Source organism: Molossus molossus, unplaced genomic scaffold (assembly GCF_014108415.1).
Source record: "Molossus molossus isolate mMolMol1 unplaced genomic scaffold, mMolMol1.p scaffold_m16_p_20, whole genome shotgun sequence".
Taxonomy (NCBI): Eukaryota; Metazoa; Chordata; class Mammalia; order Chiroptera; family Molossidae; genus Molossus; species Molossus molossus.
This window is the reverse complement of record NW_023425356.1, coordinates 29,289,696-29,359,343: the sequence shown is the minus strand read 5'-3', so window position 1 is coordinate 29,359,343 and position 69,648 is coordinate 29,289,696. Positions and strand designations below refer to the sequence as shown.

Below are 69,648 nucleotides of genomic sequence, written 5' to 3'. Positions count from 1 at the left end.
AAAAATAAACCAGTTTTCAAATAATTAAACAAGAATTCTGGGAATTTAATTTCATAAGAGTGAGGATCAGGTCAATAAGAAGTCTGTTTTTCCTAATATGAGTGAGGTCTGCTTATTTCTTAGGAAAACTGGTGAGAAATTCAGCTGCAAATTTTCACTGGTACGAAGATTGAATTAGAATGAAGTGGACCCATTTTCTCTCTCACCCTTTTAGACTAGAGTTTAGCTTTCCTGACTCCAAAGTCAACTTTGAGCAAAGAAGAATTGCAATCAGCATCAGGCCAGAGCCAGGACATTTGCATTTGCAAAACATGAGCAAGTACTGAAGGAACAGACACTGCCTCCTGTATCATCTGGTTGTATGCAAGATCCCGAAACAAAAAAATGTGGGAGATAATTTCACTGAAGAGTTTGGAAGTAATACGAAAAATCAAGAGAGAAGCCGAACATTGGCATCAAGATAGCAAGATTTAATAGACACATTGTTAGGGGGCCCTCCCCGTCGAGTTATCTCCAGTTGTTCTGCAGACTTGTGACACTGCCTCATATGCAAATTCCTGTAACTGCTGTTCCTCCTAAAGTCCCGTGGGCTTTTGAGATCTATTGGACAATTCAGTAAAGAACTTTATATACATTCATAGCAGAACTGAGAGTTCTTTTTCTGAAAAACAAACAAACAAACAAACTGGAAAGGGAGGGGTTACTCTGAAATGGGCCAGTAATCCCTCTTCAATCCCTTGCATGGGCTCTGGAGACTCTGGTGAGGCTGGAGTAGAATCAGCCCAAGCAGAGTCAAAGATAGTTATTGGTAGCATTGGAAAGATCTCTAGGTCAGCACCTATAGAAACACTGCCCTAATTCCCACCTCCCACCTCCTCCTGCCTTGCCCCAGCACCAAGGACACAAAACCGAATTCAGGAAACCCTGATTTAGGAAAAGGAGAAAAAGCTTGCCACTCTTGAGATTCAACCTGAGGGACCAATGTGTCTGATAAAGCTAGAGAAAACATGACAAGAGATGAGACCAGTGGGGTTGCAACGGCCATGTAATAATGCAGGATCCTAGGAATTTTATCCTAAGGACACTGGCAAGCCATTGATGGACTTCCAGCAGGGAAGGAGCATGGCTAGGTCTGTGTTGTGAAAGATCGCTCTCACTGATGTATGAAAACTTCCAAGGAAGTTACAGGAGTTGATAAAAGTGGTTCTGTGTGAACTTCCTGCAGGATGAGGAGGCAAATTAGCAAACTGTGAAGTTTGAAATATTTCCTCGAAAAATTCCAGATATTAAGTTAGCATTATTTTATGATTTTTTTTCTAGATATGGGATAACTAATGTCATGCAACATTTGAGACTTTACTTTACATGAAGACCCATGGACCTCAGAAATGATTCTGGTAAAGGTATATATTTATATAAATTTTATTATGTGTTTATATATGGTAATAAGATCAATATAAATATATGTTTATATTAAGTAATCACATAGTTCTATATAAATGAGAGAGAAAATAGGTTCAAAGTATTGGGGCTAAAATGGAAAAAAATAAAATAAAACTAGGGAAGAATTTGAAACAAAACCTTAAAAATTAGTATTTTCTCAAGCCACCTTTTATCATTATCTTTCTTTATTGGAATATTCCATAAGTACTGAAAACTGCATGGTAAATTTCTACAAAGTAAGCACACCTCTATAATTAGCACTCAGATTAAGAAATTTATGATTAACTTTTTTTTTAATCCTCACCCGAGAACTTTTATCCATTTTTGTTCAGGTAGAGTGGGGGGGGGGGGGGGAGAGAGAGAACATCGACGTGAAAGGGACACATCAAGTGGCTGCCTCCTGCATGCACTACCCCAACCAGGGCCGGAGACGAATCGCAACTGAGGTACGTGCCCTTGACTGGAATTGAACCTGCAACTCATTGGTCTGTGGGCGGACACTCTAACCGCTGAGCCAAACTGGCCAGGGCATGATTAACTTTTAATAAATGCAAGAGATAAGGTCCACTGTGACACTGTTCTCAGAGAAAAGAAGATGAGCACATGTGTTGATAATACCCTCCTCGGTCTCCGGGACTGACAAATGCATGTGCACACAAGAACACACATTCACCTTCTTCCCATACATCTGATTGCAAAGATGTCCTTCTTGCATGATTAAACCATCCTCTGGAGGAAAAGACTCCTAACTGCTTATTAAATAAATATTTATTGTCTCCTTTCCACAAATTAACAAATCCTGATATTTAGTTGGACACATTACTATTCAACTAAAGGCTGCATTTTCCAAGTCCTTTACATGAAGCTAAGTGTTAACCATTGCTAATAAGCAAAAATTGTGAGGGATTTCTGGCAATGGATAGGAAGGTATTTTCCATTTCTTCCTTTATCCTGCTGCCTGGGACCAAAAAAATGAATGAATGAATGGATGAATGAGTGAAGGAATGAAAGAAAGAATGTATGGAGCTTCAATAGCCATTTTGGACTATAAGGACAAAGGCCACAAACTAAGGATGAAAAACTACCATATCCTAAAGATATCTGAGGAATCACTGTACCAAATTAAACTGCCTATCACTGTTTTTATTGTTTTTATGTTTGAGTTGAGACAATAATAAACATGTATCTTGTTTAAGGTACTCTTTTCCAGGTTTCTTAAACTTATTCTGTTTCTAATCCTAACTTTTTTTTTTTCTTTATCCTCACCTGAGGACATTTTTCCATTTTTTGTTCAGATAGAGCGGGAGGGAGAGAGAGGAAGAGAGAGAGAGAGAAACATCGATGTGAAGGGACATATCAAGTAGCTGCCACCGCACGACCAACCAGGGCCGGGGAAAAACTGCAACCGAGATACGTGCCCTTAGCGGGAACCGAACCCGGGTCTCTCTGTACCGCAGGCTGACGCTCCAACCGCTGAGCCAAACCGGCCAGGGCTCTAATCCTAACTTATTTACCATGTGCAGCCTCAAATGGATTTACCTACTCCCCAATAGGAACCATCTAAAAGTTATAGTCAAGCCCTGGCCAGTTTGGCTCAGCGGTTGAGTGTCGGCCTGCGGACAAGAGAGTCCTGGGTTCGGTTCTCGCTAGGGGCACGTGCCACAAAAAAATAAATAAATAAAAGTTATAGTCAACTCTTGCATAAGAAGTCATGTCATGAATACAATCTTCTGAGTTCAATTGTCCAACTGATGGCTATTCTTCTTAAAGTTCCCTATATTATGGGCCAACCTCACTTGAAAATAGAAATTCTAAATAAAATATTACCAAATTGATTTTATTGCATACTAAGATATACCATAGCCCTGGCCGGTTTGGCTCAGCGGTTAGAGCGTCAGCCCGTGGACCAAAGAGTCCTGGGTTCAGTTCCTGCTAAGGGCACATACCTTGGTTAGAGTTTGTCCCCGGCCCTGGTTGGGGTTGTGTGGGTGGCAACCACTCGATGTGTCTCTCTTACATTGATGTTTCTCTCTCTCTCCCGTTCTATCTGAAGATAAATGCAAAAAAATGTCATCAGGTGAGGATTAAATAAATAAATAAATAAATAAATAAATAAATAAATAAATAAGATATACCATAGGGTTTATCCCAGGAATGCAAAGATGGTATAACTTTTAAAAATATATTTATGCATCCTGGTTGGTTTGGCTCAGCAGTTAGAGCATCAGCCTGCAGACCAGAGAATCCCGGGTTCAGTTCCCACTAGGGGCACGTACCTTGGTTGCAGTTTGTCCCCGGCCCTGGTTGGGGTCGTGTGGATGGCAACCAGTCGATATGTCTTTCTCACATCAATGTTTTTCTCTCTCTCTTCCTCCCTCTCTCCTTCCCACTCCATCTGAAGATAAATGCAAAAATGTCCTCAGGTGAGGATAAAAAAAAATCTATTTATGCAATGAATTACACAGGCCAATTAAAGGAAGAAAAGTATACAATAACTTCAATAAATGAATAAAGATGTAAAAAAATTATGACAATAATTTTAATCAACCTAGTCAATGAGAATTCACTTAATCTAACAGAATTTCACTTGAGATCTCTCTCTCTCTCTCTCTTTCTCTCTCTCTCTCTCTCTCTCTCTCACACGCACACACACACATACACAATAGGTGTTGGTAAAAATGGCAGAGTAAGGACCTCTACAAATTCTCTCATTCATAAAAGCAATGAGAAATAATCAGAATCAATTTTTCCAGGGTTCAGTGAGTGTTTATTCAAGAAATATGTCCAAATTTCAGTAAGAACAGTTAGCTTTATGGCATTTTATCTTGACCTAGTCTCCATCCTCTCTCTTGCCTTTAAAACCAACACCCCATAATCATGGTGAAAATCAATAGCCTTGCAGCCACAGGAGGAGCAGAAAGGGGTTGGAGTTCCTTCAAAACCTCATTCCCAGAGAAATGTCATTATTTTATTTATCTGGTTGTTCCTTGCAGGCCCCCATTTTCAGGGCTGTCTTTATGGAATCTGACTGGAAATCACACACTGTGAAAGCCTCTTCCCTGAGGGTGTTTGTCAAACACAAGTAGATGCAACTGATTAACTTTGCAGCTCTCTGGGGTAGTGGATAACAGTTCCATTTTTATTTTTCTGTTGAATCAATCAAGAATGGAAGAAAGCTTCCATGAATAACAGATAAGTAGGGGATATAGGTTGCTGGAGTTGTACAGGGTTCTGCCCCACAAATGCCTTTCCATTCTAGTTTCCAGGCAATAGGAGCACATCCTTTCTCTGTTGTGTCATTCTCCAGCAGAGGGCAGAGATACAGAGCAGAAGGCTCTTTTTCAGACACAATTTTGTGATATTTCCATGCTTAGACTCTTCCATTGAGAGGCTCTTTAGAAGGCTTAAAGTCTAATACTGATTCATACGTCACTTGACTTCTATGCATTGCTCCTGCCTAATTTCTAGTCTGGCTCCTCCCTTTCAGCAAATGTCGCAAACTTCCTGAACTATTTGCAGTTCCCCAAACTCACCCAGGGCCTTTGCTCAAGCTTTCGTACTTCCTGGAATCTCCCCTTCTCTCCTAGTTTGCCCAACAAACTCCTACTTATTTGTCAAGACTCAAATCAAATGTTGCTTCTCCAAAGCCTGAAACCCACTCCTTAGGGATGAGACTCTCTCCCTCACCCCTATATCACTTCTTTCTTTCCCCTTTGTGATGATAGAGATGATTATTACAGCAAAAACTAGGAAATCATCAGCAGAGAAGCCCACACAGTGTTCATTTCCTGGTATTTTCTTCAATCTTAAAAGAACAAGAAAGGGAAGTGACATGCCCAAGGCCACAAAACAAATTAATAGCAGAGTTGAGACTGGAAGTCAGAGATGCTTTCTCCTCCCTTTGGGATCTGCTGATAATAACTGGGCTTAGCCCTGGCCGGTTTGGCTCAGCGGTTAGAGCATCGGCCTGTGGTCCAGAGAGACCCGGGTTCGGTTCCCGCTAAGGGCATGTACCTCGGTTGCAGTTTGTCCCCGGCCCTGGTTGGTCGTGCGGGTGGCAGCCACTCGATGTGTCCCTTCACATCGATGTTTCTCTCTCTCTCTCTTCCTCTCTCTCCCTCCCGCTCTATCTGAACAAAAATGGAAAAATGTCCTCGGGTGAGGATAAAAAAAAAAAAAATAACTGGGCTTAACCCATTGCACTCTTATGTTTATAAGGTTCTCCTGAATTTTCTCAAACTCCAGACCACTGAATTTTGCAGGGCCTGATAAAATGGCAACATTGAAGAGCTTGCTGACACTTAGAGAAAGCATTGGAATGAACCTATTTGGTCTAAAGCCTTATTATACCTAACACCTGGAACCATCTGGAAGGCTTCATGGTGTAAGGGAATGAGCATAACCTTTGGTGGCAATCTTGAGTATGAGTTCTAAACCCACTAACTGCCAGTCTTAGAATCTCAGAAAAAGTAAACTTTTTAGTCTCAGTTACTTTATGTGAAAAAAAGTGGATGATATTTTCATCAAGATTAAATAAAATAGCTGCAGTAAATCATCCAGCACAAAATCTGGCACACATTAAGTGCTCAATTGTCTTAGTTACCTTTTTCTGTCTCATACTGCTCCCTCCTCTCTCCCAAGCTCAGGGCTTTAATATGACTGAAATAAGACAAGGTCCCTTAGCCTAAGGTTTTCCAGCTGTAAAATAAAGGGAATTGATTACATGTCTGTGTGCCAAAAACTGTACCTTCTTTTTATTCTCCTTGCTTTTATTAATCTTCTCATTCAGGTCTATGGACTCAGCACAAAGCCTGCCTTTGGTTATAACCTACAGCAGCAGAAGTTTGCTCTTAGAGCAAACAGAGAGGTGTTGAAAGACACCTGGGGAAATGCAAATTGGGTGGCTAAATAGGATTTCCCTGAGTCTGATGATTTCCAAGATGCTGCTGAGATATAATTTCAGTGATGATGTAGAAAGGGGAGGCCAGCCCTACCTCAAAGAATGATTGTAATTAGTATTTTCATTCCACAAACATTTTCAGCACCTATTTTATGTCAGGCAATGTTAGATAGGGGGAACATGAATACAAATAGAGCAAAATGAAAGTCAGTCAGAGGGCAGTAACACTGATCTAGACCCAAGAGACCTGGTTTTTGGTCATAGCTTCATAAAAGTTGGTCATGTGGCCTCTGGCAAGTCCCTCAGAGGTGTTAACTTCTGGGTCTCATGGTGAGACTTTCTGAGGGTGAGATGAGGGAGTTAGAGTGGTGGATTTTAAGGCTTTTCTTTGTTTTTTAAACCAGGTTATACTTTTTGTCTGAAAGTCAGCTAAATATATTCAAATACTCCTTAGAAATGTCCATCTGGATGTACCATAAATATGCCAACTGAACATATTTCAAGCCAACAAACTAATCTTATACCCCTTCTCCCAATTTTGTCCCAAAGTTATCGCTACCTCCTATACTTCCTATCTCAGAGAATGGCATTGGTATATACCTGGAGACTACACCATAAATCTAAAGGCCATTGTATATACTTTCCTCTCCTTCAAAGCCCCACATCCAATCAGTTTCCAAACCCTACCAAATCCACCTATTAAATAAGTCTCCATTGGACCTCTTTCTTTCCCAACTCACTGCCACTTTAGTGGAGATCATTATTTTACCTAAATCTCTCCCACACTGTGGCCAAAGTAATCTTTCTAGAGCAGAAATCTGATCAGGTCACTTACCTGCTTAAAACTTTTGGTGGCTCCCATCAAAAGAATGAACAACTTTCCAAAGATTGTTTAACAATTTGTACGTGAAAAGTTTTGATCAGGTAGGGAGAGAAACATTGCCTCCTGTCAGAGGCCTAGGTTCAGTAGGTCAAATATTCTTAGAAATGAATGAAAGACAAAACAAAGGAGAAGGGAACTAGCAAATACTGAGTGCCCATGCTATTATCAAATACTTTACTTTATATACACTATGTTGCTTTAATACTAAAAAATACATGAGACCACTTAGGTCAGGTTCCTCCCAAAATAGACTCTGAAATGAAATTATGTATAGCTTATATTTTAGTGCTGTCCCTGCTACTTATTTACTGTATGACCTCAAGCAACTTATTTAACTCTCTAAGCCTCAGCTTCCTCATCTGTGAACTGGGGATAATTATAGTCAAGTTTAGACCTGGATCAGAGCTCATGGGAAAGATAGCTGTTTCAGTTGTAGAATTCTCATATTCTTCCATGCCCATAAGCCAACACACCTGTGTGGACAAATCAAATTTAGAACCCAGGCTCTTAAACTTGATTCTTAGATTTCAAATAGTTTAGTAAGCAACATAGGAAGCAACATGATTGCCTGTCTTTCTCTTGGCCCTCCATGCCAGTGTGAAAGTCTCTCCCAGGCAGAAGAGTCGACACTCCGTGACGCAGGGGAACGTCTGCAGAAGCTCCTGCTGGAGGGAAAGCTTAAAAAACAGCTGAGTCGCAGGGTGTCATCAGAGCATGAAAATTTTAATATCCCAACCACTTGGGGTCCAGATGAGACCAAGGTTCAGCATTTTAATGGCATTTATTGTGGTTCTGTCATCAGAACTGAGAGCTGTGAGCCATCCTTCCTCCTTCCTCCCTCCCTTCCTCCCTCCCTTCCTTCCTCCCTTCCTCCCTTCCTTCCTTCCTTCCTTCCTTCCTTCCTTCCTTCCTTCCTTCCTTCCTTCCTTCCTTCCTTCCTTCCTTCCTTCCTTCTCTTCTTTCTATTATTATTTTGTTTGTTTTGTTTCTGTGTGTGTGTGTGTGTGTGTTTTGTTTTGTTTTTTGTTAATCCTCACCTGGGGATATTTTTCCATTGATTTTTTTGAAAGAGTCAGAAGGAAAGGGGGGGGGAGAGAGAGAGTGAGAGAGAGAGAGAGAGAGAGAGAGAGAGAGAGAGAGAGAGAGAGAAATGTGAGAAAGAAACAACAACCCAGGCATGTGCCCTGACCGGGGATTGAACTGGCAAACTTTTGGTGCACGAGATGATGCTCAACCAACTGAGCCACTCCAGCCGGGTGAGCCATCCTTCTTAAAGATACTACAGCAGAAATGGAGGCCTCCTCTTAACAAATGTATTCATTTCTAGAAAAATTTATTAGGATGGGATCTGCTCTCTTATATTGATTAACAAAGCAAAACTTAGAAGTAGTAAAACTGAAGGAAGCAAAGCCTCTGTCTATACTTCTTTCACTCCAAAGAATGCTTTTAAAAACCTAACATTTTAAACTATCTCATGATCTGCATTTGCTCTCTTTTTAAAGCAAGATAATTAACACAATGTTCTTTAAGAAATGTCTGTTTGTAAAACTGAACAATGGCATATGATAATACATTTTTATGCATTACGTTCGATTTAAAAACAGCACAAAAGTGTGTGCACACCAGTCATTTTAGTTACATATGTACTTATAAAATGAGTAGCCTACTGGGGCAAGAACACAGTTCTTTTAAGCTACTATTCAGTGAGGAGCATGGTTTCCACCACCTACCTCTGGGCACCAGCATCATGACTGCAACTATTATTGAAATTCACCCCACTATCAGGTGTGTACTTGTAATGATATCCAGAGGCATTTTTTACTTAAAATTTTAAAAATACATCAAAAAAACAAGTTGAGGTGATCAAACTCACACTACAGAATGAGAACCTTATAAGTATTTTATATAGTTACAGTTAAAAAATATATAATAACTGCAATTAATATACTATGTGATTTTCATATTGACTTCAAATCCCTTCACACGTGAATTTTGTGAAACTGAATCAGGTGCGGCTAAGGGTTTAGTTCATGTTTTCGTTTTGTTTCATATTTTCTGTTCTGATTTATATATCATTTTATTGTTCTTGTTCTGTTTTACACAGGGATATTTTTCTTTATGAAATCTGAGGTCTTTGCTGAGAATTTTCAATTTCTTTATAACAGGACTTTAAAATACTGATTATAAAAAAAAATCTATCTCTCTGTCTTCAATTGCTAAAAGTTTTTAATGTGCTTTGTCTCTGATTTATGCTGCAAAGCTACTGATGCCTCTTATGAAGAAGCCCAGAAGGGATGTTTATATCCAAAGTGCCTGAAGCATCGTGATCCAGATCTTTTAGGATTGTCCTTAATCTTGAACATAAGGTAGTACTTCCCGTGCATTGCCAGATGCAGCTAAATGAGGTTCATTATTTAATCACTCATGCCTACCTTTAGGAAATCATGAAAATGATGGACACCAAATGAAAAATGACTACCACATGCCTGGCAATGTGCTGAACACCTTGCTTACATTACTATCACTTAGTTCTCCCAAGAACCCTATGGGATGGTTCTTTATCTTAACTATATTACTGCTGAGAAAAGGCTTAGAGAGATTATAACTTGCTGAAGGTTGCATGATTTATAAATAACAGACCAGGAACTTGAACTCAGTCTCACCAGAGTTTGAACCAGTCTACTCCAATGCCTTAAAAAACAAGATTTACAAGCTTGAAAGCAGTTGTGACAAAGTTAGAAAACTATAAAATATTTTTCTTTTTTAAAAAAAGAATTTCTTCAATGTTGTATTATATTTGCAATTTTAAAAAGAGGCAACAAAACTCTAATATTTAAAATTCCCGGACTTCAGGTCAAGATGGTGGCATAGGTAAACATGGTTCTTGCCTCCTCCCTCAACCACATCAAAATTACAACTAAACTACAGAACTACCATCATTCAGAACTGCCTGAAATCAAGTTGAATGGAAGTCCTACAACTACTAAATTAAAGAAGAAGCCACATTGCGACTGGTAGGAGGGGAGGAGGTGCGGACAGGCTGGTCCTACATTCATGTGTGGTGGATAAAAATCAGGAGGGATATCTCAGCTGTCAATGTCGTCCCCGAGGAACAAGGGGTCCCAATCCCACACCAGGCCTCCAGGCTCAGGGTTCTAGTGCCGGAAAGAGAAGGCCCTATAACTTTGGTTGTAAAACCAGCGGTAACTGCGGCTGAGGGAAGCTGACGCTTCTGGAATCCCAGGCAGTTCTGTTAAAGGGCCTGAGAAAGGACTTAAACTCACTTCCTCCAGGCTCTGGTGTGGGGGAGGCAGCTTGAAAGGAACCAGAGACATGCAGGGAAGAACTGAGTTGTTTGGCATTGGGGTGAGGGCTGGAGAGGGGGCTTTCTCCTGGACAAACGTGCTGGCAGAGGCCTTTGTTCCTTTGGTGAGCCCTTCCCCCATGGGGCCAGCAGATGGGAGTCATATCTGGACTCCAGTAACCTGGCTCACAATGTTTTTCCTGCCCTGGATATTCCCTGAGGCCCTGCCCCACCCAACTTGCAGGTCCACCCAAGCTGCTTCCAGTGGTTTTACCATAGGATCAGCCTGACTTGGATCCTGCTTCAGATATTTTAAAATTCTCTCAAACAAGCAGCATCTGGTCTCAGCAAGCCCCATACTCTTTCTAACTGGCCCCAGGCCTGGCACTAGAAGCAGCCAGCTTTGGTTAACTGCTTGGCCTTGCCTGGGCACATCCAAACCCAGCACAAGAAGCAGCCATCTCTAGATTGACTTGTAGCTTATGCCTGGTGGCCCCATGTAGAATACAGGCAATGACTGACCTTGCCCCAGAGCCAGCACCCCCAGTGGACAGCTTTAGACCACATCAAAGCACCACCACCCAACCACCTCCACAAGTGACACATTCAATGAGTAGACTCAGTGGGTACCACAGCCCTGCTGAAGTAAGTCTTGCCCCTACATCGCTGATTCTCCAAGGGATTCAGTGGTCACAAACAGTCCTTGCAGCTGATGGCCTGAGTAAATCCATCCCATTGATATGCCAACAACAATAAAGACTCAATTACAACAGAAAAATGTACAGTTCACCCTAAAGGTATACCTCAAGGGCCCAACTGGGGTGATCAGGAGGGCTTTGTCACTGGACCCTACAGGACACCTACTATAATAGGTCATCCTTCAAAGCCCAGGAGACATAGGATCTCTACCTAATACATAGAAACAAACACAGGGAGGCAGTCAAAATGAGAAGACAAAGAAACATGTCTCAAATGAAAGAACAGAACAAAACTTTAGGAAAACAACTAAACAAAATGGAGATAAGCAATCTAACAGATACAGAGTTCAAAATACTGATTATAAGGATGCTCAAAGAAATTAGTGAGGACTTCAAGAGCATAAAAAAGGACCAAAAATGAAGAATATGCTAATTGAAATAAAGAATTATTTACAGCCCAGCCAGTGTGGCTCAGTGGTTGAGTGTCAACCTATGCACCAAGAGGTCGCCAGTTTGATTCCCACTGGTCAGGGTACACGCATAGGTTGCGGGCCAAATCCCCAGTGAGGGGCATGTAGGAGGTGGCCAATCGATATTCTCTCTCATCGATATTTCTATCTCTCTCTCCCTCTCTAAAAAAAATTTTTAAAAAGAATAATTTACAGGGAATCAATAGTAGAGTAGGTGAAGCCAAGAAGCAAATCATCAATTTGGAATATAAGAAAGCAAAAAAAAAAAAAAAATCAGAACAGCAAAAAAAAAAAAAAAGAATCCAAAAAAATGAGGATAGTGTAAGGAGCTTCTGGGACAACTTCAATCATACCAACATTCACATCATGGGGGTGCCAAAAGAAGAGAGAGAGCAAGAAATTGAAAACTTATTTTAAAAAATAATGACAGAAAACTTTTCTAACTTGGTGAAGGAAACAGACATACAAGTTCGGGAAGCATTGAAAGTCTCAAACAAGATGAATCTAAAAGAGGCCCACATCAAGACACATCACACTCAAAATGCAAAAGGTTAAAGGCAAAAAGAGAATCTTAAAAGCAACAACAGAAAAACAGTTTATTGCCTACAAGGGAGCTCCCATAAGACTGTCAGCTGATTTCTCAAAAGCAACGTTGCAGACCAGAAGGGAGTGGCAGGAAATATTCAAAGTGATGTAAAGCAACAATCTACAACCAAGGTTACTCTATCCTGCAAAGCTATCATTTAAAATGCAGACCAGAAGGGAGTGGCAGGAAATATTCAAAGTGATGTAAAGCAACAATCTACAACCAAGGTTACTCTATCCTGCAAAGCTATCATTTAAAATTAATAGACATATAAAGAGCTTCCCAGACAAGAAAAAGCAAAGGGAGTTCATCACCACCAAACCAGGATTATATGAAACATTGAAGGGTCTTCTAGAAGAAGATAAAAAATATGAATAACAAAATGGCAATAAATACATATCTAGCAATAATTGAATCTACAAACCAAGTGAACAAGAAGAACAAAAAACAGACTCATAGATACAGAGAATTTTTTGTTGGTTGCCAGACAAGAGAGGCTTTGGGGGGATCTGTGAGAAATATGAAGGGATTAAGAAGTACAAATTGGTTCTGGGTGGTGTGGCTCAGTGGTTGGGCATTGACCCATGCACCAAGAGGTCGCTGGTTCAATTCCCGGTCAGGACATATGCCCAGGTTGTGGGCCAGATCCCCAGTGGAGGACATGCAGGAGGCGGGCAATTGATGTTTCTCTCTCATCAATGTTTCTGTCTCCCTCTCCCTCTTACTTTCTCTCTCTCTAAAGAAAACCAAATCAATAAAGGAAAAAAAAATTTTTTTAAATACAAATTGGTTGTTAGACTGATGAACCTCAAAGGGAAGGGGGGAGAGGGGAGAGGGAAGAGATAAACCAAAGAACTTATATGCATATATGCATAATAAATAAACACAAATAATAGTGTGGGAAAGGCAGGAGGGGGCAGGTACAGGAATAAGAGGGTTAATTGGGAAAAGGGCGTAATACGCTCAACAATAAAGATAAGCTTTTAGAAATAAAATAAAATAAAATAATTTTTCATTTCCTGAGTATCCTGCTCTTATCTAGAAATGATTCTGAAAAGTCATTCAAGTGGTTGATAATTATGTATGTTAGTCCTTGTATAATAACATCATTAAAGGGTGTTCAGAGTCACATTTTAATCCAGTGTAATGGTTTTCTCATTGTTAGTGCAAGGATAGTCAAGTGGATGTTTGGAGAAGAGGAAGATACTGCACTTCCTTCATATGCTTCATTTGCGACCATACCCAAATCCATTTGCTCTCTCCAGTGATTCCAGCTAGAATTTTTCACAGAAGCTTTCTAATCTATAACTTGGTTTTATAAACTGCTCAATTATCTGGACTGACTTCAGCTCAGTCTACCTCATTGGTGTGACAATACAGGAATTCCTGTTCTTGGGTCCATACATGACTCATAAGCATATCAGAGTATCATTGAATGACCTCAAGGATGTCATTTCCCAGATCTCTCTGTCCCAGGGAAGCAACTGTTGGTTAGGGACTACAACTATTCAGAGAGAAAGAAATGAATCTTCCTCCTTGTCAACCTTTGCAGGAAGAGTGCTCAGTAGACTTGCCAAAGAACCTTCTAGAACTGTGGAAAAGGAGAACTTTGAGTTTTATTTGGAGGGAAGAACAGGCTGACAGTGGTTTTCTAGGATTTCTAGAATATTTTTCAAATTATTATATTTATCACTCTAAGAAGATTAGTCAGTGCTATGGGAGGCAATGTTTGGTACACAGAAAAGGTCAGAGGCTGGTGACTCACCAGTCACTGTAACTCATTCCTTAATCCTGTTCCTTCCTAGAAGGAGTGGAATGGTATAGGCATTTCCCTTTCTCTAGAAGCTTATGCCAGTAGAAAGCAGGCTAACAACCTTCATGGCTGCCATGTAGGGTAATTTGAGGAATGCTAGGAAGCACCCCTAACCCTACCAAGAATGCTACTCAAAGACCTATGGAGACTACAGGGACATGAGAAGTTCAGGGTCAGTCTAGGGAAGATCTCAGAAGGAGAGAGATCCCTACACATTGGCTCTGGGGTCTGGAAGGATGCTAGGAGCATCAGTGGAACTGACAAGAATTTAGGGAGGAAATCCTCAGATTACAGGTTCCATGGGTATCTCTTCTCAACCTTCAGGCTGCAGTGCTCTGAACTGTATTTGAATCCTGGAGGAGACACTGAGGTGGGAAACTTGGTGAAGACCTTGGATGGGGCAATCTCAGCACCACAGACCAGGTAAGGGCACAGCCAGTGGGCATCTGTCTTCACAGGCCACACTGAACCATGTTCCCAGCTCGCCTCCCTGGGCCTGGTTACTCAGCACATCCATCTGCTCAGGAAGGTGACTGACCGGCATGAACACTCGGTAAAAATACTGGATAAAATCTGGGTCTAGGTCTTAGCTAGAGCCACATCAGTCTAGTTTCCACATATCCACCCTCAACCCCTATAACCTCAGCTCACAACAGGGCTGTCTGGTTGACTGGTTTGCTCAGCCTCCACATTAGACACCTGTCTCTGTGGGCTTCCTCATCTCACCCAACAGGGCTGACCCCAGGGTGTTTTTCCCAGTGCTTTCCCCAGATCAATTTTAGGCTCTGTGATCAGGTCTCCTAGGACATGTTTAAGAGTTTGGGGAAATTTTCATTTTATTTTTGTGGGTTTCTTTTCTTTCCTTTTCACTTATTCAGATAAATGTGCTCATCATGGACTCTAAGCGGCCAAGTAGTCTGGTCTGTTCCTCAGTGACCTTACCCTGTGGGTCTGTCTCATGTTATAAGGACCTCTGGTCAGAGGCCGTGACAAGGATAATAATTGGCTGGGAAGCCAGGATGCTCAGGGGCAGCCCAGGGCCGGCACCATCAAGCAAGTTACTTTGACACATCTTGCCATGATGTCAGGAGAGTAGCAAGTCTTAAGGGGATGTTACCCTCCTATTTAAGAGTAGGAGATGGTTTCATTGTGCAGCCAACTTGAGATTTTGGGGAAAGGACTGTTTTCCACAGGTATGTGGTCCTCCTCAATCTCTGGGTGGGCTCCACATAGTCACAGGGAAGGAAGTGCTGTTTGTCACAGATGATGGAGGTGAGGGTCAGGAAATGATGCTCACACAGGATTCACCTGTTGCTTTTACCTTTGTCTGTACCAGAGGCAATGTTTCATGAGAAATCAACTATTGGCCAACATGAGCCTGAAATTTGGCTAAAGTTTTTGCACAGACTCTGGAGTCAGATAATTCAGGATTTGAATCCAGTTCTTTCTTTCTTTCTTTTTCTTTTTTTTGGCTCTGAGTCATTAGAAAAGTGACTTAGCAGCTCTGTCTCTCAGTCTGCCAAATAGTGACAATTATGCCTGTTTTTTTACTCTTACAAAGATTAATGGAATAATGTGTGGATGTGGAAGCCTCTAGGCAGTTCAATTCATGGGATTTCCTTCCTCTCACCCTGAGTATTCATGGGAATAATGAGTAAAAGGTCTTGACCCAGAGTCAGGGCTTCCAAGTTTGGCCCAGGACCTGCCTTATACCACCACCAGCTCTGCCTCCTTCATAGGGCTGTTATAAAAATCAAGTAAGATAGTGAATGTGAAGGCTTTTGCAAATGGCTTTGTAAGTGCAAGGCATTATCACCAGTGTTATCTTTTGTCATTGGTCTATCAAAGTCTATTCTTTATAGCTAACAGAAGCAGCTTGGTGTGCCAGGTATAATAACTGTAAACCTTGGGTTAGTCACCTTGCCCCTCACATTCTGTATTAGTTTCCTATAGGTACCTTAATAAATTACCACAAGCTTGTTGGCTTAACTGTAGTTTTCTGTAGATATTCTTTATCAAGTCAAGGATAGTTAGACAATCATGAATGAATGTCCAATTTAGTCAAATGCTTTTTATGCATCTATTAATATGGTCATGTGGTTCTTCTTCTTTAGCTTGTTGACAGGATAGACTAGTTGATTTTCAAATGTTGAACCAGGCTTGCATACTTGAGATAAATTCTACTTGACCATAGTGTATAATTATTTTTATATATCAGTGGATTCAATTCTCTGATATTTTGTTCAGAATCTTTAAATCTATGTTTATGAGAGATATTGTTGTGTGGTTTTTTTTATTGTAATGTATTTGTCTGATTCTGGCATTAGAGTGAGTTAGAATATGGAATAGAATGAGTTAGAAAGAATTCCCTCTACTTCTATCTTCTGAAAGAAATTGTAAAGAATTGGTATAATGTCCTCCTTAAATGACTGGTAGAAGTCATCAGTAAGCCCATCCAAAATTGGTGCTTTCTGACTTGGAAGGTTATTAATTATTGATTCAATTTCTTTAATATGTTATATGCCTGTACAGATTGTACATTTTGTCTTGCATGAGTTTTAGCAGATTGTGTCTTTCAAGGAATTGATCTATTTTGCCTAGATTATCAAATTTGCGGACATAAAGGTGTTCATAGTATTTCTTTATTATCATTTGAATGTCCATGGGTTTCATAGTGATGTCTTCTCTTTCATTTCTGATACTAATAATTTGTGTCTTTTGTCTTTTTAAAAATAATTTAGCCCGGCTAGATCTTTATCAATTTTGTTGATCTCTCAAAGATCATTGATTTTCTCAATTAATTTTGTGTTTTCAATTTTATTGCTTTCTGTTCTGATTTTTATTCTTTCTTTTTATTTATTTTTTCTGCTTACTTTGGATTTAATTTGCTCTTCTTTTTGTAGTTTCCGAAAGTGGAAGCTTAAGTTATTGATTTTTAGGTTGTTTCTAATATATGCTTTCAATGCTATAAATCTAGTTCTGCTAGATTCCACAAATTTTGATAATTTGTGTTTTCATTTTCTTCAAATATTTAGAATTTTCTGTTGGGATTTCTTTCTTTGACCTATGTGTCATTTGGAAGTATGTTGTTGCCCGGCCAGTGTGGCTCAGTGGATCATCCCATGGGCTGAGATGTCCTGGTTCAATTCCTGTCAGGGCACATGGCCAGGTTGTGGGCTCAATCCCCAGTAGGGGACATGAAGGAGGCAGCCGATCAATGCTTCTCTTTCACATTGATGTTTCTATCTCTCTCTAAAAAATCAATAAAAATACATTAAAAAAAATAAAAGTAGATAATAGAAGTGTGTTGTTTAATCTCCATATATTTTGGGGTCCCTGGTTATTTTTCTGTTATTGATTTTTAGTTTAATTTCACTGTGGTCTGAGAGCAGACATTGTATAATTTTTATTCTTTTAAACACATTAGTGTGTACTTTATGACCTAGAAGGTGCTCTGTCTTGGTGAATGTTCCTTGTGAACTTGAGAAAAAATGTGTATTCTGCTACTGTTGGATCAGCTAGTCCATAAATGTTCATTATGCCCAGTTGATTGGCGGTGTAGTTGAGTTCCACCATGTCGTTATTAATTTTCTGCCTGTTGGATCTGTCCATTTCTGATTGAGGGGTGTTGAAATCTTGAATTATAATAGAGGATTCATCTATTTCTCCTTACAGTTCTATCAGGTTTTACCTCACATATTTGAAGCTCTGTTGTTAAGCACATACATGCTAAGGATTGTTATGTCTTCTTGGAGAATTGATCCCTTTTTTATTGTGTAATGTCCCTCTTTGTCTCTGATAGCTTACCTTGCTTTGATGTCTGCTCTGTTTGAAATTAGTATAGCTACTTTGCTTTCTTTTGATTAGTCCTAGCATGTTTTTCCTTTCTCCATCCATTCACTTTTTAAAAAAATTTTCACACAAGTATGCTCTTCCATTTATCTTTATTGAGTGGGGTGGAAAGGGAGAGAAACATTGATGTGAGAGAGATACATAAACTGGTTGCCTCCCACATGACCCTGACCAGGGCTGGGGACAGAATTGCAACTGAGGTCCTCGCCCTTGACTGGAATAGAACCCGTGACTCTTTGGCCTGTGGGCTGATGCTCTAACCACTGAAAAAAAACTGGCCAGGACCCACTCATTCACTTAAGAAAAAAACAAACATCATTATTGTTGAATGTATTACAGATCCCCCCCCCCCACTTTTCCCCAGTTGACCCCCTCTTCTCCAATTCCGCCCCTCTCCTACCTTCTCCACACTATTGTTTGTGTCCATTGGTTATGCATGTATGCATAGAAGTTCTTTGGTTTATCTCATCCCACCCTTTCTCCCCCCCCCCCCTTCCCTTTGAGGTTGATCAGTCTAACAACCAATTTGTACTTCTTAATTTCTTCATCTTCTTCACCCATCCCCTCAGCCCCTCCCATTTGCCAAGCAACAAAATGTTCTCTGTATCTATGATTGTTTCTGTTCTGCTTGTTCAATTTGTTTGTAGATTCAGTTGTTGATAGATATGTATTTATTGCCATTTTATTATTCATATTTTTGTTCTCCTTCAAGAAGACCCTTCAACAATTCATATAACACTGGTTTGGTGGTGATAAACTCCTTTAGCTTAGTCTTGTCTGGGGAAGTCTTTATATGTCCATCGATTCTAAATGATGGCTTTGCAGGATAGAGTAATCTTGGGTGTAGGTTGCTGCTTTTCATCACTTTGAATATCTCTTGCCACTTCTTTTCTGGTCTGCAAAGTTTCTTTTGCGAAATCAGTTGACAGTCTTAGGGAAGCTCCTTTGTAGGTAACTAACTGCTTTCCTCCTTCTGCTTTTAAGATTCTCTTTGTAAACTCTGGCATTTTGATGATGATGTGTCTTGGTGTGGACCTCTTAAAGTTCATCTTCTTTGGGACTCTCTGTGCTTCCTGGACTCATATGTTTGTTTCCTTCACCAAGTTAGGGAAGTTTTCTGTCATTATTTTTTCAAATTGGTTTTCAATTTTTTGCTCTCTCTCTTCTCTTTCTGGCACCCCCGTGATGCAAATATTGATATGCTTTAAGTTGTCCCAGAGGCTCCTTACACTATCCTCATTTTTTAAAATTCTTTTTGCTGTTCTAATAGGGTATTTTTTTTGCTTCCTTATATTCCAATTTGATGGTCTGCCTCTTGGCTTCACCTACTCTACTGTTGATTTACTATAAATTATTCTTTATTTCAGTCAGTTCATCCTTCATTTCTAACTGGACCTTTTTTATATTGTTGATGTTCTCACTAAGTTCCTTGAAAGTCTAAGTTCCTTGAGCACCAGTGTTTTGAACTGTGCATGTGAATGATTGCTCATCTCCCTTTTGTTTAGTTATTTCCCTAGACTTTTGTTCTGTTCTTTCACATGGGACATGTTTCTTTGTCTCCTCATTTTGGCTGCTTCCCTGTATTTTTTTCCTGAGTATTAGGTAGAGTTGCTTTGTCTCCTATGCTTAGTAGGGTGGCCTATTGTCATAGGTGTTTTGGAGGGTCTAGTGGCACAGCCTTCCTGATTACCCCAGCTGGGCCCTCAAGGTGCACCCTTAGTGTGGACAATACACCCTTCTGTTGTAATTAAGTCTTGATTGCTGTTGGCACATCAATGGGAGAGATTTACTCAGTCTGATCAGCTGCAAGGACTCAGCTGTGCCCACTGACCACTAGCCTCTGACTCCTTTGGAGGACCAGCAATGTAGGGGCCTAACACACAGAGCAAGACTTACTTCAGTAGGGCTGTGGCACCCACTGAGTCCACTTATTGAGTGTGTCACTTGTGGAGGTGGTTGGGTGGTGGTGCTTCTGAAGCTGTCCACTGGGTGTGCTGGCTCTGGGGCAAGGTCAGCCACTGCCTGTGTTCTACCCGGGGCCAGCAGGCATTAGCTACAAAGTGATCAGCCAATGGCTACTTCTTGTGCTGAGCTTGGAGGTGCCCAGGAAAAGCCAAGTTGTGAACCAAAGCTGGCTGCTTCTAGTGCCAGGCCTGGGGCCACTTAACAAGAGGTATAAGATTTGCTGAGACCAGATATTATTAAACAATGAATGGGTTACCAAGGATATCAAGGAAGAAATTAAAAATTTCCTGGAAACCAATAAAAATGAACACACAACAACACAAGATCTATGGGATGCAGCGAAAGCACTTCTGAGAGGGAAGTTCATAGCACTACAGGCCTACCTCAAGAAACAAAAAAAATCTCTAATAGACTATCTAACCTCACAATTTAAAGAACTAGAGAGCAAACAAAAAGAAAACCCCAGAGCAAGTAGAAGGAAGGAAATAGTAAAGATCAGAGCAGAAATAAACGACATAGAGACCAAAAAAGCAATTCAAAGGATCAATGAAACAAAGAGCCGGTTTTTTGAAAAAATAAACAAGATTGATGGACCCTTAGCTAGACACACCAAGAAACAAAGAGAGAAAACCCAAATACACAAAATCAGAAATGAAAGAGGAGAAGTAACAACCAACACCACGGAAATACAAAAGATCATTAACAACTACTATGAAGAATTATATGGCAACAAATTCGACAATCTAAGCAAAATGGACAAATTTCTAGAAATACATAGTCTCTCAAAACTGGACCAGGAAGAGATAGAAAACTTGAACAGACCAATAACAATAGAAGAAATTGAAGATGCAATCAAGACTCTCCCAGCAAACAAAAGCCCAGGCCCGGATGGCTTCACGGGGGAGTTTTACCGAACATTCAGAGAAGAACTAACACCCATTCTCCTCAAACTATTTCTAAAAATTCAAGAAGAGGGAAGACTTCCAAACTCGTTTTATGAAGCCAGGATAATTCTAATTCCAAAACCAGAAAAAGACACTACAAAGAAAGAAAACCACAGGCCAATATCCCTGATAACATAGATGCCAAAATCCTGAACAAAATACTAGCAAATCGGATCCAGCAGTACACCAAAAAAATTATCCACCATGACCAAGTGGGATTCATCCCAGGGATGGAAGGCTGGTACAATATTCGCAAATCAATAAACATGGTACACCACATAAATAAAATAAAGAATAAAAACCACATGATCATATCAATCGATGCCGAAAAAGCCTTCAACAAAATCCAGCATCCATTTCTGATAAAAACTGCTCAGCAATGTGGGAATAAAGGGATCATATCTAGACATAATAAAGTCCATATATGAAAGACCTACAGCCATCATCATACTCAATGGGCAAAAACTAAAAGCATTTCCCTTAAGAACAGGAACAAGACAGGGATGCCCACCTTCGCCACTCTTATTTAACATAGTACGGTAAGTCTTAACCACAGCAATAAGACAGGAAGAAAAAATAAAAGGGATCCAAATTGGAAAGGAGAAAGTGAAACTCTCATTATTTGCAGATGACATGATACTATACGTAGAAAACCCCAAAGACTCCATCAAAAATTTACTACACTTAATAAATGAATTTGGCAAAGTAGCAGGATACAAAATTAATGTCAAGAAATCGATGGCATTCTTATACACCAATGATGAATTCACAGAAAGAGAAACTAAGAAAACAATCCCATTTACCATTGTGGCAAAAAAATTAAGATACCTAGGAATAAACTTAACCAAAGAAATAAAGGACCTATTCGCAGAAAACTACTGGTCATTGAAAAAAGAAATAGAGGAAGATATAAAAAAGTGGAAGCACATACCCTGTTCATGGATTGGAAGAATTAACATCATTAAAATGTCCATATTACCCAAAGCAATCTATAGATTCAACGCAATCCCCATCAAAATTCCAACGGCATACTCCACAGAATTAGAACAAGTACTTCAAAAGTTTATATGGAACCAAAAAGACCTTGAAAAGCCACAGCAATCTTGAAAAAGAAGAACAAAGTTGGAGGGATCACATTACCAGATTTCAGGTTATGCTACAAAGCCACTGTAATCAAAACAGCCTGGTACTGGCACAAGAACAGGCATATAGACAGAACAGAACAGAGAACCCAGAAATGGACCCAAGACAATATGCTCAATTAATATTTGACAAAGGTGGCAAGAGCATACAGTGGAGTAAGGACAGCCTCTTTAATACATGGTGCTGGGAAAATTGGACAGCTACATGCAGAAAAAAAACTAGACCATCAACTTACACCCTACACAAGAATAAATTCAAAATGGATAAAAGACTTACATGTGCCCCATGAAACCATAAAAATCCTAGAAGAAACTGTAGGCAACAAAATTTCAGACATCATATGCAGCAGAATTTTCACTGATACATCACCTAAGGCAATAGAAACAAAGGAGAAAATGAACACATGGGACTACATCAAACTAAAAAGCTTCTGCACAGCGAACGATACAATCATAAAAACGAAAAGGCTACCCACTGTATGGGAGAGCATCATTGCCAATGATATAGCAGATAAGGGGTTAATTTCCAATATATATAGAGTGCTCATACAACTCCACAAAAGGAAGACAAAGAACCCAATTTAAAAATGGGCATAGGAACTAAATAGACACCTCTCCAAACAGGACATACAAATGGCTAAGAGACATATGAAGACATGCTCATCATCACTAATCATCAAAGAGATGCAAATTAAAACAACAATGAGGTATCACCTCACACCTCTCAGAAAGGCCGCCATCAACAAATCATCAAACAAGTGTTGGCGAGGGCGTGGAGAAAAGGGGACTCTAGTACACTGCTGGTGGGAATGCAGACTGGTGCAGACACTATGGAAAACAATATGGTGTTACCTCAAAAAATTAAAAATTGAATTGCCATTTGACCCAGTGATCCCACTTCTAGGAATATACCCTAAGAAGCCTGAAACATCAATCACAAAGAATATATGTACCCCCATGTTTGTAACAGCACTATTTACAATAGCTAAGATCTGGAAACAGCCCAAGTGTCCATCAGTAGACAAATGGATAAAAAAGCAGTGGTACATATACACAATGGAGTACTATGCAGCTGTAAGAAAGAAAGATCTCTTATCTTTTGAGACTACATGGAACGACCTGGAAAGTATCATCCTAAGTGAAACAAGCCAAACAGAGAAAGACAAGTATCATATGATCTCACTTATTTGTGGAATATAATGAGCATAACAGTCTGAGGAATGGGGTAGTCCCAGAGACATGGAAGTGGGGTACAGACTGACAATCCCCAGAAGAGGGGGTGGTGGGGGAGAGATAAACCACAGAACTTATATGCATGTATGCATGAACAGTGGATGTGGACAACAAAGCTGGGGACAGGGCAGGGAGTGAGGGGAGGGGGAATCAGTGGGGGAAAAAGGAGAAACATATCTAACAAAAATTAATTAATAAAAAAATAAAAGTTGGAGCCCAGAAGGAGTGAGTCCAAGTAAGTCTGTGTATGGGCCCTTTAAGAGGAACTACCTGGGACTCTAGAAGCCTCAGCCTCCCTCAGCTTCAGTTCCTGCCGGTTTTTCCAGCCAGAAGTGATAGGCACTTCTCTTCCTGGCACTGGAACCCTGAACTGGGCGCCTGGTGTGGGACGGGGACCCCTCACTCCTCAGGCAGGACCTTCCCAGCTGAAGTGTCCCTCTTGATTTTACCCACCACATGTGGATGTGGGACCAGCCAGCCTGTTCTTGCACCCCTCCTACCAGTCTCAATGTGGCTTCTTATTTAATTTCATAGTTGTAGGATTTCCCTTCAGCTTGATGTCAGGAAGTTCTGAATGATGGTTGTTCTGTAGTTTAATTATAATTTTAATGCAGTTGTGGGAGGAAGCTATAATGTGTTTACCTATGCCACCATCTTGACCAGAAGTCCCCATTCACTTTTAATCTATATGTGTCTTTACTCTTAAAGTGTGTTTCTTGTTGACGACATATAGTTGAGTCTTCTTTTTAATCCACTCTAACAATCTCTGTCTTTTAATTGATTTATTCCTCCAGGGGTGGGGAACATCTGGCCTGTGGGCCATATAAGGCCCATGAGATCACTACCAGCTAACATCACAGGCCTCACCAAATTAGCCTGACCGATTATAGCAGGCTAATTTTTAAGCTGATAATTTTGTATGGCCCATGAATGATGTTATAAATATCCAAATGACCGTTGGTAGAAAAAAAATGGTTCCCCACACCTGATAGACCACTGACATTCAAAGTGATTAATGATATAGTTGAATTAATATTTATTATGTTTGTTATTATTTTCTATTTGTTACCTTTACTCTTTGTTGCTATTATTGCCTTTCTTTCTTTTTCTGCCTTTAGTGGTTTTAATTGAGCACTTTATATAATTTTCTTCTCTTTTCTTTCTTGTATATTTCATACACTTTCTTTTTTTTTGCTTTTTTAGTGGTTACTTTAGATTTTGCGATATGCATTTACAACTAATTCAAGCTCACGTATTGCTTCATGGGTAGTGTGAATACTTAATAAAAAAATTTAAAAATTTTTAATAAAAAATTTATTTATATAATAAAAAATTCTAATTCCTCCTCTTGTCTCTTATATCATTGCTATTATACATTTCACTTATATACAAGCACATATAAGCACACACACATATATATATACATATATATGATATATACATAAGCACACATAATTGAATACATTATTGCTTTTATTTTAAACAATATGTCATCTGTTTTATCAATTGAAAGTAAAATAAATATACATATATATATATATATATATATATATATATATATTTTTTTTATATGCCCCTAGCGGGAACTGAACCCGGGACTCTCTGGTCCACAGGCTGACGCTCCAACCGCTGAGCCAAACTGGCCAGGGCGAAAGTAAAATAAATAAAAGTTTTTTATTTTACTTTCACTTATTCCTTCTCTGACGCTTTGCATTTGTTTATGTAGATCTAAGTTTCTGGCTTATATTATTTTCTTTCTCCCTAAAAAACTTCTTTTAACATTTCTTGCAAGACAAAACTATTGGCAACAAATTTGCTCAATTTTATTTTACCTAAGAAAGTTTTTATTTCTCTTATTACCCTGATCTCCTTAGGGAGGCCTATTGGAGAGTGAATTTGACCTGTTAAAATGGACTTTAAAAATACTAGCCTGGTCTTCTAAAGTCTCCTTGTGAACACCAGTAACAACATTGTTTCATTCTTATAGTATAACTCATGGAAAAGCACATGGATTTTTTTTTCTGTTAATTCTAGTTCCTCCTCCTCAACAAAAATTTAGATACAAGCTTGAAAATAAAGGCAGTCTCTCCAAATGCACCACAGAACTCACGAAATCCTACCATGTTGTATCCAGCAGGGAAGCTGGGTTTCTGACCACTGATCTGCACTTGCCCACCCATCTCTGTGATTTTGGTATCAGGACCTGACTGTATGTAAAGATGTTCTCTGAAATTATGGAACAAATTCGATATAAAAGGTCCATTAACTCATTAAAGTTCAGTCATCCAAGTTCCACTTTGACTAACTAATCCAAATTTGGGGGTGATCTGACAAAACTTCATCTTTTCTTTGAACTCTAAAATGAGTTACCAGATGGAACTGCTCAGACAACTTGGTGCCCCTTTCCTGGAGACAGCTAAGAAGGGGAGCACATTTCTGCCCACAGCTGGGGTTTGGCTAAGGTGACCACACAGCTCCCTTCCCGGTTCTATTGGTCTAAGCGCCTGACTCGAACTTCTTGGGAACAGCAAAGTGATTTAAGGTCTGAAAGGAGATGAGCAATTCTCAAGATACAAAAAGTCCCGTAAGACAGGAAGCCTGCTGGTTCCTGGTGCATAAACTAGGCAGCAGAGGCAGGGCTGCTTGATAAAATTTGCCTCTGCTCTTTCATTTACAAGAAGCTGCCAGGCTCCTCGCGACAAGCTCCCTCCTTCTCTTCAAGGCTGATGCATCCCAAGGGTCTTCTCTCCTGGAACTTCCTGCTGTTTCTTTCCCTGGCTTTTGAACGGAGCTGCAAGACAGGTGAGTGTTCATGTGTTTGAGGATTTGGGTCCTTTGATTACTTGCCACAGAGTCAGCGAGACCCAAGAATTGAGAGAATACGCAGGGGCTAGTAGCTGGGGTTCAGCTGTCTCTGCCTTAGAGACTGACTGAGTTTCACCTGCCTCTTTCAAAGAGGAAGGGACATTGTGAGTTCCTCTGCCCTGGGTTCCAAGGCACAGCCCCACCGATCCTCATTTTCAAGGGAATCAGGAACTCTGAGCCACAGGCACAGGTCACATTCTAGACAAGTCTCTCAGGTTGACAGGCTCTGGCCGTCTTGGTTGAGTGGTTGGTTTTGCGTAGGTATCCTTCTGGCAAAGACCCCGGCTAAGAGACTGAGATGTGGAGATGGAGCTCTGGGGGAAAATGACTCCCATACCCTTGCCCTGGAAGAAACAAGATCCAACAACAAGGAAGGGCTGTAGTGGGAAGACAGGGTGGAAGTGACAATGTCAAGCATTCTGTTGAGAACAGACAGTGGCTACAGTGTGGTTGTGGCCGGTGGCTACTTTTCTAGAACAGGAGGTTCCAAGGCAGCAAGAGGGGAGAGGCCAGGATTTCTGGAGCCCAGGGCCAGTTACAGTAAATGGGAAATGCAAATGGGGAACCTTCAGGGTCATGGCAGCTTCAGCGTAAAGCCTGTCACACAACAGAGTGTTTGGAGCTGGGCTCTGCTCCTACTGTTGTTGTCTTCTGGAGTTAATCTGATGTTTGTTTGGTAGCGTCAGGGCTATGAAAAAAGGTATTTGAGAAAGAAAAAGCCAGGCAAGAAGTGAACTTTTGGGTTACTTGTTGTTGGGGCGAGAATCTCATATCAACTTAAATGCCTTGGGATGTTGGTGAGCATGTGGGGGCAGCCTGGAACAACAGTGGCAGTTGGGAGGGGAGAAATCCTGACGCTCCAGGTGTTTTGTGCTTGGGGTTTTCAAGACTGTAAATCCATCATGGACTTTTCCAGGAAAGTTCCGGGGATGTGCCAGGGATGTCAGAGGGGCTGCACATGAGATCTATCTTCTTCTAGACTCTCAGATAAAAAAGCCCTTCCTGGCTCCACTTTTCTTCAGAATCAGGCAGACCCATGGCTCTCGCTGCCCAATTTCAGGAGAAGGATAATTGAACTCAAGGTTTAGAAAGCCAAAAGGTATCACTGTAAGCCGTCACAGTTAGAGCCAGGCCTTCCTGGGTACACCTTATTTTTTGACTCCTCCATTTTCAGAATACCTCTTAGTGACTATCGGGAGTGGTGGGGTTGAACAGTGTGATGAACTTTTTCATCTCTGTGCTTGCTTGCCTCCTGGCCCATTGAGTCTCAGGTGCTTTTGACAGCTGTTCTGTTGAAGACTGTGGAAGTCACTGGTTAGCAATAGTCCAGCCTCATAGGGCGTGTCTACCCAATCAGCAGAGGCTCCCTTCCTTGCATTACATCTCTAAAATAAGCACAAAATTTTTTCAGTGTTTTTATTTTTAAATACACACACCCTTTTGTGAAACCCCAATGAAATCCAAATATAAATGTTTTGCATGTGGGGTAGGTCAACCATGACAGACTTACCCAACCAAGATGCCCAGTTCTTATAAAATCAGTACCTTCTCCCCTTTCCATCTCTACTCAGCACATCCTCCGATTCCCGGTCAGAATTGTAAATATAGAAAATTTCACATGTTCCTTCCCTCAACAAAGTGAATTCTCCATTTCCCCAATTGTATTTTTTAAAATAGACTTTATTTAGAGTACTTGTGGGTTCACAGCAAAACTGAGGGGGAGGTACAGAGATTTTCCCCTACCCACACATGTATAGCTTCCCCTTTTATCAGCATCCCCCACCAGAGTGGCACATTTGCTTCAACTGATGAATCTACCCCAATGGTATTTTTTATTTCTTCACATATGTCCTCTCCACCTCCTTTACACACATGCAGGAGAGGTGAAGGACAAGTAAGCGTGTGGGTTCCAGACTTGGTCCAACCATGTGTATATAATAAACTTGGGCCCATTTTATCCCAATATTTAAAATCTGGGCACTTTTATTTCTCAGAAGCTTTAATAATGCTGCCACCATCTCTGTCTCCAGAGCTGGACTAGAAGTCAACACATCAGGGCTATTTGTTTTGTCATAGATTATTAACCTTAGATCATCCCATTCGCCAACTGTGTAATTAGCGCACATGATATGGCAAGAACTGTGAGAGCTTTGGGGGAAAGCAAAATGAACACAGCCTCTGCCCAGAATCTGACCCAGATGTCTGGTACCTGAGAGCTTTCCACAAATATTTGTTGAATAAGTAATGATAATATGTATAGCGTACATCCCAGGCACTGTTCTAAGTGCTTCATGGGTATTAGTCATTTAATTCTCAAGCCAACCCTATTAGATATGTTTTAATTATTGTTACTGTTATAATTTTATAAAAGAAGAAAGAGAGGCACAGAGCAGTTTAACACAGTTTCTCTATGGTCATACAGCCTAACTCCGGAGACCTCAATGAATAAAACTGGATGAGCATATGTTGGGGGGGGGGGGGGATGCTAAATTTTGTATCCTGGTCCCATTGGAAAAGTTAAAATGTGCTATCTATAATTGAAGCCTATGGGTTGATTTTCATTGAAATGAGATGAACCAAAGGATAAGAATGTTCAGCCCCGGCAGGTTTGGCTCACTGATAAGAGCATGGGCCACAGACCAAAGAGTCAAGGGTTCAATTCCTGTCAAGGGCATGTACCTCAGTTGCGGTTTTGTCCCCAGCCCTGGTTGGGGTCATGTGGGAGACAACCAGTCGATGTGTTTCTTTCATATCAATGTTTCTCTCTCTCTCTCTCCTCCTTACCCACTCTATCTGAAGATACATGGGAAAATATCCTTGGGTGAGGATTTAAAAAAAAAGCTTGGGTCTGAAGCCCTCAGGTTTAAAAAAAAATGTATTAAAAGAATCTTCGAAAGATGAGAGAAGTTGATAAAGTCGTAGAATGAAGTAGAGAGCATATAGAAGCATTTGATCTAGAATTTGGAAAGGAGATAGAAATGTCTTTCATCATGTAAGTTTTCAATTTCATGTTTTTGTGAACTAGTTTGTTTATTGAAAGGGTATCACATGTACGTCTATAAAACTTAAACAATACAAAAGGGTATAAAATGGAGGCAAATTTCCCTTCCATACCTCTCGCTGGAGGCAACTACTGTTATCTGTTTCTTTCATGTCCTTCCAAATCTATAGATTTGGAAGGTTGGATTTTTACAGGACTTGAAATGTTCTCAAGATGAGAGCACACCTATAGAAGTGAAGTGTTGCAAGTACTCAGAGAAAAGGATAAATGGTCTGTTGTGCCTGAAACTAAGGTTCATAGCTAAGGCACTTCTGTCTCCTCACCCAGCAGGTGGGGAGAAGGGTCCCCATCATTTCCCTCTGTATGATATCTCTTAAGGATGTTATAAAGATGAAGTAGAGTATATTCTGATTTGGAAAGAGGAAAATTTAGACTCTGAGTTGTCATTTATGCGGTTTCATTCTCTCAGGACACAAGGGTTTATTGAGTTTTGACTATGTCCCATGCGAGTGTTAGGATCACAGCAGTGAATGCAACAGTAACAGTCTCTTTTCTTGCAAGGCTGTGATCAGGTGAAGATGACAGGCATTGATCCAGAATTAAAAGCATGATGAGTGATATGAAGAAGAGATGCAGAGTGCTGAGAAACTGTGGGTGGGGGATGGGAGGGCAGAGGCAGAGGCAAAGCCATGCAGGGTGGAAGGTGCTAGCCAGGCAAAAAAAAAAAAGGGCAGCAACAAGTGTTCAGGCTGGGGAATGGTAAGCACAAATCCTCTAAGACAGAAAGACCCAGCAGCATCAAGGAATGGGAACAGGAGGGTAGCTGGTGGGACTATAGTTTAAAAAGCAGCGTTAGACAGCTTATCCTTTCTTTCTGGGCTTAGATTTACCATAGAACACTGAGGCTTTATAATTCTTGCCTCTTCTCTCCTGAAAGAAGTACTGTTGGAAGATGGATGCTATAAGCACATGTGGACGTATGGGGGTAGGGAGGGCAGTGCTGCTATCATTAGGTAGAATCCCATCATGTGAAAGGGTTGGCTAGATGCTACTGATTTCAGGAAACTATCCATGGCCATGTGACTCACTCTGCTTTCTCAGTAGTATCACCCTTGAAGGAAAGTGAGTTAGTGGTAACAGCTACAAATGTTCCTTCCAGACCCTTTTAGTAAACAGGAGTGACTGAATCACAGACTCACTGGAAAACACTCATCAGGCAGCAGCATGTTTCAGGAGTGGGGACTCCACTTGAAGGGTTTTATGAACCTCTTTGAAGTCCCCACTAGTTTTTCCACTCATGCATAGGTAATGGTTTCAAGTACCCCAGCCACTCACACATACAGAGTTGTTACCTTGCCATTCTTATGTGGTTGTGAGGGTCCCTTCCTAACCAAGTTTTGATTCCACTTCCCATGACTGAGTGTGCACAAACCACTCAGCATGTTTTTTTCATCGGCCCCCTCTTTTTTCTTTTCCTCTTCCCCTCCTACTTTCTTTATTTTTTCTTTGATTTTTTTTGCTACTCCCTCTCTCATCCTATGTCCCTTCTTCTCCCCACTCTCCACCAATTCTGCATTTTAAACACAATCATGGTCTAGGGGTGTTGGATTAGGTAGGGGTAGGAGCACATGGGAGATGTATGGGATGGGGGAGGGTTATGGTTTCTATTTCTTTTCTCTCCATATCAAAATTGGTCAAAAAATATAGACTATGATAGTGATTTTTAATCTTGTTTTGAACCTCAGACCTCTTTGAGAGGTGACATTTGTGGATGTGTTCCCAGAAAAATGTCCGAATGCTTCTCTGTACAACTTTTTGTACACAATTTCAGGGGGTTCTTCTTGCACATATGGTTCTAATTTTCTGTCATCCCTTTATATGTAGAAGTTTAAGTTCAGGACGCAAGAGGTTACTCTCTTGAGGTACTGTATCTACCACATTATCTGGACGATCAGGCATTCGTTAGTGTGGTTGAAATGTGCTTCCCAAAGTATCTTCGTAAAAACACCAGTACCAGCATTCCTCATCTAATCAATTAAGCAACAAGAAAAGCACTTTGTTTTCAGAGTTGATATAGTAGCAATATTTTATAAAAACAAATGCCTAGCCGTCTTTCTCACTTTTCCTTCACGATAATGAGTCTCAGCCACTCTGAGCCCAGGCAGACCGTGCCCTCCTTTCTGTGTCTCTGAATCTCTAGTGTGATATTAGCTGGGTCCTTTATAGGATTTCAGGATATTTGGGTATCAAGAACATTTTGGCCAGTTTCTCCAAGTTTCTAACAACCCATCTTAATCACAAGTCAATTGTGTATTTTCTAGGTGGTTGCATTACTTAAGCAAAAGTTTTATTTTTCTCTTCTGGCTTTCTTATCAACTAGAACAATCTATGCTCTCTTTGAGTCAAGGGCTCCTTCTTTTACAAACATTAGCTTATTAAGATCAGTTATATATTGGGCAAAGCAAAATAAGGGAAATTTTCATCAGGTAATATGGCTTTTGGTATTTTTAAATTGAATAGATACTTATTAAAAGCCTACTCTGTACCAACCACTGTTGTAAGTCCTAGGGAAAGAACAATGAGCAAACTAAAATTTTCCTCTTGAGGAGTTTGCATTCTAGTGGAGAAGACAAAAATAAAATGAATATGCAATGTAACATCAGACAGTGATAAGTATAAGAAGGGGATGCTATTTTAGACAGGACGGTCAGAGCAGGTCTCACAGAGAAGATAAATTTTTTGGCAGAAACCTAAAATAAAGTGAGGGAATGAGCTATCCAGATATACAAAAGAAGAATTCTGAGAGAGTGGGAAGGAAGGAAAAGCAAGAGAGAGAGAGAGAAGTGGAAAAGTTCCGAACTAGATATATTCTTGAGTAAAGAAACAGCCAGAGTCAATATATCCACAGTGCAGAGAGCAGAGAGAGGAGGAAAAAGATGGAGTTGGAACCCAGGGTCTGGGCTATACAGAGTCTTTGAAGCCAGAACAAGGACTATAGATTGTTATTCTGTGGGTGTTAGAAAACCCTGGAAGTTTAAAGGCAGTAGAAACAAAACCGGACATAGTTTTAAAAGTTTTAAATGTCCATTGTATGGATGCAGGAGATTCATTGGAAGATAATGGCAGTGCCCAGAAATGTGACGATGATGGTAGAAACAAATGAGGTTCAAAGTGCTGCGATGCCAAACGCATTCTGAAGGCAGAACCAGCAGGATTTTCTGATAGACTGAAGGTGGAGTGCGCGAAAGAAGAGTCAAGATGCTTCCAGTGTTTTGGCCTAATAATTTGGGGGAATTGTGAAGTTGATTGAAGACAGGGCTATGGAATCAAAAGTGTGTTTGCTATGTTAGAGATGTCCTTTAGACTTCCAAATACTGAGAAGTACAGTGAAGGGCTTGGGTGCGAGATGTATCTCTATACACATTCCAGAAATACATCGAACTGTGCAACTGAGTGAGTGTGGCTGGAAGAGAGAAGAAAACTGGGTATAAGTCATGGGATGCTCCAATACTTAAAAGGTTTTCAAGAGCAGAAGGTTCTAGTCAAGAAGACTAAGAAGGAGCAGCCAATAAAATAGAAAGAAAATCAGGAGACTGCGGTGTTCCAGTGGCCAAATAAAGACAGTGCTTCCAACAGGGAGTGATGTCCTATGTCAGGTGCTCCTGAGAAGGCAAATGGGCATGGAGAATTGACTTCATATTATAGAATATGCACTGACCTTGACAAGAGTGACCCCAGTAAGTTGTAGAGAAGAATGCCTGTTCAGAGTGGGTACAAGAAATAGAGGCAGAAAATAGAAATACATATACAAGGAGTTTGTGATCATGAAAAATAGAGAAATGAGGGAGGTGTCTGGGGATAGACCTGGGATAAGGGGAGGGTTTTTTAAATGGATAAAATTAGACACTGGTATGTTGGGTAGTAATGAAAATAACCCACAACGTATGAAACCATAATAAAGCTGATGCTGCAAGGAGTGGAGCAATTGTAGGAGCAAAGCCTGGAAGTGGGTGAGTGAAATGTGGAGGAAGCTAGCCTTAAATGGGAGCATACACAATCCATCTAACTAGGTAGATTGATTTGGTGTTGATAATTCATGGAAGCTCTCTTTTACGTTTCTTCTACTTCTTCATTGAAACAGGAAGCAGGGCTATCAGCTGAGGTTGTGGGTTTGAGGAGAGAAGAAGGTGTTAAATAGTCAGCAGGAGGATCCCTCGTATTGGTTTAAAAGGTTTTGGGGTTTTACAGTTGTTGGCTCCACTTTTTTGAAAAAACAAAACATACTTTCTTACCCTCAACATTATTAACTATCTTACAAGTGTTTTTGGAGGGCTAGTTTGAACCCTGGACTCAAAACTTCCCTGAATCCACATTCCTCAGACTTTTCTCTTTCCTTGTTTTCTGAAATGATGCTCTTGTAACCTTGGTCTCCTGTACTCACAAGCTCAGTATCACTTTCAGTGATTCAGTTGCTCTCCATTCTTCATAGTATATAGTGGTGAAAAGTCTGGTCGAGGAATTACCAGACCTGGATTCTAGTTCAGTTACTAGTTATGTGACTTCAGGGAAGTTGTTTAACTTCTCTATGTTTTAGGTTACTTAACTATAAATCTCAGTTGATAGCATTCCCTCCCAGATCAAAGAAACCCAGAGTCTTAGTTAGTCTATAGAGCTCTATAATAAGTAACTTTAAAATTTCCACTGGAGCCCTGGCCAGTTTGCTCAGCGGTTAGAACATCGGCCCGCGGACCAAAGAGACCCGGGTTCGATTCCAACCAAGGGCACGTACCTCGGTTGTGGTTTGTCCCTTGTCCCTGTTGGGGTTGCGCGGGTGGCAACCAATCAATGTGTTTCTCTCTACCTTCCTTCCATTCTGTCTAAAGATAAATGTACAAAAATAATAATAAATTTTTTAAGTTTTCATTGGAATATTGTGACTAGAGTAGGATCCTTTTGACAGTCCTTATAGTCTACTAAGGCCTAGAAAGCCTAGGGATGGTCCGAGAGAAAGAGGGACAGCCTCTAGTCAGTCATTCCTGACCCACACACCACTCTCCAAGCCCCCTGCCCTGGCAGAGCATTGCATCTTCCTAGGAGAAGAGGCACCTTTTTCTCATTTAAACAAAAGCTCTGGTTATAAAGTTGCTTAGCTGCAGAATTAAACTAGAACTTGGTTCATCTGACTCCAAGGCCAGTGCTTTATTGAGCCTTTTTAATGCCAGTCCCTCTTGATGATACCCAGTTTGTATCTCTTAGGCTCAGAAGTTCCCTTGCATTCCCAGAAATCCTGACCACCATATGATTCTCAAAGGCCCCCATAATAAGGGACTGTTTTTTTCTTCCTCCCACAGGTGAGGGCTTGATGAATTGTCCAACCATCCCTGGGCAGTTGGGAAGCAAAGTACTGCTGCCTCTGACATCTGAAGGGATAAGTAAGAGTACGAATAAAAGCATCCATATCTTCGTCACAATGACAAAATCACCGGGAAATGGATCCCAAAAGAACAAGAAAATTGTGTCTCTTGATCTGCCGGAAGGGGGCATTCCACGCTATAGTGAAGGTGGCTATATGTTTTATCTGGAAAACTTGAACCTGGAGATTGCAGAAAGCAAAAAGGAGCATGAGGGCCAGTACACGTTGACCATGGAGGAAAATGATTCAGTCCAGAACTTTTGCCTGCAGCTGAAGCTCTATGGTAATAATGGTTGATTCTTCACACTGGAGGGCCAAGATGGCCCCTCGCCCAAGAACTAAGGCCTCTTTCAGAAGCAGAGAGTATTCAGAATTGGGAGCAACTTGAAAGATCACCTAGTCTGGGGGTATTTAAACTATACTTTAGGAGGAGTGTTAGAGGTTCACAAAACTTTTTGGCCAAATTGCACATTGGTGGTAGTTGATTACTACTAATCACCCTTACCCCTATTTTGCAAAGGAAAGGCGCACCGCTGCCTGTGGGCAAGAGGGCCTGGATCCCCAAGAGTCTCAATCTGCAAGTAAGATTTTGTTTGCGAAAAGCTGTTAGTTTTTTTCTGATTTTTAACAGTTTGAATACCACTGATCAAGCCCCACCTCCTTTTCCTAGGTGAGGTATGAAATTCAGAGAAGGGTCCTATGCATGCTTTCACACATCTCCGTTTCACGACTCTAGGAGTCCTGGGAGGAGAGCGGAAACAGCCCATGCGCCCTCTCCAAGCCCCGTGTCCTGGTGCAGTACTGCCTCTTCCTGGGGGAGGAGACAATTTTTTCTCATTTAAACAAAAGCTCTGGTGATAAAGTTGCTTAGCTGCAGAATTAAACTAGAACCTAGGTTCACCTGAATCCAAGACCAGTGCTTTATTGACCCTTTTTTTTAAAATTTATTTTTTATTTTTTAAATTTTATTTTTGTTACTCCTTTTTTACCCCATGGACACCCTCCTCCCCATCCCCTCCCCCACCCCGCCCCATCCCCGGCTTTGTTGTCCATGTCCACTGGTTATGCATACATGCATATAAGTTCTGTGATTTATCTCTTCCCACCCCTCACCGCCCCTTCTTCTGAGGGTTGTCAGTCTGTACCCTACTTGCGTGTTTCTGGGAGGGACTCTAGTGCACTGCTGGTGGGAATGCAGACTGGTGCAGCCACTATGGGAAACAATATGGTGTTACCTCAAAAAATTAAAAATGGAACTTCCATTTGACCCAGTGACCCCGCTTCTAGGAATATACCCTATTGAACCCTTTTAATGCCAGCCCCTCTTAAGGGTACCCAGTTTGTATCTCTCAGGCTCAGAGATTCCCTTGAATTCCCAGAGGTCCTGATCACCATGTCCTGCTTCTTCAAAGTGGCTCCCTGATCTCTGAGAATGAGACAGGGAGCGCCACGCATTCCTCAGCATATCTTTGAAATTCTCAGGTACCTTTTTTGAGAGACAGCAATCCTTCCCCTGCCCCTAGATTCCCTTTCCTCCGAAGAGTGTATGCAGACTTTCTACAGCCCTCCAGCAGGTACCAGGGAATCCTGATCACTCCCATGGTGGTCCTGGCACGGGATGCCGTAAGCAGGGAGACAATACATCCTGCGTATTCCAGAACAGTTCACACTGCCTTTGTGACTGACATCTTGTCGCATTTTGCGATCAAATTCTTACCTTGGAATACATGGTGTCTGCAACCATGCTATTCTTCTCAAGTCAAAGGAAAAGGGTGGATTTTTGAGTCAGACGCACCTGGATTCAGATCTCAGCTTGGCTGCCTATAAGCTGAGTAACATTATGTAAGGTACTCCACTTCTCTGGGACTCCGTTTCCTCATCTGTAAAATGGGAATAATTATAACTAGGGTTGTTAAGAAAGTTCTTAAGAAGATTGAAGAATGTGGTGAATGTTAAATTCCAGCACTATGCCTGTCCTATAGTAGTTGCTAAATAAGAAAACATTTTCCTTTCCTATGCTTATTTCATGGCATTAGAGTGAGATAAATCAATGAGGCCTGTGGCTATCCCTACTTCAGACATTCTAAAGCACTGGACACACACACACACACACACACACACACACAGACTGAAATTCTACCATTAAAAAGTCATTTTTTTAGGTCTCAGAGGTAATACTTTAGCCAATGATAGTTAAACTTAGGGGAATTTGTTGACAGCAAACTCCATAGATAGAATGTAGGAGAACAACCTAGATCAGGGACATCAGGGAAGACAAGCGGATCCCTAACACTGTGTTGGTAGGAGGGAACAAAAACATTTTTTTCTCCTCTATTTTATCCCAAGGTGGTCCTGGAAAGAAGTATGTGGACAGAGAGGGAAGGTGCAGAAAAGTGGGTCCCTACTAGAAGTAAATCGCACTTGCAGACCCATACTTGAGGACACACTTGCAAATGCCACTAGGCTGCATTTTTTCTAACAAAAAGGTCAAATCAGAATTTCAGTGGGTTTATTTCAGTGATGGCTTCCTTCCTCCCCCTCATGATAGAGCAGGTAACCACTCCGGAAATTAAGGTGTTGAACTGGACCCAGGAGAATGGAAACTGCAACTTGACGCTGGCCTGCATGGTGAAACAGGGGGACCACGTGGCTTACAGCTGGAGCAAAAAGTCAGACAACTACCCACTGAGTACAGCAAATGACTCCCACATTCTGCAACTTACTCTCGGCCCTCAGGATGCTGACAATATCTACATCTGCATTGCGAGCAACCCAATCAGTAGCCATTTCCAGACCTTCGAACCAGTGTCCACATGCGGGTCATATTCCCCAGGTGAGTAGTGGCTAGTGTGCCACATTAATGATATGGGCTCAGTCCCCACCTGAACCAATCACTCTGCTTCTACAACCATGGACTTTACCTTGGTAGCAACACTGCATTTTCTCTATAGTTTATAAAAGCCTCCCATGTGTATTCAGGGAGTGCTCTCTGCTCATAATGACCAAGGTCGCATTATTATGCTCAATTCACAGCTGAGGAAACCAATGAGAAATGACGGAGGCAGACCCAGAGCTCAGGTCTCCAAGTCATGATCCTTCTCCTCTCCTCTTGCCTTGGTTCCAATCAGCAGGGGTGGTTGGGTGAGGGAATGCAGGTTGCCTCACATCCCTGCTCCACTAATGGTGGGACAGTTCTACACCATCAGTAAGTATTTACTGATCACCAAGGCTGTAGGAAATTGAAGACAGATATGACATGTAATCTGCTCTCCAGCAATGTGTTGTAAAGATAAGACATAAAACATTTGCTCAATTACAAAAAGCAGGATATAATGAAAGGCCACTTTGAGGGGATTCACTGTGGGTCCCAAAGCAGGTAAGAGGACCCAAGGAGTCAGCTCTCTGACTAAGACCTGAACTGGGAAGTAGGGGACTAATGATAAGTGATATAGCACTTTATTGTTGGCAAAGCACTTTAAATTACACAATCTCTTTTGATCCTCACTTGCCAGCATCATCCTCATTTGCAGATGGGGAACTTGAAGTTTTACAGCATCTAGCTAACTTTCTCAAATTTCTTCAACTAATAAATGGTAGAGTCAGCACCTAAACCTAGGTTTTCTGATAGCTTTTTCACTGGAAAGAACAGCAACATTATTCTGTTTTCAAAAGGATTAGGGGGCTGAATAATAAATATGCCCACTAACCACTGGAAGTTGGAAACAAGATAAACACTGACTCTCTTCACCAGCATATTCTGTGTTCCTGTCTCAGGGACAGAGGGCTGGGGTGCTGGCCTTGCAAGGCATTACTGATGCCCTAATATTCTCCTCTGTGCACCCACTGGGGGTCTCCGAAGATACTCCTGCCCACAGTAGACTTGGTGTCCATGTGGAAGGGTTTCCAGCGATGGGGAAACAAGGCAAACCAGCCGGTTTATGCCCTTTAGCATAGCATCTCCAGTCAGAGACTCCCCTGAGGTATTCGAGATGAACTGCTGGGAAAATCTCCCCTGGCCTCCAGTCTGCATCTGAGATTTCCTTGGGAAACCAAACCCTCCTCGTGCTGCCTCCCCAGCCATTTATGGCATAATCAGTCATCTGTCCACTTACTAAATGTGTCTGGCTGCTTGCCCATTTGTACACAAACTACATTCAGAGGCTGTCCCCCAGAGCAGACCACTCTCCCTGCGCATAGTCATTCAGAATGTGCTGGTGGGACCAAGAAAGTGGGGTTGCGTAGTTTAGAGTTTACAGAATATGACCTTAGAGGTCCTAGATCCAATCCTGCCCTTTTTACTTACAAAGATAAGTTTCTTAACCTAAGACTTAGATTCTTTCTCTAAAATAATAACTGATGGATCTTCATTGCTTAGTATATGCCAATTATGTAGCATCTCACTTAATCCTCACAGCAACCAAGTAGTGTTGGTATCCCCACTTTACAGTTGAGGAAATAAAAATATAAAAAGATCACACAGAGCAAGTGGCAGAGTTGAGTTGTCTGACCATGGAATCCTCATAGGTACTAGTGGAAGAGATAATACACTGAAAATGCCTTATAGATCACAGTAAAAATTAGTTGTTGTTTTTTCTTGGAGCTGAGGAAGCAGCAGCTCTTAATTCTGCATAGCCCTCTGGTCATAGCAACCGTCTTAGAGTTAAGGCAGGGCACTAAGTGTTTTATCCTGGCCTCGCTCATAAAAGGGGAATAACTCTTCATACTTCTCCATGTGGTTTAACAGGAATTTCTTTAGTGCATTCCAAAATTTTAGCAAGCAGTAAAGCTTTTGCTTGGGCACTTCACTCAGGATACTCCAAAGAAACGTGAAGATGCTCTTACCTATCTCAGCTACTTTGAGGACCAAGTATGCACTTGCCTGAACCAGGTTTGTTGAGTATGAAGCAGGCTCCTGGAAGCAGTAGAGACACAGGTGAAGCAGAAACAAGGCACCATAGGAAAAGCCCTGTCAAGCTCTCACCTCAGTCATTGATAATACCCAGCACGGGGCAGCCATTTCACTTTTATGGGGCTCTGTTTTCTCACTTGTAAAATGTAAAGGGTGATCTTCTAGACCTACTCTAGAAGGTCTTTCTAGAGTTGATATTCAAATTCAGTTGGCATGTACATTAATAAGAATTGCTAACAAAAGGTTTCAAAGGTGAAGGTGTATGAGTTTGCTAGGGCTGCCATAACAATGTACCGCCAACTGGTGGCCTCAACAATAGGAATGTGTTGGCTCACAGTCTGGAGGCTGGAAGTCCAAGATCAAGGTGTTGGCACAGCTGGTTCCTTCCGAGGGCCGTTAGGGAAGGATCTGTTGCAGAACTGTCTCCTTGGCTTATAGGTGGCTATCTTCTTATGTCTCTTTTCATTGTCTTTCCTCCATGCATATTTCTGTCTTAATCTCCCCTTCTTATAAGGACATCAGTCATATTGGATTTCTATAACATATTATATTTCTATAACAAAATATCACAGACAGGGGAGCTTAAATAACATAAATTTATTTTCTCACAATTCTAGAGGCTAGAAGTCCAAGATCAAGGTATCATCAAGGTTTTTGTTTTTGTTTTTTTTCTTTCTGAGGCCCCTCTCTTGGCTTCTAGATGGCCGCCTTCTTGCTATGTCTTCACACGGTCTTTCCTCTGTGCTTACACATCCACGTCCAGATTCCTCTTCTTATAAGAACACTAGTAAGATTAAATTTGGGCCCACCCTAATGGCCTCATTTATACTTAACCACCCCTTTTGAGACCCAATCTCCAAATACAGTCACATTCTGAGGTACTGAGGGCTAGGGTTTTAAGATATGAATTTTGGGCAACACAATTCAGCCCATAACATTACCCTAATGACCTCATTTTAACTTGATTATGTCTGTAAAGATATTGCCCCCAAATAAAGTCATATTTTAGGAACTTCACCATAAGAACTTTTGGGGAAACACAATTCAATCCATAACACAAGGAGAGAATCCATAACAGGGGAGATCCCCTCCCCTGCCTTTAGGGATGGGGAACTACAGCACATCAAAAACAGTTCCCATATCTGGTTTGTGGCATGCTGTTCCCAATACACCAGGCTGACTAAATACTGGAGGGAAAAAAAGAAGTAATCCATTGACTTGTGTTTGCAAATGAATGCTACTAATTCTTAAAATATTATGCTTAGTTTGACAAAACATTTATTGAGGATGTACTATGTTCCAACATTGTGCTTAGTGCTAGTACACAGAGACAAAGTGTGTGTGGGGGGGCATTATTATTATTATTATTATTATTATTATTATTTCCCCCTAGGAGATAGTTCTGTAAGTAACTAATTATCCTAGATTCTGTAGTGTGATAGATGCAAAACGAGGTATGTGCACAGTAACAAAGAGGAGGGAATGATTAGTGTTGTCTCCAGGAAACAGAAAGCACCACAGAGGACATGACAGACTGACTGGGTTTTGAAAAATAAATAGAAATTACCCAAGCAGAGAAAAGAAAGAGATTTTGGGCAGAGGGAAAAGCAGATACAGCTGGGTCTTCTTCAGAATGATCCTGTAAGTGATGGGAACTAATAAAAGTTTTAGATAGAGAGGAGTAACATGATCAGCTTTGCATTGCAGAGAGAAAATTCAATGGTGTGGAGAATAAACTGGAACAGGGAAGAGGAAGAAGAAAAAGACATTAGTTATGGGGAAAGGGGCCATTATTGCAGTAATCCATCAAGACATGATGAGACCTGAGCCAAAGCAGTGCCAGTTTACCAAAGACTTCAGACTTGGGATGAAGTGATGGGGTGTGAGGGTCACGTTACCACCTATGATAAGCACAGTAATTTTAAGACATTTTTCACTTTTATTATTGAAAAATTCAAAGTGGTTAATAGTGTGATGAGACCAAATGTGATGTAATGTCAATGCTCAAACTGAACCGCACATTACACATTTGCTCCTCGGAATCCTTTTTCTAATAACATTTGTCCTAGTGCTCAGTAATATATTCATCCTTATTCCAATTGCCATCTCAGTGTTTTACAGTAAGAAACTTTTTAACGTCTATCATTAGGAAGTGTCTTTATCGCAAAACCCAAATCCCGGGGTACTACAAACTCCTCTCTATATACCACACAAAGCATGTCCATGTGGCTCAACATTGGACAGTGTGACTTGCTGCCATCTTTCAAGTCTTTGTTCTGAAATAGTTATGTCTATGCTAACATGAATAACAAAACCTTAAATAATTCAACTGAAAGGAAATGCCCCTGGAAGCCCAACTTGAAAAAAAAGACACTTTTCAGTAGATTGTCAAAAAGCTGGCTCAGCTAGTCTAGGTTAGTTCAGTGGAAGAAAAAGCTGACACCTGCCAGTGAGCTCCTGGGGCTGCCCCTTTCTACCAAAGCCATTTATTCAAACAGAGAGCTCCTGTTGTTACAGAGTCACCTAGATGTTTCTAGGCAGGTCCTTCACAATCCAGCAACCATGACAACGATGGTGAAGGGTGGACCCTGGGCACCTCATGGACCAGAGCCTTGACACATGGCCACATCTACTGGAAGAGAAGCTGAGAAATGTAGCCCTCAGTTTGCAGAAATGCAGCCACACAACTAGACAAGACTTGTCCATGGAAGATGTGGGGAAGTGGCACTGGGGGCACAACTGGTAGCCTCCGCAACACAATGCTGGGTGGGATAGGCAGATGTAAGGGATTTTTCTGCAAGGTGTGAACTCTGTAAAAATTTTTGTTCGTATGGTCTCAGATCTTAAATAGTATGTGGTCTGTAAGCATCCTTCCCCCATTCCCAATTCAGAGTGGAAACTGGCACCAACCAGAAGGTATCTCTTTAAGATGGCTTCTTTGAGTAGCTGTACATCAAGCAGGCAGCCTTGCTGACTGAACCACATGAAAGGCAGGAAAGAGCTCTGGCATTCTCAGACCGTTACATTAGCATCTCAGCATCTCCTGGGGTGAACTATAAGCTACATTTGTTTTTCAGACTTGTTTTTATTTTATTCTTTATCTCCCTTAAAGATTATGCAACTTGAGGAGAGAGAGTTTTTGTGTTTCTGTGGCAGCAGACCTTCAGAGATTAATAATAATAATAATAATATACAAAAGTCCTTCAGCATTTCCTTGAAGGCATGGCTACAGGCCAAGTTATCAGGTTTAAATCACAGCCAGTAGAGTAGACAACCAAAAGGTGGAGACTCACGGAAAGTATTCTTCATCAGTGCTTCATGGAACAGGAGTTCTCAGTCAGCCTGCCTAGCTCTCTCGAAGAGGTTGGCAGGGGAAGGTGCTGTTTAAGAAGTTTGAATAAGGTTTCTGTGAATGAAGATTGAGGCCTGTGGACCCTAGAACAACCTTGGTCTGATTTCTGAGCATCAACATCCTGAGAGGCCTCACTCCATTTCTGAGCAAAAAGGGGGAGAGCTGGAGTTTGTGCCACAGGAAATGGTGGTTTACAAATAAAAACACAGGTGGTGCTAACAACACAGACACACACTTCCTCCTGGTTCCATGTGATTATTATAAAGCATATTCCAAGTAGGTCATTGCTCCTTCCCTGGACCATTCAGCAGGTGACACTACATTCTTCCAGAGATTGTCTTATATTTAGCACTGTGATTGATGATTCTTAATAAAAAGGTACATGACATCCCTGGCCAGTTTGGCTCAGCGGTTGGAGCGTCGGCCTGCAGTGCAGAGACCCGGGTTCGGTTCCCGCTAAGGGCATGTACCTCAGTTGCAGTTTGTCCCTGGCCCTGGTTGGGTTGTGCAGGTGGCAACCACTCGATGTGTCTCTTTCATGTCGATGTTTCTCTCTCTCTCTCTCTCTTCCTCTCCCTCCCTCTCACTCTATCTGAACAAAAAACAAAAAAATGTCCTCGGGTGAGGATAAAAAAAAAAAAGGTACATGACAGTCTTCTCCTAGCTCCTTTCTGTGGCCTCTAATTTAATTTAGTTCATCACACGTACATTGAGTGCTCCCCTGCCCTACATTATTTCAGGTGGAATGGAGGATATAAATAGAGCAGAAGGTACAGGGTCCATTTTCCAGTAATTGACAACCTAGATGAGACTTCTGTAGCTTACTAGGTAGGAAAATATTATCATATTAAAGAAACTGCTACTAGAGTTTCTCTTTGGAAGAGAAGAGTGCTTGTTTAAGATAGTACCTTAATAAATGCTAGGTGAGACCCCCCCCCCCCCAGGACATGGCAGTAGATTAAATGATTTTGTCTGAGAATAGCTGATGTAGATATAGGAAAAGAAAGAAAAGATCTGAACCAGTGCAATGGGGGAAAGGAGCCTGGTTCGCAATGGAGTCTGCTCCCTGTGACCCTTCAAATCTATAGTAGAAGATTCAAACCCACAACATTCTTAGTGTAGAGTTTTGGTTTTGGTTTTGGTTTTGGAGTGTGAGTGTGTGTGTGTGTGTGTGTGTGTGTGTGTGTTTGTGAAAACTGATGACAGCACTAAACCGTGCATCCAGAACAGCTTAGACTAGAGCATGTGGAGCTTTAGAAGTAAAGATTCAGAGAACCATGAGGAAGTTATTGCCAGAAACAACAGAAATTTTGGGCAACCTGACCACAAGAAACCATAAAAATAGCATTTTGTCTATGTTCACCAAAATTCCTGAGGGCATAGAGTCCTTGACATTTAGTTTCTATATATCATAATTAGATAGTATTATCAAATGGATGAGCAGCAAGTGCAAATATATTTGGGCCTGCTAGACAGACCAGGAAATTAAGTAATAAGCAAACCACAAGATAGGGCTGAAGCATCTCTGGACATCAGTAAAGAAACTTCTCTACACTTGAAATCAAACATTTCTCCTTGTCTTTAACCAACTAGCAAGAATTTCCTGAAGATCTATATGTGCCAAGTACTAACAGAGTTGAAAAAGACTTACAGTAAACCCCCGATTTTGTGGACCTCGATATAATGGACTCCAGATTTAATGGACAGAATTTCCAGTCTGTATGTTACATATGAAAATTAACATCCTGTTAATTTTAAAATGCTTTTAACCAATACATGCTTATAATTAAATTAATAGGTTATTTTTTTGTTATTTTCAACAAATTTTAGTGAATAGGCCATATATTTTTAAAAACACTGTAGTAATTTTGCCAACATACATAAATATTACATATCTACAACTGTAGTCTACACAATTAAATCCAAGAATCGCTGCTGGTAAACAATGCTCCACCAATGATCAGCACATGATCACACTGTATCCTGTACTAATTGGTTCTGTTGTCTCGTGGCATGATTTTATGCAGCAGTTTCAAGGCGTGTGCCAATGTTCCATGTATGCTGAGCCACGCCCCAGCCATGTGCATTTGCTTTTTCACGGTGACCATTGAATCCACACATTTAATAGACTTATTCAGTATAAATTAAAAATTTCCCAAATGAAAGAACAAGAGAACTCTATCTCTATCAAAGATGAGATAAATAAAATTCAGTTAAGCAAGTTATCAGAGGTAGAGTTCAGAGCCATGATCTTGAGGAAACTCAACAGCATGAGTAAGGACATCAACACCATGAGTATAAATATAGAAACATTGAAAACCAACCAAGTGGAAATAAAAAATGACATAGCAGAGATAAAGAACACATTGGAGAGACTAACCATTAGAGTAGAGGAAGCTGAGGACCAGATCAGTGAATTAGAAGACAGGGTAGAAAAAATCAACCAATCAAAAGACCAAAAGGAAAAAACAATTAAAAAGCAGAAAGGCAGCTTAAGAGAACTGTGGAAAAACTGGAAACATCATAACATTCGCATCATAGGAGTCCCCAAAGAAGAAGAGAATGAGCAAGGGTTAGAGAATATATTTGAAGGAATAGTGACAGAAAACATTCCTAACTTGGTGAAAGAAGAAGGCATTCAAGTTGAAGAAGCACAGAGAGCTCCAAGTAAGAAAAACCCAAACAGACCCACACCAAGAAACATAATAATTAAAATGCCAAAAATTAAAGACAAAGAGAGAATCCTAAAGGCAGCAAGAGATAAGCAACAGGTTACCTACAAAGGAAACCCCATAAGGCTCTCAGCTGACTTCTCAACAGAAACACTACAGGCCAGAAGGGAGTGGCATGAAGTAATCAAGGTCATGAAAAACAAGGTTCTGAATCCAAGACTACTCTATCCAGCAAGGCAATCATTCAAAATAGAAGGTCAAATAAAGAGCTTCCCAGACCAAAAAAAAAAGGCTAAGGGAATATATTAACACCAAATCAGCACTGCAAAATATGCTAAAAGGACTGCTGTAATTAGTAGAAGAAATAGGAAGAAAAATAGAACCACACTAAACAAAAATGGCAATAAATAAGTACATATCAATTATCACCTTAAATGTGAATAGTTTGAATGCTCTGATAAAAAGAGCTGACTGGATAAAAAAGCATGACTCATATATATATGTTGTTTACAAGAGACCCACCTCACAACAAATGACTCACATAGGTTGAAAGTGAAGGGATGGAAAAAAATCTTCCAAGCAAACAGAAAGGAAAAAAAATCTGGGGCAGCAATACTCATATCTGATAAAATAGACTTCAAAATGAAGGCCAAACTAGAGACAAAAAAGACCACTACATAATATTAAAAGGATCTATTCAACAGGAAGATATAACCTTGGTGAACATATATGCATTCAATCTAGGAGCACCAAAATATATTAAAAGTCTTCTGGAAGACTTCAAAGGAGAAATCAACAGCAATGCAATCATAGCAGGGTACTTCAACACCCTGCTGATATCACTGGATAGATCATCTAGGAAAAAAATTGACAAGAAAGCACAGACTCTAAATGAAGTGTTAGACCAAATGGATTTAATAGATATCTACAGAGAATTACACCAAAACTTCAGAATTCACATTCTTCTCAAGTGCACATGGGACATGCTCAAAGATAGGCCACATGTTAGGACACAAAGTAAGTCTCTACAAGTTCAAGAAGATTGAAATCATATCAAACATCTTCTCAGATCACAATGGCATGCAACTAGAAATCAATTGCAACAAGAACATGCAAAGACATTTGAAAATATGGAGGTTAAATGGCATGTTATTGAACAATGAATGGGTTACCATGGAGATAAAAGAAGAAATTAAAACTTCCTGGAAACCAATAAAAATGAAGACACAACACAAAATCTATGGGATGCAGTGAGAGAACTTCTGAGAGGGAAATTCATAGCACTACAGGCCCACCTCAAAAAACAAGAAAAATCATATGGTTATATCAATAGATGCTGAAAAGCATTCGACAAAATCCAGCACCCATTTCTGATAAAAATGCTCAGCAATTTGGGAATAGAGGGATCATATCTTGACATAATAAAGGTCATATATGAAAGACCTACATCTAACATCATACTCAATGGGCAAAATTAACCCCTTATCTGATGCATCATTGGCGATTGTGGTCTCCCATATAGTGGGATCCCTTTCTATTTTTATGGTTGTTTCTTTTGCTGTGCAGAAACTTTTAAGTTTGACATAGTCCCATGTGTTCAATTTTTCCTTTGTTTCTGTTGCCTTAGGTGATGTATCAGTGAAAATTCTGCTGTGTATGATGTCTGAGATTTTGTTGCCTACATTTTCTTCTAGAATTTTTATGTATTTACGAGTTATATTTAAGTCTTTTATCCATTTTTAATTTATTCTCATGTATGATGTAAGTTGTTGTTCTAGCTTCATTTTTTTTTTTGCAAGTAGCTGTCCAATTTTCCCAACACCATTTATTAAAGAGACTGTCTGGACTCCACTGTATGCTCTTGACACGTTTGTCAAATATTAAGCATATTGTCTTGGATCAATTTCTGGGTTCTCTATTCTGTTCCATTGATCTATCTGCCTGTTCTTGTGCCAATACCAGGGTTTTTTGATTACAGCGGCTTTGTAGTATAACCTGAAATCTGGTAATGTGATCCTTCCTACTTTATTCTTCTTTTTCAAGATTGCTGTGGCTATTCAGGGTCTTTTTTGGTTCCATATAAACTTTTGAAGTATTTGTTCTAGTTCTGTGAAGTATGTCATTGGTATTTTGATGGGGATTGCATTGAATCTATAGATTGCTTTGGGTAGTATGGACATTTTAATGATGCTAATTCTTCCAATCTATGAACAAGGTATATGCTTCTGCTTTTTTATAACTTCCTCTATTTCTTTTTTCAATTACCTGTAGTTTTCTGTGAAGAGGTCCTTTACTTCTTTGGTTAAGTTTATTCCTAGGTATCTTAATTTTTTTGCTGCGATGGTAAATGGAATTGTCTTTTTAGTTTCTCTTTCTGTTATTTCATTGGTGTACAAAAATGCCGTTGATTTCTTGACATTAATTTTGTATCTACTTTGCCAAATTCATTTATTAAGTCTAGTAGATTTTTGATGGAGTCTTTAGGATTTTCTATGTAAAATATCATGTCATCTGCAAATAATGACAGTTTCACTTCCTCCTTTCCAATTTGGATCCCTTTACTACTTGCTTTTCTTTTAGTTCGGGTCTAGTGGGTTTGATACAGTTATTTGCATGAAAGGATGGTAAATAATAGCACTATGTTTCTTTTTAAAAAACAGAAGATCTTTCTTCCTTTCAGTGTTATCATGAGAATGGTGTGTGGAAAGTACATGGAACCATCATGTTGTTTTTATCGATGAATACAGAATGCATTAGAGTATTTAAAGTTAAGAAACTGGGCAAAAAGGTTGACTTAAGAGAAATAAAGATAAGTTTGATTTTAAACATGTGGTGTGGTAGTTGAAGTAAAAATAAAGCATTTGAATAGAAAAAAATCTTTACAGAAATCAGGAATATGGAAGTCAAATACAGTAAGAGAAATGAGGATAAGAAAACAGATATGGAAACCTTTGGATGAAAGCTGATTTCTAAAACCCAGAAAATAAATGTCTTCCTTGAGAGAAAATGTGGAAAGAGGGCACGAGGTTTGTGTTCATCCTCCCCAGCTCTGTGTAGGATGTTTTGACACTCACAGTACATTTGAGATTGCCCTTTAACTTTTTTTTCAGTACCAAGAAAATGGGGACTGTATGCTGGGCTGTTCTTAGGGGGCATCATTGGTGTCATCCTGATTCTCCAAGTGGTAATACTACTGTTGAGAAGAAGAGGTAGGTGTCTAACAATAAAGAGGTGCTTATCAGAGTCTCTGTGGTAAGCAGGGGACCTCTCACCTCATGCACCACCTTGCTCTCTACACTTTAGCTTTCTTCAGGGAGTACCTTTCTTCGCAAAAACACTGAGCAAACATATCCTGGGATTTCATTCAATTCAGTCTAATTCAAAATTTCTTGATCCCCTATACTAGGCTATGGGTATCAAAAGAGATGAGCCATAGGAATCTAACATGAGAGAGATTATACACAGATAATTTAGGTTCAATATGACAAATACTACTGAAGGGGTCCAGACAAAAGGTTTAATAGTATTCACTGAGGAACAGAATTCAGAGGACTCTTGGATCTCATTCAAGAAAAGTTGTAATAACTGAACAATGAAAGGGCATTATAATAAGATGTTTTTGCATAAGGGTTGAAATATTTATATAATTTCTCTTTATTTTTTCAATATCCCTCTGAGAGAAGTGGGGTAGTTGTTAGTTGTTTCTATGTGACTTAACAGAGGGAGAGAGAGCTAACAGAGGGACAAAGAAGCCATTTGACTTGTCCAAGGTCACCCAGCTGGTTGGTGAGGAAATGAGAACTGTAACTATGTCTCCCAACTACCAGGGTGCATTCCAGTGGGAAGACCCATAGGTCATCAGAAGACAGTAGAGGGAACACTCTTTACTAAGATTTTAGCACAAATTCTGACTCACCTTGGGAAAGTATACAATCTGTGAGGTTTCGTAAAGCCAAAGTAAATAATATAAAAAGTCACCGATGGTAGACTAAAACCACTGAGGCCAAATTATTTCCTTGCAGTTTAAGTACCTAGAAATAGTTTATCTTGGTTTCTCCTCCAAACTGTTTTATGATTCAGTATCTCAGGGAAGGGTGCTCCCTCCACCACACTTTTCTCACCCACTCACACTAGAGTCAGAAGGCCTGCCTCAAAACCAGCACAGATCTCTGTCTGGCCTTCTCATGGTGAGGAGAGAGCTTATCTTTATTCCATCAAGCTGCTGGCTGACCTCAATCTGAAGTAGATATATGCTGTACACATGTAACCTCTCGGAAAAGCCCTTGCCTCAGCACTCCAATGTGAGAAAATTTAGGTCACAGCACAGCTGCCTACTTTTGTCTCATTTCCTCCATCTAACAGTTAGCTGGGGAGGAGGTGGGAGTGGGTGGATTCAGACAGAAATCATGTGGACAGTGTAAGGGGATGGGGTGGGGCAACCACATCAGACTTGGATAATGAGGAAACAGTGAGATACCCTTGTTGAGAAAAAATATTAACACACTCACATTAACCTAGTTAGTGGAAGGTGCTGAGAATCTCACACACATTTTTTCCTCAACTACATTCTACTCCTCAGGTGGTTGTGCTCTGAAGGGTCTAGTACTTTTCATCAAACTACAATTTCCCAACACACGTATTTATCTTTATATCTAGTCATCGTGTATTCCTTGTCAGTCAGGAACACAAAAGCCCTGCCTCAAACCTGTGGAAAAACCCATTCTTAATTATTGTACTCTCCAAAAGACTCTGCTCAAAAGATTCTGTTGGCAGTTTCTAATGGTTCCATCTCCAGAATGCAGCTGGGCTTGAAGGTTTTCAAATAGATTCTGGCAATTTCATATATAGAACACACTGATTGAGAACATGGGCTTTGATATTAGACAAACAAACTTTCAATTGCAGACTTTGCCACTGACCAAACAAATGACTTATTTCTCTGCAAAATAAGGATAATATTATGTATTTCATTGTATTGTTGTGGGGATCCGTGAGTTCATACACAGAAATTACAGAATACAGTGACTTCTGTGGATAGATGGTAGACAGATGATACATACATGTATACATATACATACATAGATACGTAGACAAATCTCTTAATGTAGGTGCATCAATGTTTAAGTCTTATGGCCAGCAAAAGGCAGCAGGGGAACTATCTGTGAAAAGTAGCTCATTTTATTTTTTTATTAAATATATTTTTAATATATCTTTATTGTTGAAAGTATTACAGATGTCCCTCCCCCATCCCCATTGACACCCTTCTCCCTGCTGCACCACTTCCTCCCTGCCTTCACCACACTGTTGTCTGTGTCCATTGGTTGTGCATATATACATATAAGTTCTTTGGTTTATCTCTTCTGACCTCCCCCATCCCCTTCCCTCTGAGGTTTGTCAGTCTGTTCCCTACTTCCATGTCTCTGAATCTATTTTGTTCATCAGCTTATTTTGTTCATTATATTCCACAAACAAGTGAGATCACTTTAAAGATTTAAAGTACTTAAAGTCATGGTAGCTTTATACTTTGGGTGAGAGCTGAAAAAGTCATCAGACAGTCTACAGCTTCATTTCACAGGTAAGGTAGCCAAAGAGACCCATTTAGATGACATCTTTTGTTCAATGCCACACAGCTAATGAGGACTAGAATGTAGATGCTCTAATTCTAAGGCCCTTTTCATTAGACCTGAAGGCTTCACTGACTTTGAGCCGAATTGAGCTGGCTCCTGAAAACTTTTTCTTGCAACTGGGAACAAAATATGAGTATAAATGATCTTGATCCAGTGGTCTTTTTGAGAAGCAACATTCAACCTTGCTTTTTCCATATGACTATTTAGGACTGTCCCTACCATTCTAAATATCAGCCTGAGCTGACCTGTAAGTCCAAACAAAAGTCCTTAGAAATTGGAGTCTGTTCTTTATTTGTTCTCCTACAGCACCTGGGACAGTGCTAGGCAGGCACCTCTATGCAGACACTCATGGATTTGAACTGGAAGGATATATTTCAGAGAACTAACTTGTACCTCTTCTGTTACCTCCTCTGATCACCTCAACCCCTATCCTTCATTACACACACACACACACACACACTCCTCAACCAGTATCAACCCTGACCATAAAAGTAAAGCTGGAACCATCAAACACTCCATGCCCACACTCACAAGAAAATCATACATTGACATTCTTTGAATTCTCTGAGCTTCCCCAGTGGCTTCCCATTATTTCTTCCCTAAGGATCACATCTTCTTTCCCTTCCATGCTCCTAGGTTTGTTTGTTTGTTTTTTAAGAGAATAAATTTACTGGTGTTAAAATAAGGGTACCCTAAAGATTTTGTGTGATTTCCTCTGGGTCAGGTCTCTATTGCCTCTGCCTGGACTTTGTAATAGTCCCCAAACAGGCCTCCATGTTTTAGTGTATTACTTTCCCCCCATTCCTCTCACTGCTACATGATGCATGCAAAGAAAATCGTGAAACATTAGAAAGAATGAGATACGTGGAAAATGTCCTCAACACATTGTGAGTGAAGAGGTCAAGTTAAGGAGAATTGTGTATGTAATTATCCCACTTGCATAAAAAATATCTGTATAATTGCAACAAATGTCCAGGACTGCACTGTTTCATATGGTAGTTGCTAGCCATGTGTGGCTTTTTAAATTTAAATTACTTAGAATTAAATTAAATGTATAATTCAGTCCCTTGGTTGCATTAGCCACAGTTTAGCACTCAAGAGCCACCCGTGGTTGTGGCTACCATATTAGACTGCAGACATGGCACATTTTCACCATTGTAGCAAGTTCTATTGCACAGAGCTGGTCTGGAAGGATATAAATCAAACTTAAAAGCAATTACTTCCAAGGATAAAATTTCACAGGTTAATGGGGGAGAGGGACATACTTTTTACTCTACACAATTTTTATTTTGTAACGAGAATGAATTATTTCTAAAATTTAAAAATATATAAAATTGGTTCAAAATTAAAATGTTTTGCAACTTATTACTTTCCAGAGACTTTGGGCTCTGATGAAAATTTCCATCTGGTAGGCAATAGAATGACATTATAACTTTATTTTCCAAGTAGTCTCAGGTGGATTATCCTTCTTATACTCCCTTCACACATACATCAAGTCCCACTGATACAGGGAGTTGAGAAAGCTGTGAGTGAAGCAATAGGTTATGAGCTGAAGAATACAAACAGGTATAAATAACTTGCCCTGCCCTTTAAAAACTTAAAATCCTGTTAAAAGACCAGATATTACACTTAAAATATTAGGAATTTATTATGTTCTTGGCACTATTCTAAACACTTTACAAGTAATGGTTCATGTAATCATCACACGCGCGCGTGTGCACACACACTCCTCAACCAGTATCAACCAAGACCATAAAAGTAAAGCTGGAACCACCAAGCACTCCATGCCCACACTCACACAAGGAAATCACAACAGCCCTGTGAGGCAGGTATTTCAACCCATTTCACAGATAAGAAAATAGGCCCAGGGAGTTCAATTAACTAACCTAATGTCATATGACAAATGTGCAAGGGGGTTGGGACTCAGTGTTTTGTTCCTATGGTACTTTGGGGAAAGTTGGTGTGGAGTGAGGGTGGGGGGTAAAAATCAGACAGGTCTGAGCAGAGATAGGTCCTCATGCTGAGGACCAGAGGGAAATAACTCTAAGGTTTCTTTTCTCCAGGTAAAGCAGATCAGTACCAGCCAACGGTGGATGAAAAAAGCCTTACTATCTATGCCCAAATCGAGAAATCAGGAGTAAGTTCTGTACTTTCTTTTTCTGGGGTGTTTTCCATAGATTCCTGCCAGTTCACCATGCATTTCTGGTGAAGTTCTATGTGGGTTCTGAAACAGGGGAAATTAGGGCAGCAGAAGTCAATAACAAGAGCTCTCTAAAAGGATAATCAGCTGCAGTGTCAGATGGGACTATTTGTTAGTGAAATAATAGAAAACACTGGGTCATCTTCTGGTCATCTGTTTCTTCATAGGGGGAAAAATGAGGAAGTTAGAGAGACATGACGTGTGACTCCTTCCAGCTCTGGCATTCTAGGAGTCCACAGTTCCATGTTACGGAACTCTCCTTCTCTAGGGAAAGAGGTACAGGCTGGAGGAGAGAGGGAAAGGTTTAGAAAATCTATCGTGTGACGTGTTGGTCTGATCCAAGATTAGAAGTTTGTAAAGTGCCAAAAAGACAAGGAAGGAGGATCTTGAGGATTCTGGCTAGAGTTTGGTTGAAGAGATGAAAGATGGTAAGTAGGATAAAAATGAAAGAAAACAAAACTGTGATGGTTGGACTGAGACAACAGTGAGGGATAAAGAAAACCAGAGTCATCATGAGGTTGAGCAGATAGATGCTAGAAGTAAGAAGGAGTCTAAAGGGATTATTATTAGCTATGGTGATATTATAGTTTTTCAGACATGTAGACAATTCTAGGTGATAGGCCTGAACCTGGCCATTCAGAGTGTATGGGAAAGAAAATTCTGCAGTAAAGGATATAAAAGTAAAGATAGCTTTGATTAGCATATTGGGAAATTGCATCAAATGGCAATAAATGCATTTCTGATAACCAGTGATGAACTTTTGGACAAAGCTCTTATTTCTGCTGTCCTCTAGTGGCCTGGAGGGTTTATTACATAGGCCTGACAACCACTGAGAACCAAGCTCCATTTAAATATATTAGAGTCCCAAGAGCAACCTCCACCCTTGCATTTGCATTTAGGTAATCAGGTTCAACTTTATCATGGTGCCATCCCTATCTACTCTATTCCATGAAGTAAGCATTCCTCTTTTTACTGTAAAGTATGACATATATACCAAAAGTATACAACGTATGTGTTAACTCAATAAATTACCCCATCTTAATATCTAGTAAAGCAAATTTTCCTACCTTGTTTTCTTTAAGAGTTTTTAACAGTTCTGGACGCTTTCTACTTTCATATGTATTTTAGATTTAGCTTCTCAAGTATCACAAAAAGGAAAAAATCCTATTAAGATTGCATTGAGGATCTATTTGAAGAGAAATTACATCTTGTAGTATTGAGTCTCCTAATATCACAAAACTGTTACTCAGAAAAAGGAACAAACATTGCCAGCAACTCCCAGTCTCCTTGTGTGCCTCCCAATCACTATCCTCTGGCTTCTCCCCTAAGATCTCACTATCCTGACTTCTAAAAATATAATTTAGTTTTCTCTCTCTTTCCTTGATTTTATAAAAATAGAATCCTACAGTGTTTTTATTCTTGTGTCTGATTTATTTTGCTCAATATTACCTTTATGATATTCGTACATGTCTTTGAGCTTAGATATAATACATTTATTTCCCTTGTTTTATAGATGTCAATATAAGACTTTACTGTCCAGTTGACTATTGGTGGACATTTGGATTATTTCCAGTTTGAAGCTATTATAAAAATTGCACTATGAACATTCATTAATATGTCTCCTTCTTAGTAGACAAGTGCACATATTTTTATTGGGTATATACCTAAAAGTAGAATCACTGAATCATAGAGTATGCATATCTTCAAATCGACTAGATAAGGCCAAACTGTTTTTCCAAGTGGGTGTAACAATTTACTTTTCTATCAGATATGTCTGAGTTTCAGTTGCTGCACATTCTAAAAACTTGATATTATTAGCCTTTTAAATTTTAGTTTTTCTGTTGGATATGGCTTTTTTAGTTACATTTTTAATTCCCCTAATTATTAAGAAAGTTGAACAATGTTCCACATGTCTATTGCCGATATTAATAATATCCTCGTTTTTAAAGTGCCTATTAAATCTCTAGCCCTTTTTCCTTTGAGTTTCAGGTTTTTAAAAATGGATTACTATAAACTATTAAATATTTTATCTTTTTGGCAGGTATGTTAGCAAATACCTTCACCAATTCTGTGGCTTGCCTTTGCACTTTCTCAGAGATACCTTTTGATAAGGAAAATTAATTTCTTTTGGGGGGGTGAAGAGAACAATTTAGCAATCTCATTCTTTATAGACAGCATTTTTTATGGTCTGTTTGAAAAAACTTTCTCTATTCCAGGCAACGAAGATATTCTATTATCTTCTTAAAGATGTATGGTTTATCTTTCTCAATTATATCTGTTATGTACCTAAAAAAGATTTTTTAATTAATTAATTTATTTTTGTTACAGATGTTTCTCCTTTTCCCCCCACTGATCCCCCTCCCCCTCCCTCTCCGCTCTGTCCCCAGCTTTGTTGTCCATGTCCATTGTTTATACATACATGCATATAAGTTCTGTAGTTTATCTCTCTCCCACCACCCCCTCTTCTGGGGATTGTCAGTCTGTACACCACTTCCACGTCTCTGGGACTACCCCATTCCTCAGACTGTTATGTTCATTATATTCCACAAATAAATGAGATCATATGATACTTGTCTTTCTCTGTTTGGCTTGTTTCGCTTAGGATAATACTTTCCAGTAGTCTCAAAGGATAAGAGATCTTTATTTCTTACAGCTGCATAGTACTCCATTGTGTATATATACCAGTGCTTTTTTTATCCATTCATCTACTGATGGACATTTGGGCTGTTTCCAGATATTAGCTATTGTAAATAGTGCTGCTACAAACATGGGGCTATATGTATCCTTTCTGATTGGTGTTTCAGGCTTCTTAGGGTATATTCCTAGAAGTGGGATCACTGGGTCAAATGGCAATTCAATTTTTAATTTTTTGAAGTAACACCATATTGTTTTCCATAGTAGCTGCACCAGTCTGCATTCCCACCAGCAGTGTACTAGACTCCCCTTTTCTCCACACCCTTGCCAACACTTGTTTGATGACTTGTTGATGGCGGCCATTCTGACAGGTGTGAGGTGATACCTCATTGTTTTAATTTGCATCTCACTGATGATTAGAGATATTGAGCATGTCTTCATATGTCTCTTAGCCATTTGTATGTCCTGTTTGGAGAGGTGTCTATTTAGTTCCTCTGCCCATTTTTTTAATTGGGTTCTTTGTCTTCCTTTTGTTGAGTTGTAAGAGCACTCTATATATATATATTGGTGTTCTACTGTTTGTGGCTCCCTCTACTCGGTTTGGATGAGCCTGAGTGGGCCCATGTTAAACACCACTGTCAAGTATTACTTTCCTGGGTAAATTTACAAGCCCAGGAAAGGTTCAGTTATCCTCTAGCTTTTTCCTGGTGGCTAGTAGTCTCAGTTAATCAGTGCCTTGTAATGCAGCCCTAGTGTTCTGCATAAGAGGATTTCCAGAGGGTAGAATAGATGCTGGTTGTTAATGAGCCTCAATTTGCATTTCCTTGCCTCACCTGGGAAAGGCTGACTCTCCAAGGGGCTTGGGGATGGGGGGCTGTTGCTTTTCCCCACAGCTCTGGGAAGGAGCACACTGGCCACTGTCCTTTGTGGCCGCAACTCAGCAAAAACTCTGAGTGCCCTCCAAATCCCGGTTGTCCTCACAGAGTTCCAGCCTAGTCTTTCCTCCCTCTGCTGTAGCCACCAGGTGAGTGGCTGTGGCTATTTTAGGGCTCTGTCCCGGCTCTCTGCACTATGGAGTGGGATTGGTCTTTATTTCCCAAGGGCGCTGCTCACAGCTAAGACTGCTGCTGTCCCTGGGCTCCCAGCCTGCCACCCTCTCGCACCTTTGCAGATCCTAACAGTGTCCCTGGTTATATGATCCTGTCCTGCTGCTTTACTGTTGCTTTTTTTCCAAGGATTTGTCTTTATTTTAGTTGTAATTCCCATTTGGTCCTGTGAGATGGTCTGTGTAGCTTCCATTCACTCCACCTCCATTTTCACATCCTCTATGCCTATCTTGTGCACAGCTGGGTCGCACAGGCCTCTCTGGTGCTTCAGCACCCCGCAGGTCCCGCAGGTAACTGGATAGCACAGTCCCTGCTGGGTCGCACGGGCCTCTCTGGTGCACCTGCACCCTGCAGGTCCTGTGGGCAGGCAGCTGGATCACACCAGTCCCTCTTGGGCTCCAGCTTCCCACTGCTCTTGTGAGCTGCTGGACCAAACAGGCCTCTGTGGAGCCCCAGGTCCTGCCATGGCGGCTGGGGAGTACTGCTGCCCTGTGGGGCTCAACTCCTGCTCAGCTTTTGGTGTAGTGTTTGGGGATGGGTCTCAGCTGCTAGTCTGTGCTTCTGTTGCCTGGAGATGAATATCTTCTCTCCAGCCTCTGTTGCTGGGGGTATATCTTAACTCTGATGGGGCTGCTACTATGGGGGATGGTGCTGGGCTCCCGGCTGTCTGCGGCTTCTGAGACCGTCACCTTGGTAGTTCCAGCACTGTGCACTGGTCTGTGTTGACACAGAGTGTCCACTGGTTCCATGGTGCCAGGTGCGTTGGTGGGCTCAGGTTGCTGGGCCCTAGCTGCTCCCACTGCCTCCTCTCAGGGAAGACCTGGGATATTCCAAAATGGTGGCACCTTCCCGTGGCGCAGGGAGAAGTGCCCTGAAGAGCCACTTACTGCAGTAGCCAGTTGCTCTCGTCCACAGCACAGGAAGTTTCTGCTCCGTGGCTCTGCACTGCTCGGGTTTGGTCACCCACCTTCAAGTCCACTCACACTCTCTCACACACTAGCTCACTCTCTCACACACTCACCCTCCCTCCAGTCCTGCCGGCCTCCATCTTTCCCCTAAACATGATTTTTGAAGTGTGGTGCGAAATGTGTCAATTTTAATTTTTTTCCATATGGGTTGCCTATTGACCATTTATTGAAAAGATTTTCCTTGTCCACTGCAGTGACACCTTCACCATAAATCAAGAGCCATATATGTGTGGATGTATTTTGAAGTTCTCTATTCTGCTCTATTGGTCTATTTGTTTATATTTACACAAGTACTATACCATCTTTGCAAATCTGTGATTACAGATATATTATAAGTTTGATATCTGGTAGGATGAATATTCTCCACATCCTTGCCAGCATTTGTTGTTGGAGGATTTGTTGATGACCGCCATTCTGGTGATGTGTGGTGATATCTCATAGTTTTAATTTGCATCGCTCTGATGATTAGAGATGAGCATTTTTTCATGTCTCCTGGCCAATTGTATGTCCTGTTTGGAGAAGTGTCTATTCAGGTCCTCCACCTATTTTTAAGTTGAATTGCTTGTCTTCCTTTTGTCGAGTTGTGTAAGTACTTTATATATTTTAGATATTGACCCTTTATCCAATGTATCATTAGCAAATATATTCTCCCAGAGAGTCAGTTCCATTTTCATTTTGATGCTGATTTCTTTTGCCATGAAGAAGCTTTTTAGTTTGATGTAGCCCATTTACTAATTTTTTTGCCTTTGTTTCTCTTGCCCTAGGTGATGTATCAGTGAAAATTCCACTACATATGATGTCTGATATTTTTTTTGCCTCCGTTTTCTTCTAGGATTTTTATGGTTTCATGGGTTACATTTGAGTCTTTTATCCATTTTGAGTTTATTCTTGTGTATGGTGTAAGTTGGTGATATGGTTTCTTTTTCTTTTTTTTTTTTTTTGTATATAGGTGTCCAGTTTTCCCAGCACCATTTATCGAAGAAACTGTCTTTTCTCCATTGTATGCTCTTGCCTCCTTTGTCGAATATGAATTGTGCATACTGTCTTGGGTCAATGTCTGGGTTCTCTGTTCTGTTCTGTTGATCTCTATGTCTGTTCTTGTGTCAGTACCAGGCTGTTTTGATTATGATGGCTTTGTAGTATAATTTGATATCTGGTATTGTGATCCCTCCCACTTTGGTCTTTTTCAAGATTGCTGTGGCCATTCGAGGTCTTTTATGGTTTCATATAAACTTTTGGAGTTTTTGTTCTAGATCTGTGAAATATGTTGTTGGTATTTTAATAAGGATTGCATTGAATCAGTATACTGCTTTGAGTAGTATGAACATTGTAGTGATATTGATTTTTCCAATCCATGAACATGGTATATGTTTCCACTTTTTTATATCTTCTTTTATTTCTTTTTTCAATGTCCTGTAGTTTTCTGAGAACAAGTCTTTTACCTTCTTAGTTAAATTTATTCCTAGGTATTTTATTTTATTTTTTTGTGGTTGTTGCAATGGTAAATGGGATTGTCTTAGTTGTTTCCCTTTCTGAGAGTTTATTATTGGTGTATAAGAATGGCATTGATATCTGGTTGTTAATTTTGTGTCCTGCTACTTTGCCAAATTCATTTATTAAATCTAGTAGATTTTTGATGGAATCTTTAGGGTTTTCTAGGTACAATATTATGTCGTCAGTTAATAGTGTCAGTTTCACTTCCCTCTTTCCGATTTGGATCCCTTTTACCTTTTCTCCTTGTCTAATTGCTGTGCCTAAGACTTCCAGTACTATGTTAAATAAGAGTGGCAAAAATGGGCATCCCTGTCTTGTTCCTGTTCTTAAGGAAAATGCTTTAAGTTTTTGCCCATTGAATATGATACTGGCTGTAGGTTTTTCATATATGACCTTTGTTATGTAAAGATATGATCCCTCTATTCCCACATTGCTTGGCATTTTGATCAGAAATGGGTGCTGAATTTTGTCAGATGCTTTTTCAGCATCTATCGATATAATCATGTGGTTTTTACCTTTCATTTTGTTTATGTGGTGTATCACTTTTATTGCTTTGCAAATATTGTACCAGCCTTGCATCCATGGGATGAATCCCACTTGGTCATAATGAATAATTTTTTTAATGTATTGCTGCATCCAATTTGCTAATATTTTGTTAAGGATTTTGGCATCCGTGTTCACCAGGGATATTTGTCTGTAGTTTTCTTTCTTTGTAATGCCTTTATTTGGTTTTGGAATTAGAATTATGTTGGCCTCACAAAACAGGTTTAGAAGTCTTTCTTCTTATTGAATTTTTTTAAAATAGTTTGAGGAGAATGGGTGTTAGCTTTTCTTTGAATATTTGGTAAAACCCCTATGAAGCCATCTGGGCCCGGGCTTTTGTTTGTGGGGAGTTTATTGATTACCACTTCAATTTCCTTAGTTGTAATTGGTCTGTTCAAGTTTTCTGTCTCTTCCTGATTTAGATTTGGGAGACTGTGTGATTTTAGGATTTAGTTTATTTCATGAAGATTGTCCAATTTATTGGCATATAATTGTTCATAGTATTTTTAAACAATCCTTTGTACTTCTCTGATGTCAGTTGTTATTTCTTCTTTTTCATTTCTGACTTTATTTGTCTCCTCTCTCTGTTTCTTGGTGAGTCTGGCTAAGGGTTCATCAATATTCTTTATCTTTTCAAACAACCTCTTAGTTCTATTGATCTTTTGAATTATTTGTTTGTTTGTTTTTTGTTGTTGTTGTTGTTTAGTCTCTATGTCATTTATTTCTGCTCTGACCTTTACTATTTCTTTCCTTCTACTTGCTCTGGGTTTTTCTTTTTGTTTACTTTCTTGATCTTTAAGTTGGAGAGTTAGATAGTCAATTAGAAAATTTTCTTGTTTCTTGAGGTAGGCGTGTAGTGCTATGATTCCCTCTCAGGACTGTTTTCCCCACATCCCATAGATTTTGTGTTGTTGTGTGTTCATTCTCATTGGTTTCATGGATTTTTTTATTTTTTTCTTGACCTCCTTGGTAACCAATTTATTGTTTAATAACATGCTATTTAGCCTCCATGTGTTTGAATATTTTTATTGTAATTAATTTCTAGTTTTATGCCATTGTGAGCTGAGAAGATGCTTGATATGATTTCAGTCTTCTTGAACATGTAGAGACTTAGTTTGCGTTGTAACATGTGGTCTATCTTTGAGAATGTCCTGTGTGCACTTAAGAAGAATGTTAATTCTGCAGTTTGGGGGTATGATTCTCTGTAGATATCTATTAAATCCATTTGATGTAGTGCATCATTTAAAGTCTCTATGTCCTTGTTAATTTTTTGTCTAGTGGTTCTATCCAGTGATATCTGTGGGGTATTGAAGTCCCCTGCTATGATTGCATTGCTGTCAATTTCTCCTTTGAAGTCCTCCAGAAGATTTTAAATATATTTTGGTGCTCCTATATTGGGTGCATATATGCTTACCAAGGTTATATCCTCCTGTTGGATAGATCCTTTCAATATTATGTAGTGGCTTTCTTTGTCTCTAGTTATGGCCTTTATTTTGAAGTCTATTTTATCAGAAATGAGGATTGCTACCCCAGGTTTTTGTTTTTGTTTTTGTTTTCTTCCTTTCTGTTTACTTGGAAGATATTTTTCCATCCCTTCACTTTCAACCTATGTGAGTCTTTTGTTGTGAGGCGGGTTTCTTGTAAACAACATATATAGGAATCATGCTTTCTTATCCATTCAGCTACTTTATGTCTTTTTATTGGAGTGTTTAATCCATTTATGCTTAAGATTTTTATTGATATGTACTTATTTATTGCCATTTTTATTTATCATGGTTATGTTTATTTCCCTATTTCTTCAGCTTATTACAGCAATCCTTTTAACATTTCATGGAGTGCTGGTTTGGTGTTAATATATTCCCTTAGCCTTTTTTTTTTTTTTTTTTTTTTTTTTGTCTGAAAGCTCTTTATTTCAACTTCTATTTTGAATGATTACCTTGCTGGAAAGAGTAGTCTTGTATTCAGATTCTTGTTTTTCATTACCTTAAATATTTTATGCCATTCCCTCCTGGCCTGTAGTGTTTCTGTTGAGAAATCAGCTGATAGCCTTATGGGGGCTCCTTTGTACATGTTGCTTATATCTTGCTGCCTTTATTTATTTATTTATTTATTTATTTATTTATTTAATCCTCACCCAAGGACATTTTTCTATTTTTTGTTCAGACAGAGTGGGAGGAAGAGAGAGGAAGAGAGGGAGAGAGAGAAACATCAACGTGAAAGGGACACATCGAGTGGCTGCCACCCACACAACCAGCCAGGGCCGGGGACAAACTTCTTGCTACCTTTAGAATTCTCTTTTTGTTTTTAATTTTGGGCATTTAAATTATTATGTGTCTTGGTGTGAACCTATTTGGGTTCTTCTTACTTGGGGCTCTCTGTGCTTCTTGAACTTTTTGCCTTTTTTCTTTTCCCACTAACTTAGGGAAGTTTTTGTCACATTTCTTCAAATACATTCTCTAACCCTTGCTCATTTTCTTCTTCTTCTGGCACCCCTATGATGCAGATTTTGTTACATTTCATATCATCCCACAGTTCTCTTAAGCTGTCCTTTTGTTTTTTTAATTGTTTTTTTATTTCTGGTTTTCTGATTGGGTAATTTTTTCTACCCTGTCTTCTAATTTAGTGATCCCATCATTAGCTTCCCCCACTCTGCTAGTTATTTCTTCCAATGTGTTCTTTATTTCTGCTATGTCATTTTTGATTTATGTGTGGTGGTTTTTCATTTCCAATTGGTTGATTTTCATTGTTTCTTTATCTTCATGCTGCTGAACCTCCTAATTATTACTCTGAACTCTACCTCTGATAACTTGCTTAATTCCATTTCACTTATCCCTTCTCCTGTAGAATTCTCTTGTTCTTTCATTTGGGATTTGTTTCTTTGTTTCACCATTTTGACTGTTTTAGTGGGTTTTGGACCTGCCAAATTTTCCCTGTGGGTTTGGTGTTATGCTGATTGTGGCTCCCTCTACTGGGTTTGAATGACTGTGGGAGGGCCCACATTAAACACCAATGTCAAATCTTACTTTCCTGTGTAGATTCGCAGGCCAAGCAAAGATTCAGTTATTCTATAACTTTTGCCTGCAGGCTATTAGTCTCAGTTACTTGATAAGCCTTGGGTTTTAGTCCTCAGCTGAATGAAAAATCCCTCAGGTGGACAGTAAGAGGATTTCCAGTGAATGTGAGATTTATTTCTTAAGGAAGGACTTGGATTTAACTTGAATATATTGAATATTAATTTTAAAATTAATATAAATTCAAAAGTAAAAAAATGGTTTGCTAAGACACTTTATGAAGAATAATTGATTTTGAATTTATCAATGCTGCACATCTACTGATATAATGTTATGATTTTGAAAATTTTATCTTTCTTATTTATCTACTGAACTGCACTCTTTTGCAAAGATTTAACCAACTTTGTTTTCCTGGAATAAAAGCAATTTAGTCTGGACCTGGCCAGTGGTTAGAACAGTGGTTAGAGCATCAACCTGAGGACCAAAAGGTTGCAGGTTAGATTCCTGGTCTGAGCACACTCGGGAAACAACCAATCAATGTGTTTCTCTTTCTCTCTCTCTCCCCATCCCCCTTTCTCTCTCTAAAAATCAATGGAAAAAATGTCCTTGGGTGAGGATTTTTTTAAAAGCAATTTAGTCTGGTCCTTGTTGTCAGATTTTATTTACTACTATTTTAAGAAATTTTTCTGTTTATGTTTCTGAATAAAATTGGCCTATAATTTTTCTCTCTTGTAATGCCCTTGTGAGGTTTTGATATCAAGAGTATGCTTAACTCACAGAATAAGCTGGAGTGAATTAGTTTCCCTGTGCTACTATAACAAAGTACTACAAACTTGATGACTTAAAACAACAAAAATGTATTCTCTAACAGTTCTGAAGGTATGAAGTACAAAATGAAGGTGTCACTAGGGCCATACTCCTACTGAGGTCCTAGGAAGGAATTTTTTTTTTTTTTTTTTGCTTCTTCCAGTTTCTGGTGGCTCCAGGCATTCTCTGGCATTTGTTGGCTTGTAGCTACATAACTCCAATTCTGCCTCCATCTTCACATAACTCCTCTCTCTGTGTCTTCTCCTTTTCTGTCTCTTATAAGGACACTTGTCACTGGATTTAAGACCCACCCTAAACCAGCATGACTTCATTTTGAAATTATTACCCTAATTGTATCTACAAAGACCCTATTCCAAATAAGATCACATTTTGAGATTCTGGGTGGACCTATTTTAGGGGGCCTCAATTCAACTTATTACAGGATATATCTCTTTTTTGTATTCTCTGGAAATGTTTGAATATAATTTATGTTATTTTTCTCCTCAAGTATTTGTCAGGATTCATGGGTGAAGCTCTCTGAGCCAGGAGTTTCTCTGAAGGAAGAATTAAATTATATTCTTATTATTTCATTTGCCTATTAGATTAGTAATTAAGCCATTTTTTTCTATTCTTTTTTTTTTATCTTCACCCGAGGACATTTTTCCATTTTTTGTTCAGATAGAGTGGGGGGGAGAGAGAGGAAGAGAGAGAAACATCAATGTGAAAGTGACACATCAAGTGGCTGCCTCCCACATGACCCAACTAGGGCCGGGGACAAACTACAACCGAGGTACGTACCCTTAGTGGGAACTGAACCCGGCTCTCTCTGGACCGCAGGCTGATGCTCTAACTGCTGAGCCAAACCGGCCAGGGCCATTTTTCTATTCTTTTATTGGTTACCCTAGAATTAAGGAAGTGCATCTTTGACTTATCAAAGTCTAATATTTATTTTCTTCCTGGACAATATTGCAACTTCACCTTTATTTTAATTTTTAATATTTTAACTCCATCTTTAATTTTACCTCTTCTTGATTTATGTGCTTTTTTTGGTCATTATTTTAATTTCATACATATTTTAAACATACAAGACATCATTATTGTTGTTTCAATATGCATTTGGACTTACCCACATCCTTACAGTTTTCTTTGTTCATATTTACAATGCCTATATGATCATATATAAAGACTGAGATAACATGGACAATTATTCACATTTATTAATATTTTCTTTATTCTTATTTTTAATGGCTATTTAATACCCTCACAAAAACTATAATAAGATAGAAAATTATTTACCAAATGTCTGCTGTCAGCTAGGGACTCACATAGGTCTTATCAGGGCTAACACCTTGTACAATTCCAGGGGATATTATTTATAAAGAATATGTGAGTATAATGTGCCTAGAGTTTTTTTCAAATCATGCTTCCTGGAGTTGTGCCCTAACTGAAGACAACAAAATACAAAAAGGTACTAAATTATTATAACTATGTTTAAAATAATTCCCTGTGCCTAGATAAAAATCCTGAAGAGAAACTACCAGCATGCTAACCATATTGTGTTAAAGTGATAAAACTATGGTTGTTTTCTCTATACATTTTTTAAACCTTTTAATTAAATGTGGAAAGCATAAGTTATTTGCTTTCTCCCCCATGCCTCTAAGTCAGGTCATTGTTAAGTCCTTACAGGCAGTAAGATTGGCAGGAGTTGCTTCTATCGATAGAGGTCTCTTACAGACTTTTACATTCTTTATATGCATCTCATTATTGCAAATAATTCTTCCTTAAATTTAAATTTTCTCCAGAATATAGTATCTATGAATTGTAGGGGATCTTGAAAGTCATCTGTTTGATTCAGGCAAATTCTTTTGGATTACCTTCTATAACATTATTTGCAAAGTGTTGGCTAGCTTCTTTTTATTAAAATACAGTCTGTGACCTAGCATTAGCAGCATCACCTGGAGCTCTATCAGAAATGCAGAATCCCAGGCCCCACCACAGATCTTCTGAAATAGAACCAGCCTCCTAACAAAATCCCCATGCAATTCATAGGCACATTAAAATATGAGAAGCCCTGATCTACCCCAAGCACTTTCAGTAATGAGGGATTTACTGCCTCCCAAGGCAATTCATCCCACATTTGAATACCTTTTATATTAGAAAAAAATCTTTATTAGATTGAACAAAAGATTTCTCTAAAATTCCAACCTTGGTTTAAACCTGAAGGACTCTACATTACAAATATAATTTCTCTTCTACGTAGCAATTCATCAAAATACACAAAGGGAAAGATCATGTTCCACCTGGAATCTTTTTTCCTTCAGTAAACTTTTCCAATTCCTTATCTCTTCCATCAGGTGACAAGATTCTAAGTTCTCTCCTATTAGAAACCAGGTGTTTCAGTTTCAAGTCTTGCTCTATATCAGGAAAAGTGGAGAGTAGCATTACCCTACACCAGTGTTCCCAAAGTGTGTTGAAAGAATGATTTCCCTGGCATAAATTATGTCATCCCCATCTTGAGGGTTATGGTCTCAGTTTATCCCCACACTGACTTCATCCTGGTGTTGTAGATCTTAATTCATTCACTATTGAATGAATAATTCATTCACTTAATTCATGACACTATTTTGTGAGGAATGCAAACCTATTTCTCAAGGAATTGATAGTGTGTTTGGAGAAACAATGTTTAATATGAGTGTGATAAATTCAGCATACAATTAAGTGCCATGGCATATGAATTAGACTGTAAGTGCTTGAAGAATTTAGGTAAAGGAGAGGTCATTGTAAGTTGGGCCAACCAGAGAAGAGTGGTATGATGAAAAGAGCATACACTTTAAAAGTTCTTGGTGGGATTCCTGGCTTTAATACTTCTTGCATTGCATACATTAGCAAAGTAATAAATCTTTCTGGGTTTTAGCTTGTTCATCTGTAAAATGTGACAATGGTGTCTAACATATAGAGTGGTTGTGAGACGAATGAGAAGACCTGTGAAGAACTTTGATATGTGATTATTAAGTTCAATATTTGGACAGAAGAGAAGTAACAAAAAGCCATGTTAGAGTGTGAGGATGGAATGAGCTCTGCAAGTAGTGGATGACATGAACCAGACTCAACTACCATGAAGATGGCCTTCTCTTCAGGTGTCTCAGTAAGAACCATGCCAATTGCAGTTCACTGTGAGGAAGAACTTTCAAACATCTGGGAAGCTCAAATGATAAATTAGGCTGACTCATGAGGTTATGAGCTCCAAGATGTCACCTGTGGAGTTCAGGCAAAGCCCAGAGAATTGAGTTCCAGGGAGTTTGGAGGAGAATTTCCACCTGGGAAGGAGGTTGGACCAAATTGTTCTAAGGAGTTTTCTAACAAAGCGTTTTGATTCTGTACTTCTCCATAGAGAGAGCTAGATGAGCAATAACTCTCTGTTCAGCTAACTCCCTGCTTTATTTGCTTCTTTTGCAGTCTGTTCAGAAGAAACCTGATCCTCTGCCAGCTCAGGACCCCTGCACCACCATTTATGTTGCGGCTACAGAGCCTGTCACAAAGCCTGTTCAGGTAAGGCATCTTTCTGTAGAATGAGAATAGGAGGAGAGGAAAGGGTGGGGCCTATGCAGAGCTGAAATAAAACAGAGGCCTAGAATGGAAAAGGCAGGCCCTCGCAAGTAGGTAGCAATGAGCACTTGCAGTCTTGGTTGCAGTACTTCTGGGAACCCCTCATGGCTGCTCACATGGGGTCACAATTTGTTCTGCTCACTAATGTATCTCTGAGGGTCGTCCAAGGACCACATCAGAATCAGCTGGCATGTTTGTTAAAAATAAAGATTCCTGGGGTTTTCCACCTAGCATTCTGTTCAATCAGAATGTCTATGGCAAATAACCAGGCATCTGCACATTTAAAAACGACATCTGCCAACTGATCCTGATGCCCATTTAAGTTTGGGGATGGCATTTTTAGTCCAGAAGTTCTCAAGTCCAGCTGTGATACAGAATCACCAAGGGAGCTTTGTGAAAACGCTCGTGTCTAGGCTCTGTCCAGCCCCATTTAATCAGAATATCTAAGAGTTGAGCTCTGAACAGGTATGAAGCCTAGAAGAGAATGTGATATGCCGCTCAGAATGAGCTTCCTCTATTCTACCCTATTGCAAAATCAGTGTTGGATTAATTTTACTTGACAGAAATAAATTCTTTTGTTTTACTAAATGGACAGAAATAAATTCTGGGCTGAAATCTTGCCTCTAGTTGTGCTCTATTAAATAAAGCACTTTAGGAGATAGCTGAAGATTAAAAGAACACAGAAATGCCTACATTTTTCCCTCTTCTTCGAAGCTTTCACTGTGCATGTGCCCTGACTTCATAATCTTTAAAAAATAATAATAATAATAATGTAAATTTATAGTGAAGTTTTCTTGGGAAAGAAAAATGATATGTTTCACATTTTATAGAAAAACTTCCTGAATGTTCCCATTTCTATCTCTTTTCTTCTCTGACTCTTGAATTTCTTCTCTCTATAAGAGGTCTTTGCGGAAAATCCTCATGTCCTCTCTCTCCCTCTCTCCTGCCTAAACCACTTCTTTCTTCTCCCCTTGGGTCTCACTAACCTTTTTTAAAGCTCAGTAATTTGGAATTCTCTTATCTTCTCCAAACTGTGCCCCATGCTCAAGAGCAAAACAAATGATTTTCCTTAGAAGTCAAGGGAAGGGAAGAAAGCAAGGAGGGAGGAAGGCATTGAGTTTCGGTCCTTAGATCACGGGGACAGGTCTCCCAGTCTTATTGATGGCAGGCATACGCTTGGAAGGGAGCTGTAGTCCATCTGGCGGGCAGGACAGGCAGTCTGAGACCTGAGTGCTGCCTCCAGCCAGCAATTCTTGACTTTAAGAGACCCTGAGCTAGACACTTCCCTTTCCCTAAGCAGTGCTGTTTCTATCTATTCCTGTGAAGCCAGTGCCAGTCCCTCCATTAACAGACTTCTTCTGTTTTGCCCCCAGGAACCAAGCTCTACCACAGTCTATGCCAGCGTGACACTTCCAGAGAGCTGACACCACGGACCCAGTGAAGGGACTTTCTGAAAGAACATGGAGGAGCTAAAATAAACACTGAACTTGGCCCCAGGGCTCAAGTTCTTATGACACTCTACACATCTGTGCTCTTCTCAGATCAACTCCTTGGTGATATGGCTTCCACATCCACCAGTGAAAAGGAAAAGAAAGTCAAGTTTCCCAAGCACTCGTCTGCTCTGCAGGGCATAGGCCCAGAACAGAGTTTTCCATCTCTGTGGTGTATCAGACAAAATAGATAATGCAAATCTAGTGAGTCTAGACCTTTAGGTGTCTTGCTCTTTGCTGGGACTGGATAACAGAAGCCATAGGCAAAAGCCAGCACATCTAGCACCTATCTCGGACAGTTGACCATCAGCCAGACCCTGGAACAGTTTACATTCTGGCTGTCTGCACTTGGTTCTGGGAGTGGATCCCGATCACCTGATCAAGGTTCTGTGCCTCAGTTTTTCTCTCTGGATGGACAATAAAGGATGAATTCCTTATTATATGTAAAACAAAATGACAAAAGAAGCTAGAGTCAATAAACTGAAAACATGACTTTGAGGTGTCTGAGCTTTGAATAATGAAATGGAAATCATCTAAGATTCTTAAAAGTATAGTTTTAAGAATATGCCAATGGTGTTCAGATTTAAAGAAAAGTGACAAGTGTTTGGTGACGCTGTTACAAAGGAATGAGCGATAATCAGAACTTGTTTTAGGGTGATTTTTCACTTCCCAGAATTATTTTTAAATTCTAGTTCTCTGTTTACAACCAACCTGGAG

The 69,648-nt window shown here is 39.9% G+C and overlaps 1 protein-coding gene across 3 annotated transcripts; it reads left to right on the top strand.

Moving 5' to 3' along the window:
• Nucleotides 1-25,749: 25,749 nt before the first annotated feature.
• SLAMF1 (signaling lymphocytic activation molecule family member 1) lies at nt 25,750-69,417 on the top strand. 3 transcript variants are annotated; one of them, XM_036271887.1, is made up of 7 exons: nt 25,750-26,035; nt 34,451-34,795; nt 37,061-37,345; nt 48,556-48,654; nt 53,136-53,209; nt 67,292-67,384; nt 68,815-69,417. In XM_036271887.1, the coding sequence occupies exons 1-7, from the start codon at nt 25,960-25,962 to the stop codon at nt 68,863-68,865; spliced, it is 1,023 nt and encodes a 340-aa protein (XP_036127780.1). In that variant the 5' UTR covers nt 25,750-25,959; the 3' UTR covers nt 68,866-69,417. The 3 variants fall into 3 exon arrangements, 2 of the variants coding, with proteins under 2 accessions (XP_036127780.1, XP_036127781.1); XR_004960851.1 differs by lacking the exon at nt 68,815-69,417 and having other exon boundaries at nt 53,136-53,700; nt 67,292-67,366; XM_036271888.1 differs by lacking the exon at nt 48,556-48,654.
• The last annotated feature ends 231 nt before the right edge of the window (nt 69,418-69,648 follow it).

Coding starts and splice junctions, on each gene's coding strand:
- SLAMF1 (XM_036271887.1), top strand. CDS start 25,960: ATGCATCCCAAGGGTCTTCTCTCCTGGAACTTCCTGCTGTTTCTTTCC. Junction 34,796..37,060: donor CCTGCAGCTGAAGCTCTATG/GTAATAATGGTT, acceptor CCCTCATGATAG/AGCAGGTAACCACTCCGGAA. Junction 37,346..48,555: donor ATGCGGGTCATATTCCCCAG/GTGAGTAGTGGC, acceptor CTTTTTTTTCAG/TACCAAGAAAATGGGGACTG.